General features: G+C 43.3%; 3 protein-coding genes across 3 annotated transcripts; 1 reads left to right on the plus strand and 2 right to left on the minus strand.

Annotated features, from left to right (window-relative positions):
- Positions 1-15937: 15937 nt before the first annotated feature.
- Positions 15938-32026, plus strand: LOC127324033 (uncharacterized). Its single transcript, XM_051352136.1, has 23 exons — positions 15938-16077; positions 16175-16442; positions 17189-17257; positions 17354-17491; positions 17575-17692; positions 18386-18468; positions 19654-19749; positions 20062-20230; positions 20312-20454; positions 20577-20663; positions 20768-20953; positions 26195-26362; positions 27390-27510; positions 27895-27964; positions 28398-28485; positions 28571-28691; positions 29683-29876; positions 29965-30073; positions 30188-30343; positions 30601-30703; positions 30807-30980; positions 31322-31467; positions 31589-32026. The coding sequence occupies exons 1-23, from the start codon at positions 15974-15976 to the stop codon at positions 31780-31782; spliced, it is 3105 nt and encodes a 1034-aa protein (XP_051208096.1). The 5' UTR covers positions 15938-15973; the 3' UTR covers positions 31783-32026.
- A 1919-nt stretch (positions 32027-33945) lies between these two features.
- On the minus strand, positions 33946-37133 carry LOC127324032 (uncharacterized). The gene is made up of 3 exons (XM_051352134.2): positions 36110-37133; positions 34414-34953; positions 33946-34318 (listed from the first exon to the last, which is right to left on the minus strand). Exons 1-3 carry the CDS (start codon positions 36962-36964, stop codon positions 34211-34213), a joined length of 1503 nt encoding a protein of 500 aa, XP_051208094.1. The 5' UTR covers positions 36965-37133; the 3' UTR covers positions 33946-34210.
- Positions 37134-39170: 2037 nt separating this feature from the next.
- Positions 39171-43000, minus strand: LOC127324031 (polycomb group protein FIE1). The gene is made up of 13 exons (XM_051352133.2): positions 42583-43000; positions 42145-42210; positions 41933-42055; positions 41460-41540; positions 41288-41380; positions 41058-41133; positions 40900-40979; positions 40727-40798; positions 40454-40513; positions 40207-40303; positions 39877-39940; positions 39703-39762; positions 39171-39522 (listed from the first exon to the last, which is right to left on the minus strand). The coding sequence occupies exons 1-13, from the start codon at positions 42769-42771 to the stop codon at positions 39447-39449; spliced, it is 1137 nt and encodes a 378-aa protein (XP_051208093.1). The 5' UTR covers positions 42772-43000; the 3' UTR covers positions 39171-39446.
- Positions 43001-72089: the final 29089 nt, after the last annotated feature.

Consider the following 72089-nt stretch of genomic DNA (forward strand, 5'->3'; position numbering starts at 1 on the left):
GTCACCGCCGTAGCAATTCGGGTTTGATCTTGATTGTTTGATAGGGGAAACTCTCCCGGTATCGATTTCTACTTGTTATTGATGCTATTGAGTGAAACCATTGGACCAAGGTTTATGTTCAGATTGTTATTCATCATCATATCACCTCTGATCATGTTCCATATGATGTCTCGTGAGTAGTTCGTTTAGTTCTTGAGGACATGGGTGAAGTATAAATGTTAGTAGTGAACTATGGTTGAGTAATATTCAATGTTATGATATTTAAGTTGTGGTGTTATTCTTCTAGTGGTGTCATGTGAACGTCGACTACATGACACTTCACCTTTATGGGCCTAGGGGAATGCATCTTGTACTCGTTTGCCAATTGCGGGGTTGCCGGAGTGACAGAAACCTAAACCCCCGTTGGTATATCGATGCAGAGGGATAGCGGGATCTCGAGTTTAAGGCTGTGGTTAGATTTATTCTTAATTACTTTCTTGTAGTTGCGGATGCTTGCAAGGGGTATAATCACAAGTATGTATTAGTCCTAGGAAGGGCGGTACATTAGCATAGGTTCACCCACACAACACTTATCATAACAATGAAGATTATTTAGCCGTATGTAGCGAAAGCACTAGACTAAAATCCCGTGTGTCCTCGAGAACGTTTGGTCATTATAAGTAAACAAACCGGCTTGTCCTTTGTGCTAAAAAGGATTGGGCCACTCGCTGCAATTGTTACTCTCGCACTTTACTTACTCGTACTTTATTCACCTGTTACATCAAAACCCCCTGAATACTTGTCTGTGAGCATTTACAGTGAATCCTTCATCGAAACTGCTTGTCAACACCTTCTGCTCCTCGTTGGGATCGACATTCTTACTTATCGAAAATACTACGATACACCCCCTATACTTGTGGGTCATCAATAACCCATGTGTTTATTTTGCTACTGTTTTGTTGTGTCTTGGAAGTTGTTACTACTGTAGCAACCTCTCCTTATCTTTATTTTATTGCATTGTTGTGCCAAGTGAAGTCTCTAATAGAAGGTTGATACTAGATTTGGATTTCTGCGCAGAAACAGATTTTTATTTATCACGAATCTGGGTATGATTCTCTGTAGGTAACTCAGAAAAATCTGCCAATTTACGTGCGTGTTCCTCAGATATGTACGCAACTTTCATTAGTTTTGAGTTTTCTGATTTGAGCAACGGAAGTACCTCTTAAAAATTCTTCTTTACTGGATGTTCTGTTTTGGCAGATTCTGTCTCTGTTTTTTGCATTGTCTCTTGTGGACTTTAAGTGAGGCTTTCTAGACGTGAAGAGCTGTAGCTAATGTTTTATTGAGTTCTTGCAATGTGTCACTACAGGACCAAGGTGGATTCAAGTTTTTTGAGTACTAACCCCTCTAATGAAGTTTATGAGAAGTTTGGTGTGAAGGAAGTTTTCAAGGGTCAAGAGAGGAGGATGCTATATGATCAAGAAGAGTGAAAAGTCTAAGCTTGGGGATGCCCCCGTGGTTCATCCCTGCATATTTCAAGGAGACTCAAGCGTCTAAGCTTGGGGATGCCCAAGGCATCCCCTTCTTCATCAACAATTTATCAGGTTTCTTCTATTGAAACTATATTTTTATTCGGTCACATCTTATGTGCTTTACTTGGAGCGTCTGTGTGTTTATTTTTGTTTTGTTTATGTTTGAATAAATTCGGATCCTAGCAATCCTTGTTTGGGAGAGAGACACGCTCCGCTTTTTCATATGAACACTTGTTCTTCGTTCTACTTTTAATGTTCAATGACAAAAGTTGGAAGCTATTGCATTTATTGCTATTTGGTTGGAAACAAAAAATGCCTCATATTGACTTGGATAATTTGATACTTGGCAATTGTTTTGAGCTCTCAAGTAGATCATGATTAAGTTCTTGCATCATGTAGTTTAAACCTATTAGTGGAGAACTACCGTAGAGCTTGTTGAAATTGGTTTGCATGATTGGTTTCTCTAAGGTTTCGATATTTTCTGGTAAAAGTGTTTGAGCAACAAGGAAGACACTGTAGAGTATTATGATGCTTGCAATATGTTTTTATGTAAGTTTTGCTGTACCGGTTCATACTTGTGTTTGCTTCAAATAACCTTGCTAGCCTAAGCCTTGTACTGAGAGGGAATGCTTCTCGTGCATTGATACGTCTCCGACGTATCGATAATTTCTTATGTTTCATGCCACATTATTGATCATATCTACATGTTTTATGCATACTTTATGTCATATTTATGCATTTTCTGGAACTAACCTATTAACAAGATGCCGAAGAGCCAGTTGCTGTTTTCTGCTATTTTTGGTTTCAGAAATCCTAGTAAGGAAATATTCTCGGAATTGGACGAAATCAACGCCCAGGGGCCTATTTTCACACGAAGCTTCCAGAAGACCGAAGAGTCAACGAAGTGGGGCCACGAGGTGGCCAGGAGGTAGGGCGGCGCGGCCCAAGCCCTGGCCGCGCCGGCCTGTCTCCTGGGCCCCTCGCGACGCCCCCTGACCTGCCCTTCCGCCTACAAATAGCCTTCGTCGCGAAACCCCCAGTACCGAGAGCCACGATACGGAAAACCTTCCAGAGACGCCGCCGCCGCCAATCCCATCTCGGGGGATTCAGGAGATCGCCTCCGGCACCCTGCCGGAGAGGGGATTCATCTCCCGGAGGACTCTACACCGCCATGGTCGCCTCCGGAGTGATGAGTGAGTAGTTCACCCCTGGACTATGGGTCCATAGCAGTAGCTAGATGGTTGTCTTCTCCTCATTGTGCTTAATTGTCGGGTCTTGTGAGCTGCCGAACATGATCAAGATCATCTATCTGTAATGCTATATGTTGTGTTTGTTGGGATCCGATGAATAGAGAATACTATGTTATATTGATTATCAATTTATATCTATGTGTTGTTTATGATCTTGCATGCTCTCCGTTATTAGTAGAGGCTCTGGCCAAGTTTTTACTCTTAACTCCAAGAGGGGGTATTTATGCTCGATAGTGGGTTCATGTCTCCGTGAATCTGGGGGAGTGACAGAAACCTCTAAGGTTATGGATGTGCTGTTGCCACTAGGGATAAAACATTGATGCTATGTCCGAGGATGTAGTTATTGATTACATTACGCGCAATAGTTAATGCAATTGTCTGTTGTTTCCAACTTAATACTGGAAGGGGTTCGGATGATAACCTGAAGGTGGACTTTTTAGGCATAGATGCATGCTGGATAGCGGTCTATGTACTTTGTCGTAATGCCCAATTAAATCTCACAATACTCATCATAATATGTATGTGCATGGTCATGCCCTCTCTATTTGTCAATTGCCCAACTGTAATTTGTTCACCCAACATGCTATTTATCTTATGGGAGAGACACCTCTAGTGAACTGTGGACCCCGGTCCAATTCTCTATACTGAAATACAATCTACTGCAATTGTTCTACTGTTTTCTGCAAACAATCATCTTCCACACTATACATCTAATCCTTTGTTACAGCAAGCCGGTGAGATTGACAACCTCGCTGTTTCGTTGGGGCAAAGTACTTGGTTTGTATTGTGCAGGTTCCACGTTGGCGCCGGAATCCCTGGTGTTGCGCCGCACTACATCTCGCCGCCATCAACCTTCACGTGCTTCTTGACTCCTACTGGTTCGATAAACCTTGGTTTCTTACTGAGGGAAACTTGCCACTGTGCGCATCACAGCTTCCTATTGGGGTTCCCAACGGACGCGTGTCGAACGGAAAGACAATACGTCAACCACGCGCATCAAGCAAATTTCTGGCGCCGTTGCCGGGGAGATCAAGACACGCTGCAAGGGGAGTCTCCACATCCCAATCTCTTTTCTTTGTTTTTGTCTTGCTTTACTTTATTTACTACTTTGTTTGCTGCACTAAATCAAAATACAAAAAAATTAGTTGCTAGCTTTACTTTATTTGCTATCTTGTTTGCTATATCAAAAACACAAAAAAATTAGTTACTTGCATTTACTTTATCTAGTTTGCTTTATTTACTACTGCTAAAATGGGTACTCCTGAAAATACTAAGTTGTGTGACTTCACAACCACAAATAATAATGATTTCTTATGCACACCTATTGCTCCACCTGCTACTACAGCAGAATTCTTTGAAATTAAACCTGCTTTACTGAATCTTGTTATGCGAGAGCAATTTTCTGGTGTTAGTTCTGATGATGCTGCTGCCCATCTCAATAATTTTGTTGAACTATGTGAAATGCAAAAGTATAAAGATGTAGATGGTGACATTATAAAATTAAAATTGTTCCCTTTCTCGTTAAGAGGAAGAGCTAAAGATTGGTTGCTATCTCTACCTAAGAATAGTATTGATTCATGGACTAAATGCAAGGATGCTTTTATTGGTAGATATTATCCCCCTGCTAAAATTATATCTTTGAGGAGTAGCATAATGAACTTTAAACAATTGGATACTGAGCATGTTGCACAAGCATGGGAAAGAATGAAATCTCTGGTTAAAAATTGCCCAACCCATGGACTGACTACTTGGATGATCATCCAAACCTTTTATGCAGGACTGAATTTTTCTTCGCGGAACCTATTGGATTCAGCTGCTGGAGGTACCTTTATGTCCATCACTCTTGGTGAAGCAACAAAGCTTCTTGATAATATGATGATTAATTACTCTGAATGGCACATGGAAAGAGCTCCACAAGGTAAGAAGGTAAATTCTGTCGAAGAAACCTCTTCCTTGAGTGATAAGATTGATGCTATTATGTCTATGCTTGTGAATGATAGGACTAATATTGATCCTAATAATGTTCCGTTAGCTTCACTGGTTGTACAAGAAGAACATGTTGATGTAAACTTCATTAAAAATAATAATTTCAACAACAATGCTTACCGGAACAATTCTAGTAACAACTATAGGCCATATCCTTATAATAATGGCAACGGCTATGGTAATTCTTATGGGAATTCTTACAACAATAATAGGAATTCACCCCCTGGACTTGAAGCCATGCTTAAAGAATTTATTAGTACACAAACTGCTTTTAACAAATCTGTTGAAGAAAAGCATGGGAAAATTGATATGCATGTTTCTAAAGTCGATAGTCTTGCTGCTGATGTTGATCTTTTGAAATCGAAAGTTATGCCTAATGAAAATCTTAATAATAAAATTGTTACTACAGCAAATTCCATCCAAGTTAGAATTAATGAGAATATAAGATTGATGGCCGAATTGCGTGCTAGGTGGGAAAGAGAAGAAAATGAAAAAGAAGATAATATAGCTAAAGTTTGGACTATTACCACCACTAGCAATGCTAATGCTCCACATGTTGCTGCACCTCCTACTATTAATAATAAAAAAATAGGTGTTAGCAATGTTTCCACTTCTAATGCAAAGCGCGAAAAAGCACTGAAAGCTGCTAAAAGCTATTTAAAGCTGCACGTGATAAAGCTACTTTGAAATTTTTTCCAACATTGGGGATGATGATCCCATTGCTTTAGATTATAATGGTTTGAATTTTGATGATTGCCACATCTCTGAAGTTATAAAGTTCTTACAAAAACTTGCTAAGAGTCCTAATGCTAGTGCTATAAATTTGGCTTTCACGAAACATATTACAAATTCTCTCATAAAAGCTAGAGAAGAGAAATTAGAACGCGAAACTTCTATTCCTAGGAAGCTCGAAGATGGTTGGGAGCCCATCATTAAAATGAAGGTCAATGACTTTGATTGTAATGCTTTATGTGATCTTGGTGCAAGTATTTCCGTTATGCCTAAGAAAATTTATAATATGCTTAACTTGCCACCATTGAAAAATTGTTATTTGGATGTTAATCTTGCTGATCATTCTACAAAGAAACCTTTGGGGAAAGTTGATAATGTTCGCATTACCGTTAACAATAACCTTGTCCCCGTTGATTTTGTTGTCTTGGATATTGAATGCAATGCATCTTGTCCCATCATATTGGGAAGACCTTTTCTTCGAACTGTTGGTGCTATCATTGATATGAAGGAAGGTAATATTAAATATCAATTTCCTCTCAAGAAAGGTATGGAACACTTCCCTAGAAAGAGAATGAAGTTACCTTATGATTCTATTATTAGAACAAATTATGATGTTGACACTTCGTCTCTTGATAATACTTGATATACACTTTCTGCGCCTAGCTGAAAGGCGTTAAAGAAAAGCGCTTATGGGAGACAACCCATGTTTTTAATACAGTATTTTGTTTTATATTTGTGTCTTGGAAGTTGTTTACTACTGTAGCAACCTCTCCTTATCTTAGTTTAGTGTTTTGTTGTGCCAAGTAAAGTCTTTGATAGTAAGGTTCATACTAGATTTGGATTACTGCACAGAAACAGATTTCTTTGCTGTCACGAATCTGGGCAAAATTCTCTGTAGGTAACTCAGAAAATTATGCCAATTTACGTGAGTGATCCTCAGATACTTTCATTCAATTTGAGAATTTTCATTTGAGCAAGTCTGGTGCCTCAATAAAATTCGTCTTTACGAACTGTTATGTTTTGACAGATTCTGCCTTTTATTTCGCATTGCCTGTTTTGATATGCTCGATGGATTTTTCGATTCCATTGACTTTCAGTAGCTTTGTGCAATGTCCAGAAGTGTTAAGAATGATTATGTCACCTCTGAACATGTATATTTTGATTGTGCACTAACCCTCTAATGAGTTGTTTTGAGTTTGGTGTGGAGGAAGTTTTTAAGGATCAAGAGAGGGAGATGATACAACATGATCAAGGAGAGTGAAAGCTCTAAGCTTGGGGATGCCCCGGTGGTTCACCCCTGCATATATCAAGAAGACTCAAGCGTCTAAGCTTGGGGATGCCCAAGGCATCCCCTTCTTCATCGACAACATTATCAGGTTCCTCCCCTGAAACTATATTTTTATTCCGTCACATCTTATGTGCTTTGCTTGGAGCGTCGGTTTGTTTTTGTTTTTATTTTGTTTGAATAAAATGGATCCTAGCATTCTTTGTGTGGGAGAGAGACACGCTCCGCTGTTGCATATGGACAAGTATGTCCTTAGGCTTTACTCATAATATTCATGGCGAAGATTGAATCTTCTTCGTTAAATTGTTGTATGGTTGGAATTGGAAAATGATACATGTAGTAATTTGCTATAATGTCTTGGATAATGTGATACTTGGCAATTGTTGTGCTCATGTTTAAGCTCTTGCATCATATACTTTGCACCCATTAATGAAGAAATACATAGAGCATGCTAAAATTTGGTTTGCATATTTGGTCTCTCTAAGGTCTAGATAATTTCTAGTATTGAGTTTGAACAACAAGGAAGACAGTGTAGAGTCTTATAATGTTTACAATATGTCTTTTATGTGAGTTTTGCTGCACCGCTTCATCCTTGTGTTTGTTTCAAATAGCCTTGCTAGCCTAAACCTTGTATCGAGAGGGAATACTTCTCATGTATCCAAATACTTGAGCCAACCACTATGCCATTTGTGTCTACCATACCTACCTACTACATGGTATTTCTCCGCCATTCCAAAGTAAATTGCTTGAGTGCTACCTTTAAATTTCCATTCTTCACCTTTACAATATATAGCTCACGGGACAAATAGCCTAAAAACTATTGTGGTATTGAATATGTACTTATGCACTTTATCTCTTATTAAGTTGCTTGTTGTGCGATAACCATGTTCCTGGGGACGCCATCAACTACTCTTTATTGAATATCATGTGAGTTTCTATGCATCTCCGTCTTGTCTGAAGTAAGGGAGATTTACCACTCATTTAATGGATAGAGCATGCATAATGTTAGAGAAGAACATTGGGCCGCTAACTAAAGCCATGATCCATGGTGGAAGTTTCAGTTTTGGACAAATATCCTCAATCTCATATGAGAAAATTAATAATTGTTGAATGCTTATGCATTAAAGAGGAGTCCATTATCTGTTGTCTATGTTGTCCCGGTATGGATGTCTAAGTTGAGAATAATCAATAGCGAGAAATCCAATGCGAGCTTTCTCCTTAGACCTTTGTACAGGCGGCATAGAGGTACCCCTTTGTGACACTTGGTTAAAACATGTGCATTGCGATAATCCCGGTAATCCAAGCTAATTAGGACAAGGTGCGGGCACTATTAGTATACTATGCATGAGGCTTGCAACTTGTAAGATATAGTTTACATAACACATATGCTTTATTACTACCGTTGACAAAATTGTTTCTTGTTTTCAAAATCAAAGCTCTAGCACAAATATAACAATCGATGCTTTCCTCTTTGAAGGACCTTTCTTTTACTTTTATTGTTGAGTCAGTTCACCTATCTCTCTCCACCTCAAGAAGCAAACACTTGTGTGAACTGTGCATTGATTCCTACATACTTGCATATTGCACTTGTTATATTACTCTATGTTGACAATATCCATGAGATATACATGTTATAAGTTGAAAGCAACCGCTGAAACTTCATCTTCCTTTGTGTTGCTTCAATACCTTTACTTTGAATTATTGCTTTATGAGTTAACTCTTATGCAAGACTTATTGATGCTTGTCTTGAAGTACTATTCATGAAAAGTCTTTGCTATATGATTCATTTGTTTACTCATGTCATTTACATTGTTTTGATCGCTGCATTCATTACATATGCCTTACAATAGTATGATCAAGGTTATGATGTCATGTCACTCCAGAAATTATCTTTTTTATCGTTTACCTGCTCGGGACGAGCAGAAACTAAGCTTGGGGATGCTGATACGTCTCCGACGTATCGATAATTTCTTATGTTCCATGCCACATTATTGATGATATCTACATGTTTTATGCATACTTTATGTCATATTTATGCATTTTCTGGAACTAACCTATTAACAAGATGCCGAAGAGCGATTCTTTGTTTTCTGCTGTTTTTGGTTTCGAAATCCTAGTAAGGAAATATTCTCGGAATTGGACGAAATCAACGCCCAGGGGCCTATTTTCACACGAAGCTTCCAGAAGACCGAAGAGTCAACGAAGTGGGGCCACGAGGTGGCCAGGAGGTAGGGCGGCGCGGCCCAAGCCCTAGCCGCGCCGGCCTGTCTCCTGGGCCCCTCGCGACGCCCCCTGACCTGCCCTTCCGCCTACAAATAGCCTTCGTCGCGAAACCCCCAGTACCGAGAGCCACGATACGGAAAACCTTCCAGAGACGCCGCCGCCGCCAATCCCATCTCGGGGGATTCAGGAGATCGCCTCCGGCACCCTGCCGGAGAGGGGATTCATCTCCCGGAGGACTCTACACCGCCATGGTCGCCTCCGGAGTGATGAGTGAGTAGTTCACCCCTGGACTATGGGTCCATAGCAGTAGCTAGATGGTTGTCTTCTCCTCATTGTGCTTAATTGTCGGGTCTTGTGAGCTGCCGAACATGATCAAGATCATCTATCTGTAATGCTATATGTTGTGTTTGTTGGGATCCGATGAATAGAGAATACTATGTTATGTTGATTATCAATTTATATCTATGTGTTGTTTATGATCTTGCATGCTCTCCGTTATTAGTAGAGGCTCTGGCCAAGTTTTTACTCTTAACTCCAAGAGGGGGTATTTATGCTCGATAGTTGGTTCATGTATCCGTGAATGCAGGGAGTGACAGAAACCTCTAAGGTTATGGATGTGCTGTTGCCACTAGGGATAAAACATTGATGCTATGTCCGAGGATGTAGTTATTGATTATATTACGCGCAATACTTAATGCAATTGTCTGTTGTTTTCAACTTAATACTGGAAGGGGTTCGGATGATAACCTGAAGGTGGACTTTTTAGGCATAGATGCATGCTGGATAGCGGTCTATGTACTTTGTCGTAATGCCCAATTAAATCTCACAATACTCATCATAATATGTATGTGCATGGTCATGCCCTCTCTATTTGTCAATTGCCCAACTGTAATTTGTTCACCCAACATGCTATTTATCTTATGGGAGAGACACCTCTAGTGAACTGTGGACCCCGGTCCAATTCTCTATACTGAAATACAATCTCTTTGCAATTGTTCTACTGTTTTCTGCAAACAATCATCTTCCACACTATACATCTAATCCTTTGTTACAGCAAGCCGGTGAGATTGACAACCTCGCTGTTTCGTTGGGGCAAAGTACTTGGTTTGTGTTGTGCAGGTTCCACGTTGGCGCCGGAATCCCTGGTGTTGCGCCGCACTACATCTCGCCGCCATCAACCTTCACGTGCTTCTTGACTCCTACTGGTTCGATAAACCTTGGTTTCTTACTGAGGGAAACTTGCCACTGTGCGCATCACACCTTCCTCTTGGGGTTCCCAACGGACGCGTGTCGAACGGAAAGACAATACGTCAACCACGCGCATCATGCATCCAAAACCTTGAGCCAAAACCTATGCCATTTGTGTCCATCATACCTACCTACTATGTGGTATTTCCTGCCATTCCAAGTAAATACTTCATGTGCTACCTTTAAACAATTCAAAATGCTTCTCGATTTGTGTCAATGTTTTATAGCTCACGAGGAAGTATGTGGTGTTTTATCTTTCAATCTTGTTGGGCAGCTTTCACCAATGGACTAGTGGCTTCATCCGCTTATCCAATAATTTTGCAAAAAGAGCTCGCAACGGGGTTCCCAGCCCCAATTAATCAACTTTCATTAATAATTCTCTTCACATGTTTTGCTCTGATTCGTCAGTAAGCAACTTAATTTTGCAAATAGACACTCCTCCATGGTATGAGATTGTTGGCAGGCACCCGAGGATTCGGTTAGCCATGGTTTGTGAAAGCAAGGTTGGAAGGAGTGTCACCCAAAAATAAAAATAAATTAAACTAAAGTACATGTGAGAGATAATGTTCATGGGAGCCGCTCTTCGAAAGTCTGTTTGGCAAGGGGGTTAGAGTGCCCACTACCATTCGTTGACAACAACAAACACCTCTCAAAACTTTACTTTAATGCTCTCTGTATGATTTCAAAACTTAAAATGCTCTAGCACATGATTTAATCCCTGCTTCCCTCTGCGAAGGGCCTTTCTTTTACTTTATGTTGAGTCAGTTTACCTACTTCCTTCCATCTTAGAAGCAAACACTTGTGTCAACTGTGCATTGATTCTTACATACTTGCTTATTTGCATTCATCATATTACTTTGTGTTGACAATTATCCATGAGATATGTATGTTGAAAGTTGAAAGCAACCGCTGAAACTTAAATCTTCCTTTGTGTTGCTTCGATGCCTTTACTTTGAATTTATTGCTTTATGAGTTAACTCTTATGCAAGACTTTTTATGCTTGTCTTGAAAGTACTATTCATGAAAAGTTTTGCTATATATTATCTATTTGTTAGCAACTATAGATCATTCCCTTGAGTCACTGCATTCATCTTATACGCTTTATAATAGTATGATCAAGGTTATGTAAGTAGCATGTCACTACAGAAATTATTCTTTTTATCGTTTACCTACTCGAGGACGAGTAGGAACTAAGCTTGGGGATGCTGATACGCCTTCAACGTATCTATAATTTCTGATGTTCCATGCTTGTTTTATGACAATACCTACATGTTTTGCTCACACTTTATAATGTTTTTATGCGTTTTCCGGAACTAACCTATTAACAAGATGCCGAAGTGCCAGTTCCTGTTTTCTGCTGTTTTTGGTTCCAGAAAGGCTGTTCGGGCAATATTCTCGGAATTTGACGAAACAAAGACCAAACATCATAATTCACCGAGACGGACCAGGACACCGAAGGGGAGTTGGAGGGGAGGCCTGGGGCCCCCACACCATAGGGCCACGCGGGCAGGCCCCTGGCCGCGCCGGCCTATGGGGAGGGCGCCCTGGTGCCCCTCCTGCACCGCCTCTTCGCCCATATAAGCCCTTTCGACCTAAAAATGCGATACGAATTGACGAAACTCCAGAAAGACTCCAGGGGCGCCGCCGCCATCGCGAAACTCCAATTCGGGGGACAGAAGTCTCTGTTCCGGCACCCTGCCGGGACGGGGAAGTGCCCCCGGAAGCCATCTCCATCAACGCCACCGCCTCCATCATGCTCCGTGAGTAGTTCCCCCATGGACTACGGGTTCTAGCAGTAGCTAGTTGGTACTCTCTATCCCATGTACTTCAATACAATGATCTCATGAGCTGCCTTACATGATTGAGATTCATCTGATGTAATCGGTGTTGTGTTTGTTGGGATCCGATGGATGATACATTATGATTAGTCCATCTATAAAGTTTGTGAAGTTATTGTTGCTGCAATCTTGTTATGCTTAATGCTTGTCACTAGGGCCCGAGTGGCATGATCTTAGATTTAAGCTCTATACTTGTTGCTTAGATTGTATCTACAAGTTGTATGCACATGTCTATGTCCGGAACCAAAGGCCCCAAAGTGACAGAAATTGGGACAACTGGAGGGGAAGGCGTAGGTATGAGGATCACATGTTTTCACCAAGTGTTAATGCTTTGCTCTGGTGCTCTATTAAAAGGAGTACCTTAATAGCCAGTAGATTCCCTTGAGGCCCGGCTGCCACCGGCTGGTAGGACAAAAGATGTTGTACAAGTTTCTCATTGCGAGCACGTATGACTATATATGGAAAACATGCCTACATAATTAATAATCTTGATGTTCTGTCTTAATGCTTTCAATCCTATCAATTGCCCAACTGTAATTTGTTCACCCAACACTTGTCACTTGTTATTGGAGAGTTACCACTAGTGTAGATCGCTGGGAACCCAGGTCCATCTCTCATCATCATATACTTGTTCTATATGTCATTGGAAGTAGTATCAACTATTTTCTTGTGCCATTGCCTCTGTGTTACTATTACTGCTGCTGTGCTACTGTTACTATTGCTCTCATATTACTGCTGCTTTCACATCACCCCTGTTACTAGTGCTTTTCCAGGTGCAGCTGAATTGACAACTCAGTTGTTAAGGCTTATAAGTATTCTTTACCTCCCCTTGTGTCAAATCAATAAATTTGGGTTTTACTTCCCTCGAAGACTGTTGCGATCCCCTATACTTGTGGGTTATCAGGCGCCCCAGCCCAGCAAGGGCTGGCCGGCCACCTCCCCCTCATATAAGGAGGTGGGGAGGCTAGGGTTTAGAGTAGTTGAAGTTTAGTCTCAAGTTTAGGTTATACCTAGTTGCGTGTGTTCACGTGTATCATCCCTCCGGGGGTACGGCGCTGCCGTTTATCTATATTATCCGCTGCGAAGGTTCTTGTGTTCATCAAGGATTATCTAGCTCAAGGTTTGAGGCGTATCGTTCATCGATCTGTTGCTTGCTGGATTCATTCCCTCTTCTCCAGGCTGCGTTCATCGCGTTGTTGGGAGGAATTACTACCCCGTGTTCTCGCTGTGAAAGATCGGGCATCAACCTAGGTGGATCGGCTTGGATCCACCATATCACGATCATGACGTGTTCAGCGAGGGCACCGTGCACTTGCAAATCTATCAAAGACAATCTTTGGGCACGGTTAAATTCATTCAAGTGTTGTAATCAAACACACAAACACACGGTATATAGATCTTGCTCTTTCAATGAGAGAGAATGTAAGTGGGTTCTTATGCAAGAGCTAGCTCTAGCACGTGCTCCTAGGCAAGTTGTGTCAATGAAAGGTGGGTCATCCATTGAAAAAGTAGTGCACTTCAATATCCAACTATTGTACTTGTTGGCTACAAGTTGACTATAGATGACATGGTATTTTGCTTATAGCTAACAACCGGCTACACTATTGGAGTTGCTCTAAGTGTGAAGTCGAAAGATCGGGGAGAGGCCCGGAGCCAGCTAATCCATTCCGCATGCAAAAGCTATTCACACGACATGCAGAAGCTATTAACTCGGTTTGCATGCATGAATCGGTTTCCACCACGCTTAAACATTTAAGAGCAATTCCAATAGTGTAGCCAGCTGCTGGCTATAAGTCAACTGCCATATCATCTATAGCCAACTTAGAGCCAACATATACAATAGTGAGTTATAAAAATGTAGTACTTTATCAATCTATGGCCCACCTTTCACTCTCACAAAGTGTCTAGGAGCACGTGCTAGAGCTGGCTCTTGCATAAGAGCCCACTCTCCTTCTCTCTCCTCATCTCTCTCCTCCAACTAAACAATAATATACTATTTTAATGTTTATAGCCAGCTGACTAGGATTTATTGTACTTGCTCTAAGGGGAGAGCGGTGATTGCTGGTTTCCAAGAAATTCAAGAAATTAAATATCCTATTAATTAGAAAATCTAGCCCAATTTCATGGTATTTTCCTAATTTTGCTTTAAGCCCAGTAAACCGATATGGAGGGAGTACACTCCCTCCGTTCTTGTGAAAAACTTTCCCACTTACCACCAATTAATGTTTGGCAGTACTCATTAACGAGAGCACAGTTGAACTAGACGTAGACGCGAATCAATAATATATGCAGAAAAGTAAATTAACATAGGAAAATAGGCGACACGTCTCTTTATTATCATTGTTATGTTTCTCTCTGGTTATATAGGTGGAGAGGGATAGAGGAGAGGAATAGGTCATATGTGGATGAGTACCAAATGTAGGAAAATTGTAGGCTAAAAAGTTGGAGCCGCACCATCTAGGTAGACCTATTTTTTTTTAAAGGAGTTCATAGCCTTGCGTCAAATTAATAAGGCTGAAATGATACATATAATGTGTTGAAAGATCAGCTTGGAGAATTCAAACAACAATCGAGCAAAGAATAAACAACTTTGGCTTCGAGGCCTTCGACCGTTTGCATGATCCGAAGATAGGAAACGACGTTGTGAAGATACACATGCCAGCGGAGAAAGATCCCTCTTTCGTCAACTTCTAGCTCGTCATCGCTAGTGTGACATCCTTTTCTACCTCCGAAGAAGGCCCCTGCCTTCTCACCTCGACTTGAAGGGTGTTGTACCGTCGAGAGGCAGCGAAGCTCACCCTAGAGCACATGTGTGCAACATGGACGAGTCACCAAGGACGAGAACATCAAGCATGAACACCTGAGCACACAAGCTGCCCAAGAACGGCTTCGCTGACCACAACACCAACCACCCGACAAGACACAAGCTTTAGAGCGCGGTCACAAAAGAAGACACGACAAGAAGATGGCAGCCGCACCGCCGTGAAATTCGTTAGCTCAATTCAACCGAATACGCCACCACAACTCCTCTGAAAGCACGCCGCTGCAGGCAGACCACATAACACACATAGTACATACCCTCTCCCACAGACCCAAGATGGCGCCTCTAAGGGGTATACGATGCCAGCACGCCGCCGACTCCAAGGAGGAAGATGACGTCAGAAATGTGACGTGGCCGCCACCGTCGGCCAAGGATTTCTCCTGGATAGAGCCCTACCCCACCACCCCGAGTAGGATCTAGATCAAGAAGAATCAAAGCTAGTGGGTGGGAGTTGCGCGGTCGTGAGTCGCCGTCTTTGGATTTGGTGTAGGCCAATGGGGTGACCTCCGTGCTACAAGCGCCGTCCACCATCCACTGGCCGCTCGCGCGATCGAGGAGGACGGTCAACAGCACCGGGAGCATCCCCCACCTCCAGGACCAACAACGCCCTCACCAGACAAGGACGCCCCCCGGGCGTCGAAGCTCTCCGCCGGAGAAGCGGAGCAGCAACATCCTTGCCGCTATCGTCGTTGGCAACACGCGCCGGATTCCTGGCGAGCGCCTCCCGTGGTTGCAAGGAAGAGTAGGGAAGGCGAGCCTCGACGGCTAGGGTTTCATCACTGCGCGAGTCGCCCCATAGCGGAGCGATGCAAGAGCGAGCCTTTTTCTCTGCTAAGCCCGGGCTAATTTTAGCAATTCCATGCACGGGTGGGCATGTTTTCGAGTAGCATTTCATTTTAAGAGGGTTATATCTGAAAAAAGAAATCCAGAAGCATCGGATCGGAGGATCCGGGTGATCCATACTGTCAGAAAATGGATCCCACTACACCCTCTCCGTTCAACTGCCACCTCTACACCCACCACCCATTAATAACCAACCCAAATCCACGCAAGCAAATCGTCTCTATAGAAGCGAAGCGATGCTGGTCACGTGCGCACCTCCACTCCTCGCCGCGCACTCCCACTCCCACCAGCGTCAGTTCCGAGGCAGGCTTCTTCCACCCTACTGCCCCCCTCCTCTCAGGTGCGTTCGTTTCCTCCATCGATCCTTGATTCCCGACCCGATCTGCCATCTCCTGCCGGATCGCTCACCGCGCGGGAGTCGTGTCTTGCCTTCGCAGCTGCCTCAGCAGGAGCCCTCCGCCTGAGGCGGCGGCGACGATGGCGTCGGCGTCCGCGTCCGCGTCCGCTGGGGACATGGTCTGGGTGCCGATACTGGAGGACGGCGTGTTCCGCTTCGACGCGTCGGAGGACGCGCGCGCCGCGGCGGGGCCCAGCCTCTCGTTCGCCGAGCCGCGGCGGCGGGAGGTGCGGCGCGAGGGAGGGGACTGCCCCGCGGTCTTGCCGGCGTGCGAGGTGGCGGGGAACGTCCAGAAGGTCGTGATCAAGGTACGCGTGATTCGCGCAGACGCGCTACCGTTTTGATGCCAGGTGGTGATGAGTTTTCTTCTTCTTCCCTGGCTGGGGATGGGATCATGAGAAATATACCATTAATTTGTAAATCCAATAAGTCCAATATCAGCCATATGTTAAATCTGATTTGAGCTAACGGGATAATATTTGATAGTTTTGGTCTTAGAGGTAGCTACATTGTCTTTTTTTTGGGCAGCGATATTGTCATTAATCCCCACATTTCCATTATTTCATAATCCAGTAAGTAGAATTTCAGTCAGATATTAAATCTGATTTGAGTTCATGAGATATGAGATAGTTTTGGCCTTTGAGGTAACCAACTAGTTACAAGTTCTTCCCCGAAGGCGTTGATTATGCTCTCTATATGTATCATTTTATGTTCCACGACACATTTACAAACATGCCAATGTTAATCACTTCATATTTCTAAGGCAAGCTAATCACTCACTCCATATTTCTAAGTCTGCATATGAGTGATTTATCAACCAGACATGATAAAGTTCTATCCCTGTAAAGTGTCAGAGTTGAGGGGGTGTAGTCGAGTTTAGTGTTGGTCTTTAAAGTCATCCCATAGTCAGGAGGGTAACCTGCACTTATCTCTTAATAAAATCATCATTACTACCATGTGTTTTTTCTTACAGGATCATTATATGTTCATGCAACTGTGATATTGCCTCAGCATTGAATCTTAGACTAACTTGAATATTCTCTTAAACAAACAGCTTCCTTCAGGGACGTCTTTATATGGCACGGGAGAAGCAAGTGGCCCACTTGAACGAACTGGGAAACGAGTATGGGTCTTCCTTCAATATATTATTATGTCCCCTTGCTGCTTCTTTAACAAATATATTTACCTCTCGTGCTCTCTCGTGGTGTCTTCCCGTTAGGTTTTCACTTGGAACACAGATGCATGGGGTTTCGGACCCGGAACAACATCGTTATATCAATCACACCCATGGGTGCTGGCTGTACTCCCTGATGGAAGGGCATTCGGTGTCCTTGCTGACACCACACGACGCTGTGAGGTATGTTCCCTGCATTTCTCTATAGCTTATATTTGAATCAACCGATCCATATCTCGTAACTTAATTCTCGTGTACTATATCAGATTGACTTAAGACAAGAATGTACTGTGAAGTTTTCCGCCCCATCGGCCTACCCTCTCATTACTTTTGGACCATTTAATTCACCAGCTGAAGTTATGACATCCTTGTCTCATGCAATTGGTACTTCTCATAACCAATCTCTTCCCATACTAATATTCATACTGCATACACTTTGCTTAAATATATAAATGTTTGTCAGATGTTTTCATGTTCAGTGCTTTCGTGCATTTAGTTTTCATGTTGTATATAAACTCTGCGGTTGTATATTTTATCTCTAATGCGAAAGCAGGCATTTTTTTTTATTGAAATGTACAATTCCATTTTGATAATAAGTTTATACTGGCATGATGTTATAGTGCTGGTGAGCAAAGTATTCAGTTGTAAGCCAACTGATTTAGAATTATTGGTTGACAATTGCCACTGTTAAATCTATTCAAAGAGAGATATTCTGTAGAGGAATTGAGCCACTGGAAAATTTAGTGCTCTGTGGTGACCATTGCTAGCTGTATTTTTTCTGCAGTTTTCTCCAACACACATGAGCTATCTAGAACAGCTTCCTTGCTTCATTTTGCTTATCACATTCATATGTAATTTTTCATAACAAAACCTAAATTTGAATTTATATGTGGCTATGTTACTCCTCCCAGTTCCATTAAAAAGTCATCAAATGTCAATATCTTGAATGATACAAGTAGTCAAAGTTCCAAAAGCTTAACTTTGCATGTGTCCAAAAAAGGCAAAGCTTAGGGAAGTGGAGGAAATATATAACTTACTCTCCACTTAAAAGTATAGATAAAAAAAGATCCATTGCAGGAACTGTGGCCATGCCTCCAAAATGGTCTCTTGGCTATCATCAATGTCGTTGGAGCTATGATTCTTCTGAGAAAGTACTCAAGGTATTTTTTGTCAGAGTGTGTTTTATTTTTTTAAATGCATTGTTTCTCTGAAGGTAATACTAGGGCGACAATTTGTACCCGGTAGTTATATATGAGAAATAGAAGTGTATAGTTTTTATTGGTAGTGTTCAGTTCAGTATCTTGCATATCAGTCCGTAGTCCGAAGATCATTGTTAGAACCTGATAGCATAAATATGTGAACTAAGAAGTGGAGAAGATGGGGACTACCAGAAGAGAGTTCAGTGTGGGCTTCATATGTGTTAAGCCTCTCATTGTTAATATATATGTATACAGGAATAGGATTTTGCCCACATGTTTTCTACCCTTACTATCCTGTTTCCGTCTCTTGTAAACCCCATTCACCCATTGATCTTTGACAGTGAAACCATTGTTTCTCTCAGGAGGACTAAACATAGTTTTTTCTCAAGAAAACGCAAAGCAAGGTTATTCAAAACTCGTAGTTTTTTCTCAAGAAAACACAAAGCTTGTGTCTCAATGCATTGATAGAAAGAATAATTTACAAGCCTAAGAGTAGGCAATTACAACCAAGACAAATGGCCCATGGTCACTTGACGAGCATTACAAAGGAGGCAACCCACACAACGACCGGCCTGAATGCCATCCAGTTAACCAACCACCTCGACCCTACTCCAGCTGCTTATGCTGCTGGATGCCATCACTTATTGGCGATCTGTAGCAGCTGCTGCTCTGCTTAGTAAGTGCACTGTAGTCATAAGAAATGTTCTGCTAACTGTACTCCTACCATAATAATACATCTGACTACACTAACACTCACAAGAGAAGTTAGAGCTGTAGACTAAAATCGTGGTGGTGGTGGATTCCGATATCGCTGTGTTTGCCCTGTTCTAGTTGTTTTATCATAACATTATATATGTTTAAACAATTGTTATAAACTTCCCATGCAAACAGAAATGGAATGCATTATTCTTACTGATAACTCTTTTCCTAGTGCTGTTTGTATTGTTGGAGAGTAGATCATATTATTGAAACTTGAAACAACTATTTTCAAATTTATTAGCTTTATTAGTGTTGTATAATCCGTTTATTTCAAGAGGAACATTTGAGGACATAGTGCTTGGATAGTTGGTCGAGTTGCCACTAACATATATAAATGTCTCCTGATTCTTGAGTTACAGGCTTGAAATTTCCATGCTGTTTCCACAGGTTGTCAGGACATTTAGGGAGAAAGGCATTCCTTGTGATGTTGTTTGGATGGATATTGACTATATGGATGGTTTTAGATGCTTCACATTTGATAGTGTAAGTATTTTTTTTTTGTTATTATCATAATTGCTCCATGAAAGTAGTGATGCCAAACATCTGGATTAGGTTCCTATGCATGCTTAAATGTATATTCCTTAAAAATGCCGAATAGCCTATGATTTGTCCTAACTATGGCCGTCAGAATGGCTATGGTACTAACTTGTTAAAATGTGAACCAGATAGTGTTATTCTGTGTGCATTTTGACAAGCTAAGTTTTATTCTGGTTGCAAGCTTGACAAGTTTGTTCCATGGCGAGACATGACCATCGATTTTCCTTGAGTAATTTAGCATCTGATCATGTTTCACAGAACCGTTTCCCTGATCCAAAATCTATGGTCGATGATCTCCATTCCATCGGTTGCAAGTCAATCTGGATGCTTGACCCAGGAATCAAGAAAGAGGATGGTTACTTTGTATATGAGAGTGGTTCTAAAAATGATGTTTGGATTAAAAAGGAAGATCGCAGCCCATTTATTGGTACGTTTCGCTGACTTCAGTGAGCTCCTTTGTCTTCTTGATGACTTAACAGCAAAAGATGCCTCATGTACTCTATTCTAGGGGAGGTATGGCCTGGTGATTGTGTCTTTCCTGATTTTACCATTGAAAGAACACGCACATGGTGGGCTAGTTTGGTAAAGGATTTTGTCTCCGATGGCGTCGATGGAATATGGAATGATATGAATGAGCCCGCTGTGTTCAAAGTATGTTAGCATAATTTATTCACTATGTAATATATATCTAGATGTTGTATTATAATTCTTTATTTATACCATATTATTTCATTTTCCCCCATGTAATAAAATGTATTGGTTTCAACTTGCAGACTACTACGAAAACAATGCCTGAAAGCAATATTCATAGAGGAGACGAAGATATTGGTGGTGTCCAGAATCATTCTTACTATCATAATGTAAAATTGTTTCCCTTTGTCAGTCATATAGCTTGCTACTTTACATGCTTATTTCGTTAAAAAAAAAGCCTTCATATACGTGTGTTGATTTTAATAATTTGCAGGCATATGGAATGCTAATGGCAAGATCTACGTATGAAGGAATGGCGCTGTCTAGTACAGAAAAACGACCATTTGTTCTTACACGAGCTGGTTTTATAGGAAGCCAGCGCTATGCTGCAACCTGGACTGGTGACAATCTATCAAATTGGGACCATATGCACATGAGTCTACCAATGGTTCTTCAGTTGGTAAGTGAAGAATTGTGGAACCAAAGAAGCCCCGGCTGCATATAAAATAAGTACCCAAACACTAGTCCTTTCTAATTTTTGACAATATATCATCCCAAGTCACGTTAGAGAAATAGTTTTCCACTTATTTTTATAAGAAAATGAACAATCCATCAATCTCCAATTAATGTACTGTGAGTGCAATCTTGTGACCTGAAAGGAACATACATTGCTTCCTGTAATGAAACAGCACAAGGTTGTGGAGGAACAATTCCACAGTGTTGCTACAACGTGAACATCACAAATGTTGAAGGAACCACTTCAACGTGCTGCTCTAGATATCGCTCTAGGGGCAGAGCCTGTCAAGAGTTTACCATGTGAAGAAGCATAAGGTTGTGGAGGAACAACTCCACCTTGCTGTCACAATGTGGACATAAGAAATGTTGAAGGAACCACTCCAACGTGCTGAACTAGATATCACTCTAGGGGCGTAAGCTAGATATCGCTCTAGGCGCGGGGCTGTCAAGAGTTCAGTACAAAACTCTCAACACACAAGATCTAGTCCAAGATCTAGGATAAGAACACAAGGTTCCATTTATTGGATAGTGTCAACACCCGGATTTTTAGGTCCAGATGCCTATTATGTCATTCATCGCAATCCCAGGAATATTGTTGTTGCGAGGCATAATAGTTAAGTATCATAGTCATCATTCATTACAAACCATATTGTCTTACAACTTGAATCACATGATCCATATTGCACAAATAGTTGATCTATTGATCAACGAACAAACATAAGTTCATAGCGGAAGCGTAAAGATAAATGGACTCTCTAGTCCACAGGCCAACGCTTGACGTCGGAAGACTCCTAGTTGTCATAGGCGTCCTGCTGGTCATCTCCTTGGTAGTTCTGTTCATCTTCATACTCTGGCCATTTGAATAGCCAGGGACAAAGCCGTGAGTACTTTAGGTACTCGCAAACTAATACTAGTGTAAATGCTAACATTTCTAGTAAGGGGTGCTAAGCTCTAGTTTATTTGCATAAAGCCAATTTTAGTTCACAAGTGTTTGAGAAAAGACTTATTCAAGTGCTAACTAACTCAAGTGGGAACATTAGTGTCATTCCCACCATTCAAGTGGTGATTCAAAAACAAGTCACCAATTCACCATTTATTTCACCAACATTTTCAAGAACCTGACATCGGAAACTGTATGGCCTTTCCAACCGTCCGTAACCGTGGACACGGCTATTCGAATAGATTTACACTCTGCAGAGGTTGCACACTTGTGCCACAACATTTGATTTCATCCGTCGGGATTACCCCGAATCATCGTAACACAGTACGCGGATCATCAACCATAACCTTTCACTTACCAACCCTAGTATGAGCACCTCTCCCATGAGCTTGGTCTCCCAGTGAAGACCAACTGTCAACCTGGGAACTGCACAGGGCTTGGCCGTACAATTCACCTCAATTCACATCATTTCTCAACAACGGAGGCAACCTCAAGCATAACCCCTATGATGTGTGTTCAGAGGGAACCCATACTAAGATGCATAAATTTCCAGTTAAGCCCTACCCATAATCAGGTATTGTGGGGGTACTCAATATTGGAAAGGTATCGCATTCAAACCAATATCAGTTTTATCAAAAAAATCATCATCTTCTCTTGGTCATATTCACCTTCAAAAATCATTCAATGGAATGACTCATCATTCCAAGGTTTCAAATTCAGTTCAAGTCACATGTTCCCATCTAGAGTAGTCAAGTTTTAGTATTTAGCACTAGCTCTAATCATGAGGGGTGCTATCTTGCTTGGCTAGCTTGAGACTAACTTTGCTACTCTAGTAACCTTCTTTAACCTAGACCAAAGTTAACTATAAAAGTAACTCTTTGAAATAAACAAGTAAAAACTTGTAAGGTAAAAACTTGGGATAGGCTTGTGGTAAGAAAGGTAAGACTATGGTGCCTTGCCCCAAAGGGCTTTGCACTTTGCAAGAATATTAGCTTGCCTTGGTAGTGGTCAAAGTTCTCCTCCTCCTCCTCTTGGTAGCAGCCTTCTTCCTCCGGGTATTGTCCGGTGCTAGCGTCTAAATTTGAATACGAGTATAATCACTCAACAAATTCAATAGCTATTCTAAGCATCACATGCATTCACACAAACTATTCTAGTCACACAATTAATACAATTAGGTGCATTGGTTTCTTCTTCTTAGGAAAAATAATTTCCTCTCATTACATATGTAAATGATAGTTTCCATATAGTTCTTGAGAAATAATTTCCTCTCATTGAATCTTCTTAAGATTTAATTTCTCAAACAATCATACATGAAATCCTATTAACCTAAGTCAACCATTCATCATCATCATTTGAGAAAATGATTTAAATGAGGTACACCACCTCATACTATTTAATAATGCCTATTATGATTTAAAATCTCCAAGTATTTCATGTGAGAGTATTTGACCAGGGGTCCAACTTCATATGAATACTTGGGTCAAGATTTAAATGAAGTGAAACACTTCATATAATTTGCATAATAGTTTTGGACAATATCACTTAAGTAAACTAGCCATATAGTCCATTATTTAAACTAGGGCATGATCATTCAAAGTGAACACACCATTTTGTTGCAGAAACAATTAATGTAAGTTAAATGCGAGCTATTAGAGTTGGAATTAACTAAATATCACTTTTGGTTGATTTTTGAGATTTATTTGAATGTGCAAAAGTCCATGACTTAATCTTTTTGTCACTTTAATTCTACAACAGATCTCACAGTGAGACCAGTGGCAAGTTGTAGATCTTTCAGTAGCTTTCCAACCACATCAATTTTGCTAAATTTGGCCAAGCCAAACAGATTCTATTTAATTTCAAAGTCAGGACTAGTATTGAATTTGATTTGAAAATAATTAAACGAGATTTGAATTAAAGGGCCGGTGGGAAACTAAAGTGGGCCGAAACGGTTTGAATTAACGAAACTCGGCCCAGCAACGCATCCAGTGCGCGTGGGCTTGCTGACAAGGTGGGGGCCACCCGTCAGCGAGTCATTAAACCCGAAACGGTATGGGACAGTGTGGCGCGTTGGATTAAAACGAGATCCAACGGCCGAGGGTCGTCGTCTTCTCCGACGAGAGCCCGATGGTCTGGCGGCGAGCCTAGGGGGTCGGAGGGCTAACCAGAGGTCCGGCGGCCGGCGGCGAGGTTCAGGTCGACGTTGTTGATGATGGTGAAGCAGCCTGTAGCAGTGGCGGAGCTTGGGGAGGCCTGAGTCGACGGCGATTCCTCCAGGGCTTCCGCGGCTCCGAGCTTGCGATTGCGGCGACTCCGGCGATGATCGAGGTAGCTAAAGGGATGAGGAGAGGCAGTGAAGGATGGGGAGCGAGGTGGTGTGCTCAATGGCGTCCAGGGAACGCTCTATTTATAGAGGTGAGGAGGTGCTGCGGGGCAGGGTTGGGGTCGACATGGGCGCGGCGGTTCCGGCGAGCTAGCAAGCTAGGCAAGGGCGCGGGACTGTTCTGCAGATCCTGGCGGTGCGATTGGCGGCGACAGCGCGGTCGGGCGGCGTCGGATTGGGTCGCATTGCTTCCGTGTCTGCCGCGGCGGCTGCGGGATTCGCTCGTCGTCTTCGGCGGTCCAGGGTTCGTGTCGCGCGCGTGTCTGGCGCATCCGCGGTGGCACGGCGATGCTCAACGCGCTCCGCAGGGGTCCAGGGCTTGCGCGTGCTGGCGAGGCGACGTGTGGCCTGAGGGTGTCCGTGGCGTGCGCGCTGCGACGCGAGCGGCATGCTGGAAGATTTTGGGCGCGCGATCTTCGGCGAGCTGCGGCATCTCCCTCGAAATTGGCGGTGCTAGGGGTTGCAGTAGAGCGAGGTGGCGTCGTTTGAGCAGCAGGGCCAGAGGTGGGGAGGAAGGAGAGAAGAGGTGGTGCGGCATGGTGGAGACATGGCCGGCATGGCCATGCTCTTGCCACCTTAGGGTTCTTCCTAGGGTTACTATGCATGCATGAGTGAGAGAGGGAACCAGGGGACAGAGGGGAGTGAAGTGAGGCAGTAGGTTTAGCTAGATCACTATTTTAAATAGTGTTTGTATTTAATCCATAATTGCCCAATTCAAATTTTTGCCAAATTTGGTTGAGTTCATATGGTTGCAAAATTTGAAAGTGGTGAGTTTGGTTAAGTTGTAAATGACCAGAGACAACCATGTGTGGTGGTGGAATTTTCAAAATCAAAGAATTGCAAATTTTGACAAAGTGAGATTGTTCCACATAATAAAAAGTCTCAACTTTGCATGAGCATAGTTTTTGATCCAAGATGAATTTGGCATGGTGGTCTTTACCAAAGTTGGTCACCTTGATGTGCTCTTGGATGAGGTGCAAAGAATTGGGAAAGTTTAGTTTGAAAAACTTGAATTGCAAGGGCTCAAAGTAGGGACCAGATTATAAATGGCAGATTTGACCATTATCATATGTGATCCCAATTTGAGTTTGAATTTGATTTGATTTGTGTTTCTTTGATTCCAAAAGTTGTAATAAGTGTTTAGTAACATAATACAACTAATCGTGAAGACCAAAATGGTCTAGGGTAAAGATTTGCAAAAATGGCATAAACCATATGTGAGGGTTTTAGGGTTTTCTTCTTATTTGATTTCTTTCTCTTTTTGATTTATTTGGTTGGTGATCTTCACTTGATCACATTAGGGTTTTAGGGTTTATCACATAAGCATCATAACAATCATCATGGCATATCACTTAAATGCACAAATCCTATGCATGACACTATATGCAAATAAAAGTTTTTGTTGGTTCTTTCTTCTTCTTTTTTATTGAAATTTGGGATGTTACAGATAGGTAGTGGGTACATAGTCCAATTACATATGTACAGATTGGACCTCTATTTATAGGCTGCATGAGCCTTCATTACTTAGCTCTACTCACAACTAGAGTATTCTAGCGAATACTACCTAAGCTAGGAAAAGGAATACACACAACCTAGTTTCAACTCATAGCTAGAACACTCTAGAAACCACTTCAACACATATGACTATATATAAGACCAAATTACCTAGAATATAGTAGAAGTGTATAGAAGCTAGTACTAGATTTTAGTTTGGTTCTGTTTTACTTTATTTTCTCTTCTATCCCTCATCATGTAAGTTGCAATTTCATTGCACATGTTACTTATAAGCATGTCGTTCTTAGAAAAGTTGCATAAATAATTGCAGTATTTTTAGGAATCTAATGGTGTGGTTATCTGGCCAGGGTCTCAGTGGTCAGCCATTGTCAGGTCCTGATATTGGTGGGTTTGCTGGAAATGCTACTCCAAAACTTTTTGGAAGATGGATGGGAGTGGGTGCACTGTTTCCATTTTCACGAGGCCATTCTGAAACTGGAAGCATTGACCATGAGCCATGGTCCTTTGGGGAAGAGGTACTGTTTCATGCCCCCTGACCCCACCCATGCACACAACCAAGAAGCCTAGATATCTTTGCACGATGCCTGCATTTAAACTTTTCTGTATGATGCATAAATAAAGGTATTTTCCTTTAATATCATTTTAGCTTACATGTCAGGTCAGGTCTATAAGTGAGCCCTCCTGATTTTGAGATAACTAGCTAAATACTCGTGCCTTGCCATAGAAGTTTTTGATTGCTTGAGCTGCTCACACATTTGTTCATCGTATCCCCTTTGTCCAGATTAAAAACAATCTGAAAATAACAAATAATCGAAAGATTGTGGTACATCTGTGTACTACATAGAATGTATGATAATTGCTGCAATTAATTTTCTGGCAACTTCAAGAGGTAATCTCTGCGTTGAACGGATTGCCACCTACTCAAATATTTATAAGAGTAAAGATAAAGATATACATTTCGGTCAGCAAATCCACTAGGTCAGTCGTTTAGCGACCCCATCATGATTTATTTTTGATTTGATAAACAATTGGATGGCTAGCTTTTTCTTCATAAAAGAGTTTATTACATAATACTGTGCTAGGGAACTTTTTTCTCATTGTATACAGTACATATAATCATGGGCGCTTGGCCTTGTGAATTTGTTATTCTTTACTGGACTTGGTCCATGCAAAGGCAGCATATTTAGACATTTTTTCCAACAAGAAGTAACATTATAGATCACATACAGTTCTTAATGAGATTATTAAATTACTCATAAGCCCTATCTTATGTGTTTAGCAAAATCTCATGCATGCACACACACACACACACACACCCTACTCCGTCTATTTTCATCTTTGCCACTCTCGTCAGTGATCCTAAGATTACTCAATCCGGTATTTCTAGTGTAACATTTACTTCCAATGATTCTTTCCCTTGGTAATAGAAGTAACATTTTTCGTTATTACAAGTTGACGTTTGCGTGTTCTAATGCAATGCTCTTTGAAGCCCCTTCTAGGCTTTCCAAAATCTAAAATTTTAACAGTTCATTTACATTTCAGTGCGAGGAAGTTTGCCGTCTTGCGCTGCTAAGACGGTATCGGCTACTGCCACACATCTACACGCTATTTTACCTTTCGCACAAGAAGGGTACCCCTGTTGCTGCTCCACTTTTCTTTGCTGGTAATGATTGTTGTCTTACTATTCACTAATGCCCCTCAGCGATGTATGGTCATATACCAAGGCTCAGACTGTGGTTGCTGAACTGCGGAATCGGAATGTAGTTAGAAAACCTTTTACTAATTCTAGCAAGTTGTTGTTACACCTCCAAACAGGATACTTCTAACTGAACACGGAGTGTCACATAAATTTTCAGGAAATAGCATTTTATAATTGGGAAACTTGTGAAATTCCTTCTGAAGCTGTTGATATTTATGATGCAGAACTTTACACTGAAAATATTTCTTCCCTTTGGCTATTCCTTACTGGGATTATCTCATTGGTGGGCTGATAGAAGTTAGTTTTTTTAAGTGTAATACTAAATCACATCCCTTGTTTTCTTTATAGACTCGCAAGATCCAGAATTGAGGAAAATAGAGACTTCATTTCTCCTGGGACCACTTTTAATCTGTGCAAGGTAATACTTTCACATCACTGTGGTTACATAATATATTTTTTGCTTATTTTATCTTGGAAGACCTGATATCTGCCCCTGATTTTCTCTCTATATGTGCTTCTCTATATGTGCTTGAGTGTTCTGGTGTGTCAGTGGGATTGTCATCTGTTTTGCACTCTTGACTGTAAAATGCTGAACTCTCAGTCATGTGCTTCTTATGTATAGTGAAATATCTAGCCAACTCATGAAATATATTGTAATTTTGTGTATGCTTTGGTGTGACTTCAAACCGTTGACTGTAAAATGTTGAACTCTCAGTATGTATAGTGAAATATATAGCCAACTCATGAAATATATTGTAATTTTGTGTATGCTTTGGTGTGACTTCAAACCGTTCTGGTATTTTGTAATTTTGTGCATGCTTTGGTCTCTAACCGTTCTAGTATTTTGGCAGCACTGTACCTACTAAAGGAGCTCATGAATGTGTACATAAGTTGCCAAAAGGTGTTTGGTCACCTTTTGATTTTGGAGATTCCCACCCTGTAAGTTGGTTGGTATGCTATCATTGTGCCGTCTTGAATGCTAGTATGGAACTGAAGTGTTCTCTGCAAATGAATAATTATGCAGGATCTGCCGGTGATGTATTTACATGGTGGAGCAATACTTCCTGTAGGCCTTCCTATTAAGCATGTTGGTGAAGCAAGTTTAGAGGATGATTTATCTCTACTTGTCTCGCTGGATGAAAATGGTATGCATTACTCACCTTCTACATTTCGTTCCTTCACCTTTTGTCCGGGGTAACTTGTGTTTGTAGTCTGTGGACTGTGGCAGATCGTCAGTTGGTTATGCATAATACGATTCATAACCAAACCTCCCTTTCGGACGATCATGTCTAGCTACTTGCAGTAATCTGCAAATACTTGTACATATTTTTTATAAAAATAACAGAATCTGCAGTCCATATTATTAATCGTGGAGAATTCTACACCACTCCCACACCACATGCGGCGGAAAATATCCATGCACTTTTCCCTATAGGATAGAGCATATGCATGCATTCAGGAATCTGTCACCTCATGATTGACATCATTGCATTTATTGCTAGATTAAATTTTTTTTATCTCTTAAACCGTTATTCCGATTAGTGATACGTTTACACCATTAAGTTCATCTCAACAAGATGTTCAAAACTAGATCCCATGTTGATATGTTTCGACAAAAAAAAATTGCCGTACCAGTTGCCAGATTAATATTAGCATCAACTACTTACCACTGCATAGTTGTAGAGAATATTTTACATGTTTTGAACATCACAATAATCAGCATAGTTAGGATGCGCACCTTGAAGTGTGTCCAATAACTAAGAGATGGTATCATTGAACAAAAAGTAGTAGCATGCGACATTTGCATCGTTCTAGAATAGCATACATGAAACTGACAAGCAAGTTATTTTTAATCCGGAAACTTAGTAGCACATAATCTGGCAAGAATATGACAACAGTCGGACAATTACTGACAAACAAGTCATTTTTATCCTGCAACTAGGTAGTGCATAATCTGGCAAACATGTGACAACTATCTGACAAATATCGACACAACCCCTATTTACCACCTCCTCCCATGTCAACTTTGGTTGTCCTCTGCCCCTCCTAGTATTTTCTGTGTTTAAGTTACTGATTTAAAACATTGCCATACTGAATGATATATTATGTTTTGCATCATGTTGACCTGTTTTACAGGTAAAGCTGAGGGTATTCTATTTGAAGATGCTGGGGATGGATACGGGTTCACACAGGGAAACTACCTCTTGACATATTATGTTGCCGAAGTCCACTCATCAGTGGTTTCTGTGAAAGTTCTAAAAACTGAAGGATCCTGGAAGAGACCCAAACGTAACTTAAACATAAGTATATTACTTGGTGGAGGTGCTATGGTATGCCTGTTGGTTTATTTCTTTTTTTGTCATACCTGAAAATAAACAAATGTTTGCTCGAGGGTTTTAATGTTTTTTGTTAATTCAGATAAGCTCACGTGGTGATGATGGTGAAGAAATACATCTTACAATGCCTTCTCAATCTGAAGTATCCACCTTAGTTGCAACAAGTGAACTTGAGCTCAAGAGACGTTTGGGTATTGATCCATACGTTTCAATGGCCCTAATGTTTTATCTAAAAGAGCTTACTATTACTGTAGTGCAAATTCTCTGAAGTTGACTTGCATTGCTATCTTGTGATGGTTGTACAGAGATGATTCGGCCAATACCTGATATCGATGAACCGTCAGGACAGGAAGGTGCTGAGCTCTCCAAAATACCTGTTGATTTGAAGAGTGGAGACTGGTTGCTTAAGGTTGTACCATGGATTGGCGGTCGTATAATTTCGATGACACATCTTCCTACTGGTATGGTTCACCATTGTTATGATTAATGCACTCCTGCCAGTCCTACAATCTCATTATACTGATAGGATATTCTATCAAATAGAGATTGCCTTGAATTGTTTTTGATCTGCCAGCGGGTCTGCTGCAAAGGGATAATTTTGAGTCATTCTCGATGCTTTAACTTCAGTCCTTGTAGGCCATTGATGATTGCGTATGGATTTCAAATAGAGAATAATTTATTTCTTGGCTTAAGTATCAGTTATAATTAATCATTGCAGATTCCCAGTGGCTTCATAGCAGGATTGAAATCAATGGTTATGAAGAATACAGTGGGACTGAATATAGGTCTGCTGGCTGCACAGAAGAGTACAAAGTAGTCAAGTAAGATCATCCTTGAGGCTGTTTTCCTCTTTTCATTTGGGATTAATAGTTTGTTTTGTAGTTCCAGTTTTGGCAACAAAATAACTGTTACTAAAAAATATAGGAGGTATCTTGAGCAATCAGGAGAGGAGGAATCTATCTGTTTGGAAGGAGATATTGGGGGTGGTCTGGTTCTTGAGCGCCACATATCCATTCTGCAAGATAATGCAAAGATTGTACAAATTGATTCTAGCATTCAAGCAAGAAGTGTTGGTGCTGGCTCTGGTGGGTTTTCAAGGTGAGTGCTTCATTTTATTTAAAAGATCATGTTTGTGAATCTTTAATCAGGAATTCTACAGCTCACGACAGTCAATAAAAGCACTCAGTCGAATGCTCCCATGGACTTGCACTGATGCAGTAAAAGCAAATGTTCTCATATCCTGTTATACATTAGATTGCTCATTTTGTACTTTTCTCCTAGCAATTTTAAAAAGAGAAAATTATTTTTGTTTCGATCTAATTTCAAATTTAGTTATCCTAGTTGATGACTATTGAGTATACAAAGTTTCACTCATACATCTTTGATTTATTCAAATTGAAATACTATCACTGCACATTGACGAATGTGTTTCTTTGAAGGTTGGTATGTTTGCGAGTGCATCCTACTTTCACTCTTCTCCACCCAACTGAGGTGGTTGTTGCTTTCACGGCCATCAATGGTTCAAAGCAAGAGGTCTCCCCTGAATCTGCAGAAGTAACATTTGAGGGAGACCTCCGGCCAAATGGTAAATGAATCTGTTCAACGTTTGTGAGATGTTTTTTGCCCGGTCAGCATTTTTGACATAAAACTGTTACTTTTGTACTGATTTTTTGCTTCATTTTTTTTTAAATCTCGGAAACTACCAGGGGAATGGATGCTAGTGGACAAATGTGCAGGGCTGAGTTTGGTAAATCGTTTTGAGATCAGTCAGGTTAGCAAATGTTTGGTGCACTGGGGAACAGGTGATTTGAACATGGAGCTTTGGTCGGAGGAAAGGCCAGTTTCTAAGGATACACCATTGAGGATTTGCCACCACTACGAGCTGAGACAAACAAGCTAATTAAGACCTGTTTGTTTGAACGACAAGCAGCTGGAGCTGGATAACTGGTGAAATATTAAAATGATGCTTGACAAACTAAATCTTAGGAAGGCTGGTGGGAAACAAGACTGTATGATGAAGACGATTTTTAAGTACTGACATTAAGCTTTATATTAGCACAAATTATATATTTAATTCGGATGTTAGGGAAAAATTAAATTTTATGTTTTAAGTAATGAAACAAGATAATGTTTAAGACCTGATACATTGATATGTTTGATTATGCTGCAACTTAGCACAAATCACTTGTTTAACACAAAAAAATAGAAAATATATTTATTATTAATTTAGTATAATCGATGAAGAAATGAAGTACTGATATCTTTTTAGACACATATACATGTGCACTAATTTTGATCAATAAATGACAATGCAAAATATGGGCCAACGCTTGTGTTCAGTCGACGTGATTGGTCATGATTATGGAGATCAAGCCAAAGGGCTAGCGTGTGTCCTCCCTACACCACCTCCTAGGCCCATTACTCGCATCATAAGAGCATCTCCACTCGTAGTTTGGCTGGTTTTGGGCCAAAAGTGACACATAGTTTGGCATATAAAGTAATGCAATGTAAATAATTTAACAAAACGAGCTCACATAATCTAACAAGTTTCTAACAAGTTTGTAAACACAAATTGGAACACATCAAACTAGTTGCTGCATTTGTGGCTCCACAGGTGCTCCACCAGCTGCAGTTCATCATACACAATGGGATCATGGATCTCCTGACACATGGTGAGGAAGACAACCCATGATGGTAGTACCTGGTGATCAGGCTTTGCGGTGGGGAGGCGGCAACGCGGTGGTGGAGAGTTAACGGAGAGGTGGGAAGAGCAAATATAGGGGAGAGTGCGCTGTGACTGACCCACTTGCCCTTTTACTTTTGTTGTAGCCCCCGAACGCCCCCTAGCTTGTTGGGTTTGGTCTAGGATCACCGGGCGAAAAAACGGGCCAATCCAGAGAAAGAAAGGCAGTGCCGGCGATAAAAAAAAAGGGTCATGAGGGGCCTCTCGAGGGAGCGAGTGGAGATGCCCTAAGTGCATCCTAGCCGAGCCAGCCTCATCTCATTGCACGTTTTTATTTGAGGGAATCTCATTGCAACGTTTTTGTCATGTACCGTTTGTATGCTACCTCTCCCATGACACTTGCCATGTAACCACAGACCAATGTAACATCCCCTCGGAACTAGTTTTGACGAGATACCGGAGTTGTAGTCTTCTCCTTGCCTGGCATCCTAGTAAGGAGTGTTCACCCCTATAAAACAAGTTCATCGGCAAGCAACAAGATCAAACATGCATGACGTAGCTTTCGAGCGGCCTAAACCTAGGTAAAATATATGTGAAATAGGGAGATCTAGAACACTGCCAAACAAATAAAAGAGATATGCATACTTCTGATGTCTGTGTACCCACACATGACACGACAGTGATTTAGCTATGGTAATTGCTTGAAGACTTTGATGCTTTTGTCACTGCATTGACTAATCTTTTGTCAGCCGGAGTACTACATATGCATGACGAGTTCACCAACATATTAGTGTTGATACTTTCTTCATGTGTTCCCATCTACGGGATCAGGTTGTTGCTCAGCGGAATGCGTCTTCTGAGCTACAATTAGCAGATTGCTTCATGAAGGCTTGTATAGAACACAAGACGACATCTACCCATCTAAACTTAGTGTTCTTATATCTAAACTTATTGTTGTTATCGACAATGAGATTGAAGAGGTAAATTTGTATATACTTTCAATGTATTACTCATGTGTATCCCTATTTGATAAAGGGTTTCCTGAAGATTTACCACACTTCTATGTGCATGTATAGCCGCCTATGGCCTCATGGAAAAATAATATTCCCTCACTATAAGGACTAATATTAAAAGTGTTAGTAGCTTAGTCATCTAACAATGGTAAATTCATTTGAGATGGCAACAATTTCACAAGCATGGAGATGCTGAGTGATTTAGGTTTAAAACCGAGTTTGGTACACATCTCAAGGTGTATATAGTTTGCCAATATTTCGCAGCCATAGTGATCAATCCTATACTATTTGATGATGTTTGGTTTAACCTACCAAATAAATACAAGATTAAAAGTTCCACGACTTTCTAGGCATGTCTTGCTCTGTATTATTCAGATAAATCACAAGCCAGATCACATATCAAAATATGTAAATGGTGCAATATTATTGCTTTGGACAGGTCATGCATTACATTATGCTGCTTTTAACTCTAAATAAATAGACCTACCTAAACAAACCCAAATGAAATGGGATAGTGTGGTCCGTATAACAAAAGCAAGTCAGGGGTGTTCGAGAACATGCTGTAAACTAAACAAAAGGCTACAAGGAGGAACTTACTACATCTGACTATATTCAATATTATTCCAGAATCACTACGAATGCATCGCGATCAATTCACCATCTTTGCATTTCCTGATGTTAATGTCCATGGCAGTTTCAGATGAAGAAGGTATGATGTCACAGCAGTGTCGTCTTAAAGCCTGAAAAGACACATCAGTAAGAATAACAAAGTTTCTTTAATGCTAAAATTGCAGTTTAAGCAACCATTTGGTAATAACAACCATCCTAGTCATACCTTCCCGGGAACCAGATGCAGTAGCTCTGATGTCACCTGTATTTGCTGCAGATTCCCCAATGGAATCAAGTTTGGTAAGCATTTTCTAGGGAGCTGCCTACTGTAATTGCTTTTCGTCTTGCCTTCGCCCGAAGAAATACTTTTTAGGAAGAAGAGAGCAGCTCTTTTGCACTCGTCCCTTGGATAATGCTTGGTGTTGAACATAAAAGCATCTGTAACTGTAACATTGCGAGCCCTTCTCCACGGCACAAAGGTTTTCTGCACAGCAAGGAGGTCAAGAAGCGGTACGTTGCCTTTGAAAACCTGAACCGAGTAGCCCCATGCTACTGAAGCAGTAAGTGATCTTGAACGGTCATAGCACACTGTTTGCTGAAGGATCCTCGCCGGATCGGCATTAGCGGCTCTGAAGAAATGCTCGGCCGCCTTTGAACGATCCATGCCAGGGTACAGAGGATAGACATGATCAAGGTGGTGAAGTGACACTAGAGGAGTAAGTGGATGTGCTCTTAGAAGTCCAGATATATCCCCACGAAGATCGATCTGTTGACGATAAATGCAGCAGAGCACATGAGTTCAGAATCATGGTTTGTGTGTCTGTGTGCGCGCAAGGGCGTAATTTCAAGTATAGCCGCAAGCTAGTTTCATGCTCAAAGATTTAAATAAAGCGAGCCAGGTCCCCGAAAAAAAACCCGCAGGCAAATAGAAAATAAAGCGAGTCCTTGCATAGCATTGGTCCTGCAAATTCTCAAGTAAAGCAAGTCAAGTAGTCAACGGAGCAAAAAGAAAAGGGCTACCGATAGAAACCATGTCAACTCTTCTGCAGATGACACTACCGTTTTTTTCGGCACAAAATTGCTTTTCCAATGCAAAGTAATGCTCAAACCTTTTAGCATATCAGAAAGGGACATATTCCAGTGTGCTACCATGGTCGTCTAGTACTCCAAAGTGGACCAGAACGTCCACTCTGAAGTGCCATCACGTCAAAATCTATCGATGTACCAGCAAAGATCACTAGATCCAGTGACAGAGATTTCCGCACGGATTCCGCACTAGGAGGCTGCAGCGGTTAGCCGGTAACCATCACCCTGCAGGTGCGGTAATGGTTGTACATTTCATAAGAGCGTTCTCTACAGGATTGGTGTCGTGTGGTTTAGAAATTCTTGAGAGAACTGTAGACTCTAGAGGATAAAGTTTTGCTGGACGCCATGAATTTGTGCTTACAAGAATAGGCCCAAAACATGCCGTGGCGACGAAACTGAAAGTTGAGCTCTAGGCTTTCAGTCTCCTAGCTAGCAACAAATTTTCCTCTATTATTGAAAACTTGACAGTTGACAGCATATAGAAGTTGCTCTGTCAACACAATCCTAGGATGAAACGAGGAAGACAAGAACAGCAACATGACAATACTATATGGAATTCGATAACAGCGAAGAACAATCATTGTTGCTGTTACAGTCAAGCATGATTGCGATTACGGCAAAAAAAAAGCATAATCAAACACCAAGAGTAGTGTTTAGAAGTCCAAAAATAATCATGGAGCAGTAACAATTTCCCCAGCAATCTCTATTGAAGTATCCAATAGAAATACAGAGCGGATTACACTCTTGGTTGAAACATTAAACAAGGCAGCTAGAACATGCAGAACCCTGAGAAGAAATATAAACAAGCAGAGAGAGAGAGAGGGTTCGGGGTGCACCTGGTGGAAGCCTGGCTCGTGGGTGAGCTCGACGCCGAGCTCGGCGAGGCACGCGTAGATCCTGCCGTCGCTGCCGTAGAGGTGCGGGTACCTGACGATGCATGAGTCGAGGACGCGTGCGAGGCGGTCGGCGAGGGGCCAGCTGATGGCGATGCCGCCGCCGCCGAAGGCCATGGCGAAGGCGTGCAGGGCGTTCTGCGTGGCGGACTCGGAGCGCGCGCCGAGGTACCACGGCTCGCGCCAGTCGTACTTGGCGAGGGTGCCGAGGAGGTTGGGGAGGACGAAGACGGTGTCGTCGTCGCCGAGCACGAGCCACCGAGGACGAAGGTGCTCGTGCTGCTGCTTCTGGCGGTGGAGCTCGAGGAGGAGCTCCTTGGCGATGCGCGCGACGCGGACCGCGGAGGGGAGGCCCCGGCGGTGGGTGTAGGGGAAGCGGGAGGCGTCGCTGGAGACGCGGAGGTGGAGGTTCGGCGGGAGGGTGGCGGTGGCGCGAGGGAGCGCGTCGAGGTAGAGGAAGGCGCGCGCGGGCGGGCGGAGCCAGGCGCGGAGGAGCGGGAGGCGCTTTGGCAGCGTGCGGCCGGTGGAGGCGATCCCGAACACCACGTGCGACAGCGTCGTCGGCGAGGGCGTCGACGACGAGGAGGGGTCGGCCTTCTTCACGCGCTGGGCGGCGGCGGTGGTGGTGGTGGCCCGGAGGGGCGTTATGGGGAGGGCTGCGGGAGGAGGAGGGGTCGGGCGGTGGCGCGCCGGGAGGTGGAGCGTGAGGAGGAGGAGGAGCGACAGGGCCGGCAGGGCGAGCAGGAGCGCGCGGAGCGGCGCGAGGCGAAACCCTTGTGGTGACGACGGCGGCGCCATGGCCGTCTCCGACGAAAGTGGAGGTGCAGCAAACGGAAGGAAAAGGAAGCCCGCAAACCGTCTCCGGCGAGCGGAATCCTTTTCAAATCAGCTTCCTCGGGACACGCGTCGTTCGCATAATTTCCATTTTTTCGTCGTACTGTTTCCTTTCCTTGCTGCCAGTGCCAAGGAATGGATACACGTCCACAATTATCACGCCACAATCGGATTCCCTCTTTGTTCCAGGGGCTATATATGGCAGAAGCCACACGGCTGGGAAAGTAATTATGAATATAATGAGGCAATAAATGTTTTCTTAATACTTCCCCTCTTCTCCAAAATATGGCTTCCCATTTATGATCAAAGGCAAACTACAATAAATTGAAAAAAAAATAAAAAAAAATAATATGAACATCTACGATATCAAACACGTAGCGCTATCAATTTTTCTTTTTTGATGATCCAAATAATATCAATTTGATATTGTATATGTATATATGTTTATGTTTTCAGTTTTGCTAGTTCTCAGCTACCTACTCCCTCCGTCCGCAAATAAGTGTACATCTAGGTTTTGTGTTTAGTCAAACTTTTTAAACTTTGATCAAATATATAGGAAAAAGTAGTAGCATTTATGACACTAATTTTGTATCCTGAGATTTATTTTAAAATGTAGTTTCAAATTATACCAAAATCTCATTATATATGTTGCTACTTTTTTTTTCACGGCTGGTCAAAATTTAAAATGTTTGACTTAGTACAAAAGCTAGAAGTACACTTATTTATGGAGTAGCTAATAACTTAGTTCTCGGTCGAGTCCTATCCTGCACCATCAAACTCGTTGCACTTGAGCTGCACCTTAGGTCATAGATGAGATTTTTAGGAAAAATGTTTATAAACAGCTATATTTGCTAAGTGATCTGCAATAGAGATTTGATGACGTCTCACACTATCAACCTTTATAACGTTTCACCTAAAATAAAATCGGTAGGGAAAGAGAAAGACAGCAAGCTGTCGGGAGGCGGCTCTAAAAGCCATCTAGGGTTTCGTCCCTCTCGCTGGCGATGCTGCCGGTTCGCTCCGCCTTCGGTAGTATTGGGGTCTTGGAGGTGTAGCGGACCGCGGCCTCTCATCGGCGGGAAGGTTTCAGTTCTTCGTTTTAGTTTCTTTTCAATGTCTTCTTCGGGATGGTAAGGCGGCGGCTACTTCCTAAAGAGAGAATAAGGTCCTCTCCGTCCTATCCTCGCTCCGGTGGTGCTTCTAGGGCTGGCGGAGGCGTGTGGAGTTGTGTGTCTGGCGGATCTCTCGTGATCCAGCGTCTTTCGTGTTCGATTGTCAGTCTCTTCCGATCTACGGTTGTCAATATTGGCGATGGTTGCTGCTCTGGTGCGCTGGTCCTTTGGGGCCTTAACACGATGACTTCCTGTCTATCTACTACAACAAGCTTTGTCTGGTTCCAGTGATGAAGGGGCGAGGATGGCGGCGCGTCTTCGGCTCACGCTAGCGTCTATAGTCGTTGCTAGGTGGTCCAATGATTTTTGGACATCTTTCTACTGTTGTTGATGATTATTAATAGATCGGTGAAATTTTCAGAAAAAAAAAAATTATATGTACTCATAACATATTTTGAGCAACAGGGAACTAGGCTATCGTCCAACCGCGCAGTGGAGAAAGCTGCAGGTGGCAGCACTCTCCGATCCGAGAATCAATAGGTGGTCAACTCCTGGATGCGTAAAGTCTTTGTTAAAGTTGATGTTTATATTCATAGACCTCATGTGAGTTGAGGTCGCCAATGGCTGCAACGAATGAGACGATGCTGCGATCACGACCGCTCCACAAACGGCTCATTTTGGCGCGAAACGGCTGCCGTGCCATCATCAGACCCTCTTCAGTCGGACAAACTCACGGCATAGGTAGTTCAGGTTCAGGAAACATCTGGAGAAAAGAATACAAATGGGTTCAGAACGGAACGAGACCCCGTCAGAAACACATGAATTCCCAGATTGCCCGTGAAATAATGAAATTCCTGCCCACAGAGTTCAGCACAGTTCCTGTAGAATTCATGCTCTCTATACAGAGGTCCTTCAAGCATCAGGATAACGGATTTTTCATTCTTTGTCCTTCGGTGTTTTATCTCAGTATCTGTTACCACCAAATTAACCAGGGAAAGCAAGACAGCAACAGCAAGCTCAGGCAGGTCACCAACTTATAACGACAATGCAAAAGAAACTAGTAGCAACGAGGATTAAGTTTAATTCCAACACAGTACATGATAGAGCCAACATGACAAACCGAAACATCCAGCAAATCATCGAACAAGCATCCCAAGATACAACATTAAGTTTATGGACCACGGCTTATGGCACCAGCAGGATCAGATTGCGGTTCCACAAAACGATAAGGCTAATAGGTGTGCCACAGAGTAAGCGCTCCACGAATCCCCAAGTCAGGCTTTAGACTGGCTGGCGTTGCCACAGACGGCACCACACTGCGGTTTTCGGCTGCTTCAGTTCTTCGCTTTTGGGTGATCCACTTCATCCCAGCGGTATATGACGCCGTCCTCGCAGCAGGCAAGGATCGTGCTGAAGAATGGGAACAAGAAGAGTGTCACAGTTCTTATGAACAAAACCAGATTTTAAGGAAAAAAACAGTAATGCATGCAAAGAATACACATACGAGAACCTATTTCCTTAAAAAAAATACATGATAAGTAAATATTAGAGTCGGTGCTGGATCATGGCGAATGGAGTATGGTAGTGTACCTTCCATCAAACGACACTGCAGTCTGCCTTATTGGCGATTTGCACTGGTGACTGCTCAGCCTGGAAATTTATGAGTGTGTACATGTGGAAGCATACAAGTTAGTACCTAGCACCACCACCACATGCAGACCATTCGAAACTGGGAATAGCTCAAGGTGTTGCGGTTAAACTTACTTGTTAATTAGAACAGGGGGGCTCGCCTGTACTTCCCAGACATAGATTTTGCCATCACGGTTGCCTGTTTACAAGCCAATGGTTAACCTCAAGAATTGTACGTCTAATCAGGTGCATGGAGAAGAGTTGGTTTACACTTTACACAACAAAAACACAGTAGTAGTACCATTTTGTGCCCTAAAAATCAGTTTTTTTTTTTCACGTGTACAAGCATGGCCATCTTCAGAAACTTGTGGTGTGTAAAACTCATGAAGTATTTTGACAATTACTTAAAAGGGTAAACCTTACAGAAATAATTCCTAAGATACCAGTGTAAATAACAAGTGTTACCTATTGCTAATTGATTGAAGTGAAAGTCACATGAGAATTTGATGAACCAAATGTCGCAGTCTGGCACTGGGTACTTCTGAAGAATATCGATGCTACCCTGCAGAGGAAATGGAGAATCACTTCAGAGGAAGACATAGTATGGCCAGGGAAGTTTATAAATAAAGCAGCACAACCACAACTAGTTTAGATCAGTATGAAAGTATAATGGGCTAAGCACTAGACTTCTGTAGAAGTTGAACTATATCACCTCGCCTGGACATTGGTCTTTTGTTTTTGGCTCCCAGAGAATAATTTCATTGTCAACGCTCTGCAAGTTAAAGGCAGCACCACATATCAGATGATCCCATCTTTCAGGAAATAACCAAATTCGCATTGAAAAAAAAAAACAGGTGGGAAAACAAATCTAGTGGCCGAGAAGACTATAAAGTATGATGTTACAGGTTCTAGGTACAGTATGCAATTTTGTACCCCAATGTATTTGCACAAATTCGCCTCTCTTGAAAAAAAAACAGAAATTTACCTTTGACAGGACGAAGTCACCAAGCCACCTAGTACAATCAACGTAGTTCGAATGCACCACAGCAGTCATGAGCTGAAAGAAAATAAGTAGATTGGTACGATGCTGAGAGGATTAAGAAAAATACAAATAGTTTGCATAAGAACAGGTTCAAAGATGAAGAATACTCAACATACCGGAAACTGGACATATTTTGTTGGAAATTTTGATGGAAGGTCAGTCCATGTAAAGGATTTCTCAACATATGGCCAAAACTCTATGATAACATAAAGAAACTGTGTCAGTGATAGGCAGTATGCAAATGTAAATAGCTACATTGAAATGGTTCACTAACCTTTCATTGACCAGATTTTAACAGTGTTGTCCATGCCACAGCTGGCAATTTTGTATATATCAGAAGGGTGGAAGTCCTGATATAGCGAAAGTATGAATGATAGCACAGTTAGTGTGGATACCAAGTCCTTAATGGTACTAAATAATTCTGATCCGCTCAATAACGTCAGAAACTGGAACATGGCTATATTTAGGGCAATCCCAAGTGAGTGGTAGTACAAAGCAACTTACAACACTCAATACTTCATTCCGGTGACCTCCTCCTCCAGCAAAAATCAAAATGCAGATCCCTGTATGGACATTCCATAGCCTAACAGACTCATCCTATACAATGCCAATGAAACCACGTTAGAAAAATAACATGTATAGGTATATCCAGCTTCACACCAGGTTATTTACCAACCTTGCTCGCAGAAATGAAGAGTGAAGGCTTCAATGGTTGAGTTCTTATCTCATTTACTGAATCACCATGGCCAACAAAACTCTGCACAATTTTGTAAGCAGAAATAAGAAACCTACTCTACAATCATAATCATTAGTATAGGATAATTTTGGCGTACTCTTGAAAAAAAAAACTAGTATGCTTTCATGACTGCCTCACGTGAACAGATCTGCTACACTGTACATGTTTTCACCATGCTAGACAAAATAAAATATTTGACATCCACAATCTGTTGTGGAGAAAAATAAATACTACTCCATATAGCACAAACACACCATTTCCTAATCATAGCAAAATGCAAATAGCCATCTGGAATGAACAACACAGAGAAACCCACAATTTTGAATTAAGCAATTGCAAATGGCAGCAACTAAGCAGCTGGCTCATAAACTGATGCAAATGAAACTTCGTCCAAGTTGGTGGCACTATTGGACCTTAAACGGCTTCTCGGTGGCACAGTTGATGACTCGAATGATCCCATTGCTTCCTGCTGCCACTAATAGTGGTGAACCGTCAAGGTCGCTAGCCCAGCTGAGAGTGTAGAATGACTGAAGATTCTGAGATAGGATGTCAGGCCTCATCAGCACCCAGAGAATGTCAACTAATATAAGAAACTGAAGACAATAGAGATTGTAATGGATCTTACATCCTCATCAATGTAGGATTGCAGAATAGCCAGGTTACCGTCCGGGAGAGCACGGTAAGTTGTCACCTGCAAGGTCAACAGAAGCAAATCGTCGACATGGGCACCCAAAATTAACAACTTTGACACTCAAAAAAAAAAAAATTAACAACTTTGTAACCAAATTACGACTGGATTCCCAATAATTCCTCCCCTATGAAATTTGATCAAGATTTTCCACCAAATTTTGCAAATTTTGATCAGATGTGTCGAAAATATTAACAAAGTGCGCCATGTTTCCCTAAAATCAACCTCATTTATCTGGTAAGCAATTATAAAACCTCAAATTTCAATCAAGTAACCAATCAGAAGTCCCAGTTCTGACCTCAATCACTCATGATTAAGAACACTCACCAAATCTTAAGGATTGAGCGAGCGAGCAAACAAGTAGAGAAGGCTTACGCGGTTGCCGCCGACAGTTGCGAAGACGTCGTAGTAGCGGGCGTCGATGAAGTTGAAGCCGATGGCGTAGAGCGGGCGCTTGCCCTCGGCGTGCTTGCTGCAGAGCTTGTACTCCCGGCTCTTGCTGGGGGTGAGCGACCCCTCCGCCGCCTCGCACCCTAGCCCCTGCCCTGGGCCCAGCCTCGCCATGCGCCCTGTCAGGGGCTGGGGCTCCCGCGCCTCCTTCCCCTTCTCCTGCTCGTCCAACTTCCCCTTCCCCTTCTCCTTCGCCTTCCTCTCGGCCAACGCCTTGGCGGCGGCGGCGGCGGCCGCGGAGGCGGCGGCAGCGGCGGCGGAGGCGGCGGCTGGAGTGGTGCCCTTCCGCTGTGACCTCCGGAGCGAGTCGGGCTCAGGCGTTGTCGCGCTTCATCAGAGTTCAGAAATTTGGGGTTTAAGCACGGCGTGGAAATCAGATTTGCTTACAGTACATTTTCTTCCAAAAAAATTAAATTAAAAGAGACTTTTTTTATATGGAAAACAGCCTATATTATCGATGGAAGTAATTAATTGTGCACCTATTAGCTGTTTACAGATGGATTTACATCCCAAAATGGGCTAGTACTCTATTCTTTGTCAGGTTGTAATTCAGTTGTTGGGATCTTTTCAAACTACAAGCTGGGACGCTGATACACTAGCAATAGAAACGAGTAATTATGCACCTATTTTCAATGCAATTAATACTATACAGCTGGATTTGCATCAAAATTAGCCATCTCTAATGGAGCAGGGTATTGTTGGTGTTCTTTGACCTGAATTTGTACTTTAAGATCAAAGTAAACATTTTAAAGTTCATAAGTTCTACCGCATCAAAAATAGTTGCACTACAATATATGTTACGGTACAACATGTTGCACCTGGATTATGATTCAATCGTTATTGGAAGATTTGTGCCATTAGATTTCCCACTATGAGAAAAGAAAAACATGTAAGCTAATACGCGTCAATGTTATCACGAGATTCACTCATGTTGATTGGCACGATATATTGGCTTAAATCTAAGTAACCAATTTTTTTTGGAAATAATTGGATGAGCCGTTTGGAACAAGCTCGGCATCACCCCTGTCTACTTGTTGTTCCAGCAGGTTTGGCACACTTCCATGTCGGCTCATCTACCCGCTGTCATTGAGAGCTCCTTATTGATGATCTCATCATCTCTATGATCTAGGGTGCTCGTAACGCCAAAGTTTTCCGTCACTACGATCTAATCTCACGTGGATGCACCATTTTGTGAATGTTCACGGCAACAACTCTACAACCGTATGCTATCGACCGATTGTGATTCAAACAAATTATGTAACATAGGATCTGAAAAATAATTTAAAAGGTTTTAGTTCAAGCTCATAGCAGCAGAATTTTGGGAGCGTCACTTACTTCATTAGGCGTGATTTGTACTGCTTCTTGACATTCGGATCCATAGACCATTCATCGTCACTTGAGTCGCTCATGGTGAATCAATGGTATCGGATGGATCGAGGGGAACAGAAAAGTACTATGGTGGGGATAATGACAACGTGAGTACGGAGAGGAGAACGGGGAAGACGATGGATGTCAGGAGTGGAGGATGCCCAGGGCGGCGGATGGAGTTGCAAAAGAGATTTAGGAGTATGATCTAGTTTTTATAATCGGAATTTAGGGTTCCAAAACTAGATGCTCTTGTGGGCCTATCGCAAGTATGTTTGCATAGGCCTACCCGTTACATGGGCTGGCCTACCTGGTATGTGGGCTGGACACCTTAAGGGATTTGTATGGAACAAATTCATATGCATTTTTTCTACAAAGGTCATCGGATGGGATGAGTTGTTCCCTTGGTTTGGATCCAATACTACCAAAACAAAAAAAACATGATTGGTTATCTCAAACATATTTTAGTTTATGAACTCTTTTATAAAGTGAAAAAATATTTTTGTTAAACTAGTATGATCATATGTGTTATAATAAACAACGACTAAAGCCCAAATACTTTTTATTGCCATTTTACACATGACATAAATAGTCGCAAGTTTTTATGAAATTGTGTGTCTTCATTAATATCATTCCTATGATTCATGAGTTTTAAAATTGTTGTAGGCCAAGATATTTGACAACACTCTTTTTAAACCGATGTTTGTCCATGGTTCTTTTTAAATGGTTTTAGAGAAGTCATATTTATTATCAATGGACATATTGTTTGCATTTAATGTGAAAACAACAATCCAAATTGGATGTTGATTTTAATATGAACTCCAAGTGAGAAGGTTTAGTTGATGCATAGTTTTACACGAAGTATCGTTCTAGTTTAATATCGACCGCTACAAGGAGGAAATGGTTGTGTGTCCGTCGTTTGTTTTTGTCACACTTGATATGTTACAACTCTTGTTGGAAAAGGAGGCAATATTTTAATTCCTAAAATTACCAAGAGTACAATTGCATTATTAAAGTGATGATGCATACAATAGTGCAGAATGGCCTACTGGTGGTGTGGCAAAATCTTTACTAGTGATGTGTATGTGGCACACCACTTATGGCGCCACTGGTGTTACTTGTGACATGTCGGCGACACTGACGAGGGAATACCCAATGGGGTTGGCTCACAAGAAGTATACGACCCATGGGATGGCAATGGGTACCCATGACCCGCGTACCCATCGGGTAAAAACCCAATAGGAGTACGGGTAAGAGACAAAATATTACCCATGGGTTTATAATGGGAAATATCATACCCATCGGGTAGGGCGGGTACGGTTATGGGATCGTAGAACCCATACCCACTTACCCATGTACCCATCTAAATTTGACAAGTAGGCCGCTGTAATATTCTAAAGCACTTAATTTTCCCCCTAATCACACCTTCACATAGCTACGTTGAACCTCACACTTTCGGGTCTCACACTTGCTGGTAGGTTAGTGAGGATTAGTCCCCTATTTAGGATTGCTTCACCTCATGTCATATTTTTTGATCAATTTGATGTGTTATAAGCGCGGGTATTTTTACCCGCGGGTACCATTTACCCTATCGGGTGACGGGTGTGGAAAAAATTGTCCCCGTTGACGGTATGGGTACGGGTGATGGGTAAGATTGAAGGTGATGGGTACGGGTATGGGATGGCTCTACCCGTACCCATACCCTGCGGGTGCCATCCCTACCCATGGGACCAGGGAGACTTATGGCCTACTTATGGTTGTTCCTTCGTGGTGGGATTAGACAAGGAAGTGATGGGCCGACTCAAGCTAGCCTAAGTCGATCCGGCAGGATTCTACGTATAAGGCGGCCATGACTCTTGCACGCAAGACAAAAAGAGGTATAAGCCGACTCTTCTTAGGATACCAACCCAGAAATTGACTCGGCTACCTCTTTAACCCTAAGCCGACCATTTATATAAGGCTAGAAAGGCTCACCCTAAAGGGCACACTACAAAACGCTCTTCGTCTAACACTAGCTTGAGAGAAAACTTTGTAAAACCAATACTCATGATATAATTTAAGTAAAAGTGGGAGTAGGAATTTGCAGCAGTTTGATGAATGTAAAACAAAAAATGCCCTACACGATCACCTAATATCTATCTATGAAGATACAATACTATAGATTAGATATAGGGTTTCTCACTGAGAGGTTTTGGAAGGCTCGATGAAGACCAAGTCTGGGCCATCCCGGTAGCTAGGCTAATTCCTCCCAGCTGCGAGGATATCTCCTCCTTGATCCTTAGATCGAATAGATGATCTCTTTGTTGGTGTACACATGTGCGTGATCATTGATTCGACATGACTTCGCTATCCAGAATGAATCCTACTAAAATTCTTTACAAATATGCAAACATGGAGACGGGGAGAGGAGAGCTCATGGATTATTGAATGCCACTTTCGGGAGTGGGGGTATCTTTATATTGAAGGAGGAAGGAGGTGTATGGATTGGGAGAGTAGGCAACCTGTCATAAGTGCTTGCCATCCCAAAAAGAAGCAAATGAGCCTCTACTACATCTAGAGGTTTTGTGCACCGGTTGAGACAGCTACGGCAAGGGCACAACACCTGATCATCATTGGCAGCACTCAAGCGAACAAACTGCATAAACTCTGCCACTCCCTTTGTGTGTTCAGGGGAAAGCCTTCTAATTCTTGTTGTAATCCAGCGTCTGTCCATCTGCGGAAGAACAAAATGTTGCAATTAGCACACACCTAACTACACAGCAGTTCCAATTTCAAGCAATGCACATCAGTTCAATTCGATTTTGTGAACTGATGAAGAAGAACAGATCGAGAGGGGAGAGATGAGAGGGGTGCAGACCGGGAGATGCGGAGGGGCTCGTCGTCGGAGAGGGACGGGGCTCGTCCTGGAGAGGGACGGGGCTCGTCCTAGAGAGGGCGAGGGGCTCGTCGTCGGCGAGGCAGATGGACAGCAGATCCCTTGCTCGGACGCAGCGGCACACCCACCACCGCCGTCACCTCGGACTCGGTACTTTAGTCCTAGTAACATCACATATTGGATCACAGAGATTCGATATTGTGAACTGACGAAGAAGAACAGATCGAGAGGGGAGAGATGAGAAGGGTGCAGACCGGGAGATGCGGAGGGGCTCGTCGTCGGAGAGGGCCGGGGATCGTCGTCGGAGAGTGATGGGGCCGGTGACCACCGCCACCGCCGCCGCCGAGCGACTGGACCGCCAGATTTACGGGAGGGGTTCGAATTTCTGCTAGGTTATCGGAGGGAGTTGGATTCGAAAGGGATATTTGGGCTTCTCCTGGGCGCCAAAAAAAATCAAAAAGAGTGAGGGCTGGGAGTCGAACCCAGCACCTCTAGATATGTCAACGTGCCAGTTAACCAATGGAGCTATTGGAGAGATCTTGTCAGCTTACCATCCTTTATCCTTTACATAGTAGAACTAAGGCAACTTCTTTTTTTTAGTTATGGATATGATCTTGTTACATAATCTATCAGAGAGGATATTGATTTAGGACAACAATTAATTTGTACAGTAGCGTTAGCTAAGCAACAGGCTAATATATGACTAATAATTAATTACGGCTAGCAAAGTATATATATCTATATATACTCCAGCATATATAGACCACCAAAAGCACATTATATTACACATATATAGTGCCAGCCTTGAGCTCAATAACATAGTACCAAAAGGACACGTTAATTATAGATACTACCGAGGAGGTTCAACGCTCATTTACTTGAGCACATTACATAGACCAACATGCCATTAGATAGTACCAGATCGATAAGAGGTTCAACGCTCATATTACTTAAGCTCATACACACATATATATAGTACTACTAGCTTAATTAGAGAGGTTCAGCCTGCTAGCTCATTTCTCGAGCTTCCTGACATACAACTTGAGACCGCCCCGGGCGCGAATGCAGAACCAAAACACAAAGATATCATTTTCCTTCATCTTGCTCTTCTGCAGCACAGCTCTCCAGTTAGTTGTGACCACTGCACCGTCAAACCTCCCTTTGCCATGGACAATCCTCACTTTCACACCATGTCTCTCACTCTAAGTGACATAGGCATCCCCAATGGGCCTGCCGAAGATAGTACCCGGGGTTACTAAAGGCCCACGACTCGAAGAATAAGAAGAATCAGAAGCCCAAGTTGTTATTAAAGAAAGCTACAGTTGTATTAGGAGATGATATTTGTAATCTTGCGGGATGAGTTAGAAACCCTCCCGGACTATGTAACTTGTACAATACGAATCCCTCGGCTCCACCTCCTATATAAGGGGGAGTCGAGGGACAAGGAAAGGATCGAATTTACTGTCAACACAACCCTAGTTTTATATTCGTCGAGTACTTTTCGGCTGAAACCTTCGAGATCTACTTGCCCTCTACATCTAACTAAACCCTAGTCTACAATCTGTAGGTATTGACAAGTTAATACCTTGTCAATTGGCGCCGTCTGTGGGATCTAGAGGCGACAAGGAGCTGATCTCGATGGCACGTTCAAGATCGTCGACTTCATCAGTAGCAAGCAACATCATGGACAGAGGTAAACAGATCGAAACTGGTCTCGTTGATTTTATTCCTCACCCGCCCTCCCGTTTGGATGCATATGCGTATCTGGAGGAGCCCATGAAGATGACGTTTGGAAAGTTCCACTTCCGCGTCGAGAAAGAAGGAGCGTATCGTCTCGAAGTTCCGATCTCATCGGGATTATCGGCGGTTGGTCCTGATTTCTCAAACTCAGTATCATCCATCGAGTCAAGTGACAAGGAGATTTCGTTGCCATGTTTTATCGGCAGCAGGGCAAGCGAAAAACTCGCCAAGATCTTCAGCGACATGTCCTTCGAGTCATCTGCGGACTCCTATATAAGCGATGATTCGAGCGACACCGACAGCTTCGACTTCATCGACAAATCCATCTCTATTGGGAAGGTCTTCACCAATCCCTATGATGGTGTCACCAAACCAAGCAAAGTGAAAACTCCAAAGAAGCAAGTCGCGATCAAGAGGAAACATCAGAGGCTTTCGACGATTTGGGAAATCCCTATGTCGATCCCTCAGATCTAAGGAGAGGTTTGGGCACTAAATATGTCGGGCCCACACCACGTGTCAGAGTTCAACTTCCACAAGCAGCCTGGGATAGAGCTGCGAAAGCTTTGGATGGCTCTGAACCAATGGAGACAACTGCTACGGTCGAAGAACTGCAAGCTTATCAATATAGACTCGCCCGAGCCGGAAGAGAATTGGAAAAACAGACAGCTGCTTTGAACAGAAGAAAGGAGGCAGCTTCCGCATCAAGCAGGCGACGAGCGGAATTAAGTCGACAATCAGAAACTTTGGGAGATAGTCACAGAGAAGCTCGGAGGAGAGCAAGATCTCGGCTGCAAAATATACCGGAAGCTGAAAGAGAGACTCTAATCCAAAACCTCGACATGTCCTTTATGTCAATCGACACGAGGGGGAATATTATCCCAAAAACACCGGAAGCAGGGTACATGGCGACACAAGCTTTCATCTTAGCATCCAGGCCACCTCCCGGAGATCCAAGAGAAGCGTTGTACAACATGGCCATGGCAGGATGTGGAGCCATGGGAGCAGCGTTCACAGCTACACCTCCCGAAGGAACTGCAAGGCAAAATAGTCCGAGACCCACCGCAGCAGTGCAAGATCCACCAAGAGCGAGTGGAGCCAGAGACACAACAACTCAGGCCAGAGTTGATAGAGCGCGACAAGAAAGAAGGGAACGTCGGCATTCACCAGAACTTGCTGAAGAGGACATGTGTGGACTTCCATGTTTCACACGATGGGTCCGAAAAACTCGAGTTCCATCAGGATTCAAGCTACCCGATAGTTTCAAGAAATTCAATGGCTTGCAAGACCCCGAGGATTGGCTAGTCGATTACCTCGAGACAGTAAAATTGATAGGCGGGACCAGAGCGACAGCCATGCAGAGCATCCAGATACATCTGAGCGGAGCCACCAGATCATGGATAAAGAAGCTTCCCCCAGGTTCCATCGACAGCTGGGAAAGCTTTGAGGACGTGTTTATCAAGAATTTCCGGTCAACCTGCAAGAAACCTGCGACACTAGAGGAGTTGAGGTCATGTTGACAAAAGCATGATGAATCAATGAGGAAGTCATCCAAAGGTGGAACATCATCAAAAACTCGGCAGAAAATATATCTGACGAAAGAGCGATAGATGCATTTGTTGCAGGAGTTCGACGAGGAGATTTCGTGGAAGACTTGGGGAGGACAAACCCAAGAATTATATCAGCATTAATGGAAATAGCAAACAGATGGACAGATGGTGAAGACGCGGTACATAACAAACGACATAGGTCCCCAGAGGAAGATCGCAGTCGAAATTTCCAAAATAGACGCCGATTTCCCCGTTACGATGCACCTGGCCAAATATCGGCTGGATTTCGGGGAAACAATGGAGGAAACAATAGAGATGACTACCAGAGAAGCAACGCACAGCAAGGCGACAATAGAGATAACAGGCAAAATAGCGGGTCAAGGTTTCAAAGACCTTTTGTGTCCCCCGAAGAGATGATGAACGGGCCGTGTCAAATGCATTTCTTTCTCGACAGCAATGGAAAAAGACAGTCAGGACACTTGCAAAAGGATTGCCGAAATTTCCAGGCAATGTTAAGATGGACAGGACACGCAAATGCTCAGGCAGCGCACAGAAATCCTCAAGGACCTAGGAGTGAGATTCACTTTCCACCTCCTCCCGCGATTACAGATGAAAATCGACATCAGCTCAGAATAGCGGCAACACCTGCTCCACCACCCTATGTTGATCCTAACTCTAACGAAGCGGTCTCGATGATTCAGAAAGGCAGGCCATCCAATAGAGCTCAGAAAGTAATATCGCGACAGGTGTTTATGGCAGAGAAAATGCCACCACCAACAGTCGAGTACCTTAACTGGTCAGGGCAAGATATTGGCTTCACAATAGCTAATCATCCACAGCAAGTTCCTCGACCAGGGCAGTCAGCACTGATCTTACCAGCAGTAATTGCGGGATTCGATGTATCTCGAGTATTCATAGATGGCAGCAGCAGTTTAAACCTTATGTATGTAGATACGCTAAGGAAGATGAATATTTCCCTCGCAAATTTGAAACCAACCGACACACGTTTCCACGGCATCACACCAGAGAAGCCAAGTTACCCACTGGGGAGGATCAATCTCGACGTACAGTTTGGGACCCGAGAAAACTACATGATAGAAAGGTTGGAATTCGAAGTTGTGGATTTCCCGTCGCAGTATCACGCTTTGTTGGGACGACCAACATATGCCAGGTTTATGGCGGTACCACATTACACGTACCTACTTTGGAGGTTACCCGGACCTAAGGGACCAATCACAGTCAAAGGAAGCTTCGTGTTAGCCGATAAATGTAACAAAGATTTTCATCGACTATCATAAACTTTCGGGATGCAGGCAGAGTACGCAGCGTGAAGGCTCTTGACTGATTATGATGTGCTGCCAGACGTAGGGAGGCCCAACAAGGAATCAACTTTCAACACCACCAAAGATTCTAAGGAAGTGCGGATTCACCCGACAGATCCGAAGAAAACGACGTCCATCGCAACAAACATGGACCTCGCATAGGAAAGCGCGCTCGTTGAGTTCCTCCGTGAGCACTGGAAAATCTTCGCATGGTGTCTAGCTGACATGCCAGGAGTACCCAGGGAACTTGCCGAGCACCACCTAAACTTAGATCCAATAGCGAGACCAATCAAACAACCGTTGCGGCGTTTTTCGGAACCAAACCACAAAGCCATGCTATCAGAAATTGACCGACTTAGAGAAGCTGGTTTCATCAAAGAGATATCTACCGAGGCCACTTGGGTAGCTAACCCAGTGATGGTGCCGAAGAAAAACACGAAAGTCCTTCGCATGTGTGTCGACTTTACGTGCCTCAATAAACATTGTCCAAAGGATCACTTTCCCCTCCCAAGGATCGATCAAATTATCGACTCCACGACAGGATGTGAACGTCTTTCCTTCCTGGATGCATATTCTGGATACAGCCAGATCAGATTAAAAGAAGATGACGAAGCCAAAACAGCGTTCATCACACCGTATGGCGTATTTTGTTACAAAACAATGCCTTTCGGGTTGAAAAACGTGGGAGCAACATATCAACGGATGATGCAAAAATGCTTAGCAACACAGATTGGGAAAAATGTACAAGTATACATCGACGACGTCGTCATCACATCAAAAAAGGGGGCAACATTAATCGAGGACTTGAAGGAAACTTTCGACAACCTCGACAAGTTTTGCCTCAAATTGAATCCGACGAAATGTTCTTTCGGTGTCCCTGCAGGAGAACTTCTCGGGTTCCTAGTTTCAGCGAGAGGGATTGAAGCAAATCCCGAAAAAATCCAAGCTATCGTAACAATGAGGAAGCCAACAAAGTTGAAGGAAATACAGCAGTTAACTGGGCGAGTCGCAGCTTTAAGGCATTCGTTGCAGTCGGGAGAAAAGGCGCTACCATTCTACGCCTTAATCAAACAAGGAGAGAAGTTCCAGTGGAACGAAGATGCAGATAGGGCCTTCGAGGACCTCAAACGGAAAATTTCGACACCACCAATTCTAGTAGCGCCAAAAGAGAAAGAACCGGTCCTGTTATATATTGCGGCTACACCTCAGGTGGTCAGCACGACGCTAGTTGTCGAAAGAGAAGAAGAAGGAAAACTCCATGGAGTGCAGAGGCCAGTATATTTCATCAGCGAAGTATTATCGCCTTCAAAACAGAGGTACCCGCAGTACCAAAAGCTAGCATATGGAGTATTCACAACCGCAAGAAAATTGCGCCACTATTTTTTGGCGCATCCGATAATAGTGGTCAATGAGGCGCCTTTATCCAACATACTCAATAATCCAGAAGCCACAGGCCGTGTCTCCCTTTGGGGAATAGAACTTTCCCCTCGGGACATCACGTATGAAAAAAGAAAGGCAATAAAGTCACAAATTCTACCAGACTTCATCGCAGAATGGATGGAGTTGCAAAACACAGGACCTCCGGATTTATCGAGAACCTGGACTATGAACTTCGACGGGTCCAAAAGGTTAGAAGGAGCTGGAGCAGGGGTGATACTCATATCACCTGAAGGCGACAAATTGAAATACGTCCTGCGGATGACGTTCCCAAACGCATCTAATAATGAGGCAGAATATGAAGCCCTTATACATGGGATGAAGATGGCGAAAGCCTGCGGCGCAACTCGACTAAAAATATTTAGCGACTCACAATTGGTAGCTCAGCAAGTCATGAACCAATGTGATGCGGTCAATGATAGCATGGTGGCGTACAAAGAGATGTATAATGAGCTAGAGAAGCTGTTTGACGGATGCGAAGTAAACCATATCAGTAGGCTGAGCAATGATGAAGCCGACGTTCTTGCAAACATCGGGTCGCAGTGCCTCGCAATTCCTCCAGGTGTGTTCTGGGAAGAGATAACAGAAAGATCCACGAAGCCGAGGAAATTAACAAAGAAGGAGAAGAACGAGAAACCCTCGGGGGCTGTGAAAGAAACATTGGAAGAAGAAGAAGAGGAACAGGATCTAGTACTGATGGTGCAAATCCCATGGATGCAGGCGTACATATCATACATCCTAAGAAAGACAATACCCGACGATCCAGTTGAAGCAAGGCGAGTTATTAGGCGATCCAAAACTTTCACAGTGGTTAAAGGGGAGTTGTACAAACGAAGTATTTCGGGTGTGTTACAAAGGTGCGTCACACCCGAAGAAGGAAGGATAATTCTGAAGGATGTGCATGAAGGAGTATGTGGTCACCATGCAAGCAGTCGAGCTATTGCAGCCAAGGTTTTTCGAGCTGGATTTTACTGGTTGACAGCAATCGAGGACGCGAAAGAAATCGTGTGCACTTGCGACGCGTGCCAGAGATTTGCCGCAAAACCCCACTCTCCGGCGGCGGAATTGATGCCCATACCCTTATCTTGGTCCTTTGCTCAGTGGGGTCTCGACATGGTGGGAAAATTACACAAAGCCTCGCCAGGAGGATACGAGTATATGCTCGTCGCTGTCGACAAATTCACCAAATGGATAGAAGCGAAGCCGATAAATTCACCAGACGCAGCGTCAGCCATAAAGTTCGTAAAGAGCATCGTTTTTCGCTTTGGAGTACCTCATAGTATCGTCACAGACAATGGCAGCAACTTTACGTCGAAGGAATTCAAGGCATACTGCGCAGAAGTAGGCATCAAATTGCACTTCGCGTCAGTTGGGCACCCGCAAACCAACGGTCAAGTCGAGAAAGCCAATGGTATTATCTGCAATGGTATCAAAAAACGCCTGCTAGGACCGCTTGAAAAGGCTCGACACACCTGGCCAGAAGAACTGCCAAGTGTTTTGTGGAGTATTCGAACAACACCAAACACGGCGACACAAGAAACTCCGTTCTTTTTAGTCCACGGAGCTGAGGCAGTACTACCGATCGAAATAGAGCATGACTCCCCAAGAGTCACAGAGTATGACGAAGAAACTTCAAGAAGAGCTCTGGAGGACGATATGGATGCACTCGATGAAGCTCGGGATGAAGTACTCTCACGAGTCACCAAGTACCAGCAGGTTCTAAAAAACTACCACAGTCGACGATTGCGGCCAAGATCTTTTCAGGTCGGTGATTTGGTCTTACGACTCAATCAGCAAAGTACGGAAAAGCTCGAGTCACCATGGCTGGGCCCTTACGTCATTAAGGAAGTAATCGAAGGAGGAATGTACAGGATCAAAGACAAGAAGACAGGGGTTCCCGAGAAAAACCCCTGGAACATGGCGCGGCTCAGACGTTTTTACGCCTAGGGCTGAAATATAGTCCTCCTTTGTAAAAATACAATGTACTGAAACGCCCGCGAGTTTTCAGACGCACTCTTTTCCTTTTTCGGGGCACCGAGTGGGGCCGGGAAAGGTTTTTAATGAGGCGGGCTCGCGGTGCTGCAATATAATAAAGATAGTGGAAATATATATTTGTTCTTCGACACAATCAGAGGCTTACGCCTCGAAGTTACAATATAGATGGGCTTAAATGCTAAAGTTATCTCGCCTTGGTACCAAGTACCTCGTCAGATAAAACGAAGTTACAAGATAGAAATTAAAGACAAAATACTCGGGGGCTAGTACCCGCAAATATAGTATAAAAACTTGGATGCTTTGGTTTAATACCTCGCATATACAATACAAGGACCTATCACCAAAACACTCGGGGGCTCGAAGGAAGAAAAATAGACAACTTACAATATAAATACAGCAAAGATATAGTCCCTATCGATAAAATACAAACTCAGTTGTCACCCAACAAGTCGTCAATATTTACTCTGGTTTCTTCGGGAGCAGCACCCAAAAAATCAGCATAATGGCCGTCTGAAAAAAAGTCGGCGTCCATCCGAAGAAGGTCATCAATTATTTCCTCAGCTACTGGGGTGATCCGCTCATTGATTTTATCAACACCTCTTCGCCGTTGCCTCAGCTTCGCATGAACAGTCTCCACCACCTTTGTCATATCAAGTTTGGGGTGGTAGATTTGAAGCATAATAAGGGTTACCTTCGCACCAGCTATCAGTTGAGCTTTTACAAAGCCATGGATTTTCTGCACATCCTTAAATTTCTCCATCAGTTCGAGGAGAGATTTTGGCTGAACATTCCGAGGAAACATAGCATTGAAAATCCTGGATAAAGTGCTGGAACAAAACTCGAGAAATCCTCGAACTTGGCTCGAGCGGTCTTGGAATCTTACAATCTGTCGGGTACGTTCAGGCGTAGCCCAGAAGAGGACGCCATGATCAAGACTCAAGTTAATAAGAAAACTTGATCTTGTATCCACTCTTTGATCCTCGGCCTCAGCATCTAAAAAGGGACCTGCTTGGTGACAATACACCAGTTAAAGGTAAAAAACAGGCAAAGTAGAAAAAGGGAGAGAAGAATTAAGTCCAAGAAATATACCCGCCATTTCTGAGCTTGCCTCAATCATTAAGTCAAGAAGGGAGTTTTCTCGAGAAGCAGCTTTCGCGGCTTCATCTAAAGCGTTTTCCTTAGCAGCTATGGCATCGCGAGCCTGTTGAAGTGCCATTTCTTCTCTCTCGGATGATTTTCGAGATTGCTCCATTATCATAAGTGATTGTTTCTTCAAAGACTGGAGCTGCTGGCGAAGTTCTTCCAAATCCTCTGCTGAATTTGTACTTGAAGAATTTTCAACACGTTCGACAGCCACATGAATTTTCTTCGAAGGGGACGACGCAGGTAACACATCAGAAGGACGAGGAGTTGCAGAATAGTTGCCAGAAATCAACTGAAAGAAAAGGCGCGACATCAATCATCAAGCAAAGATAGATCTCCGTTGATTCTCAAAGTATGTACATTACTATTACAAAATAAGGGTCCCTAATGGACTACTGAAGCAGCTGTCGCTAAAACTAACTGAGGCGACAGCGTCAAAAGATAGAAAAAACTAAAAGAGAGGACATGGTGGTCTACTAGACCTCCGGCTTGGACGAGCTAGGCGCAGGAGTAGGCGCGAATCCAAGATAAGCGAGGACCTTCTTTGTGTTGGGCTTCGTAGCCCTGATCAGTGATCGCCACTTTGTAGTCTCCATCTCCTGTGTGTCGCCAACTTTGGTCCAGTCGATGTTTTGCTCGCTGTCGGCAACAAGGGCGACAGTGCTTTCAACAGCGACCTTCATATTTTCCTGGCGCACCTTCAGCCCAAGATCTTCTGGCGGATTAAAGCACTTGGCAAGAGCAAGGAAAGTTGCGGGTTCCTCTTTCTTCGGGAAGAAGTAGGGGAAGAGTCGCGACAGCCCTGCTTTAGCTTGATCAATGCCTTCGCGTGCTTCTGTTCCATGATACTCAAGGAACGAAAGGGCGTCAAGAAGAGGATCATTGTCGGGATCTTCAAGTTCAAATTCCTGAGATGTTTTACCTGTCAAGATAAAAACTCATTGATCAACAAACGAGAAGAAGGAAAGAAAGTACAAAGGATGTGAAGTGGTTCAGATACTTACTGACAAAGCGACGGTTTTGCGACCTTAGGCGTTTAATAATCGCCTCCTCGCGAGCAGATTGTGCGGCTATATGCTCGCTCAGCGAAGTCTCGGCATCGTGAAGTTTCTTCTTAAGATCTTCGACACCAGCAGGATCGGCCTTGGCCTTGTCAGCCTCTGCTCTAGCTTGAATAGCATCTGATTCGGCCTTCTTACGAGCCTCTTCACTTTGCTCTAATTTTTGAGCAAGTGTACTGGCACGCTCGTTGACCTCCGCCAGTTTTTCTGCCAAGAAAGTTAAATTTAGTTAAAAACATCGACAACAAAGGAGTGAGAAGGCAAGGGTAAAAAGAAGCAAGGCATTACCTTCAGCTTTACTGGCATAGTCACGGTACCCAACAAATTGGGCACCGAAACGGATGAATTCCTTAATCAAAGGCTGTTAAAAAAAAGAGAGAGAAAGAAAGCGTCGGTACGGAATAAAGGATGATAGCACAAAATAAACTACACAGAGAAAACATCGGCAGCATCAGAAAGTATTCAAGAACTTACATCATCCAGAAGAGGAGTCGAGGAGCCACCCAATTGTAGGGTAGACTGTGTAACTGATTCAACTCTCGCCCTTTTTGGTGAAGGGACAAGAGGGCTTGCAGGAGGAGTAGGTGCGTTGGTGTTTTGTTGAGGAGGCGAAGATTCCTCTCCTTCAACGTGCACCTCAGAAACAACTAGAGTATGCGACGTACTCGTTCGAGCAGTCGCATAAAGAGCTGGTATTTCTTCCTCATCACCACTACGATGAAATGGCGACAAGATAAGAAGCAAGATGGACAAAGATCTTCAAGTGGCAAAACAATAAGAAACAAAAAAAATGACTTACGAACTGACGAGGGCTTCCAGGTATGGATCGAAAGCTGCCTTCCGACGTGAAGGAGCAGTTTCTTCGGCTTTGGAAGTGCCGGAATCTTCGACATCAGTCCTCTTCCTTTTGTTCTTTGGAGATACAGCGGGAGGAGGAGAGTGTGCCGAGGTAGTATCCTCGGATTCAGCTTCCTTTTCAGAAGATCCCGCAGATTTTCGAGAACCTGCGGGTTCACTATCAGCGCCAGGAGCATCTTGGTTATCATCATCGATAACGGCTCGTTCGTCGACTTCCCCATCTTCAGGAAGGGGAGGAAGAGAGACAATATTTGGATGGTTCTGTATAAAGAAAAAAGGGATGTCAATAAAGCAGTTATGCAAAAGATGTCAAACAAAAATAGAGAGTCGATAAAAAGTTACCTTGGGGAGCACATTGGCGGCGCTATATGGTTTTACCCGACAAGAGGACGGAACAGGATCTTTTTTGCTGAGGGAGGAAATTTTTCGGACAAGCTTTTCTAAGTCTTTGACCGATAAATCCACCGACAGGCGATCCACATCCTTATCGCCAGTATACTTCCAGAGAGGATTTTTGCGAGCATGCAGAGGCTGCACTCTGATTCTAAGGAAATAGGCTGTGATTTGAATACCCGATAGTTCTTGGCCGCGGGTGTTTTGCAGCTCGCGGATGCGGGTCATCAGTGCTTTCGTCGCCGTTTTTTCTTCTTCGGTAGTTTCTGCATCCCAGGAACGGCGGCGGTGGATTTTCTCGGCACCGTCAAAAGGAGGAATATTATCTTCAGCACATCCATGGTTCTCCTCATGGATGTACAGCCACTTCTTGCGCCATCCTTGAACTGAATCAGGGAATTTGACGTCGAAATACTCGACATCGGGGCGAACACAGATAACAACGCCGCGTATATTATAAGTGACGTTGGGAGAACCATTGCGGCGACAAAATAAAATGCGCTTCCATAGCGCCCAGTTAGGCTGGATGCCAAGGAAGGCTTCGCAGAGGGTGATGAAAATGGAAATGTGGAGGATGGAATTGGGTGTGAGGTGATGAAGTTGCAGCCCATAAATGAAAAGCAACCCCCGAAAAAAAGGGTGAATGGGGGCAGAGAGGCCACGGATGAGATGATCGACGAAACTAACCCGATACTCCATGGGAGGGGTTGGGTAGCTTTCTTCACTGGGGAAGCGAACCGCGTCTTGTTTCTTGCTGATCCCCAGTTTCTTCAGCATGTTGATGTCTTGTGAGGAGATTTTGGATCTCTCCCACTCTGTGTTCGCTAGATCTTCAGTCGCCATCTTCGATTCAGGTGTGCTGTGACTAGTGAGTTTACGCGGAGGCATCAACAATGGCGCCGGAGCAAGGTGCGAGTATGGTTGAGCTCAAGAGCTTTGCGGCGCAAGGGAGGATTTTTTGGCAGAGGAGAACGGAGGAGCGGCGCGAGCGAAAGGATTAGAGGAGGAAGACGACGCCCTTATATAGAGGTGCGGTGAACCGTCACGCCGTTGGATTGACAGATTACGCCACAGATGGTGTACACGTGGACAAGGGGTAAACGGTAATTTCATATAGACGAGAAAGTGTAGCAACTACAGTACTTGCGCCAGGAAAAGCGGAGGACGTGTGTCCCCCACTTGCACGACGTGTCAATATGATGCGGAGTTTGGGCCCGCAAGGCAGTGAGAGAGAACATCTCGCGATTTCCAGATACATTGGTCGTGGCTGTCATCAGCAATGATGTCACCTTGATAAAAGAAAATCTCGGCTATGAAGCTTGGGAAGAATGGCGACAGCATAAGATTGTTTCGACAGCTTTTGAACAAATACAAGTTTTTGCCCAAATGCTCGGGGGCTACTTTGGGAAAAATGAAAAGGTTGAGAAAGTCAAAATAGAAATGGCGAGAGTCTATGATCAAATACAAGTATTTGCTCATAGCCTCGGGGGCTACTCCCATCGGGAGCGCTGTTCGCGCACCCGATAGATTTTTTTTAAAAAAATGTGACAGGAGAAAAATATAGCGACATAAGGCGTAGAGCCTACACTCAAGCACAAGTTCTTGACTGTAGCCTCGGGGGCTACTCCCATCGGGAACGCTGTTCGTGTGCCCGATGAAATTATAAAAAAGAGAGAAAAAGAAAAAGAGGAAGTGAGTATACTTCGAGTTATACAAATAACTCTGCATATACTCCCATCGGGAGAGCAATATAAGTCATCCGTTGACTCAATAAAATGTGCTATTCCAACAGCCGAATAAGCACTCGACAATATATTCTTAGAGCGCCAAAGTTGCGAATAAATCTCTGAATGCCGCAAAATTGCGAAGGTAAGACCCCAGATCCATTCTGTGCGGCGTGGCGCCGTCTCTGATGTCGGTTTGCTACCTTTTTTCGTATCAACAGATACGAAGAAAAATCCTAACGGACGCGTTAGGTACCTGATAAATATGACTGGGACTCGACAGAATTGTAAGACCTTAAGCGACACCTGTCGAAGTTTACACCAGTATCCCGAGATCATGTCCGGGGACGTGATCTTGAAGTAGGTTTTTGCGGATTGCCACTAGAGCAGTTAACTAGTACCTGATCCGTCAGATGAACTAGCCCCAATTACCATTATCCCTGTACAATATAGAAATTTGTATGAAGAAATATAGAGAAGTTTAAAGTTGTCGAATAAATATAAAGGTGGAGATTTTCCCTGACTCTGCGATTCAAGAAAAATCTCGGGGGCTACTGACATAGGCATCCCCAATGGGCCTGCCGAAGATAGTACCCGGAGTTTACTAAAGGCCCACGACTCGAAGAATAAGAAGAATCGGAAGCCCAAGTTGTTATTAAAGAAATCTAGAGTTGTATTAGGAGATGATATTTGTAATCTTGCGGGATGAGTTAGAAACCCTCCCGGACTCTGTAACTTGTACAATACGAATCCCTCGGCTCCACCTCCTATATAAGGGGGAGTCGAGGGACAAGGAAAGGATCGAATTTACTGTCAACACAACCCTAGTTTTATATTCGTCGAGTACTTTTCGGCTGAAACCTTCGAGATCTACTTGCCCTCTACATCTAACTAAACCCTAGTCTACAATCTGTAGGCATTGACAAGTTAATACCTTGTCACTAAGAGACAAGAAAGTCATTATCTGGAAGGTGCATATTCCTCGAGATGTACTGCTTGGTAAACTTCCGGTTGAAGTACTGCAGATTATAAGATGCATAACTTCGTTCAGATGAAGTCATTGTCAACATATAAAGATGCAAAAACATCCTTGAGATGGAGTAATTATTTACCATTCTGGAACTGCCTTCCACGGTACTTGCACTCTTTATAGTGCACACATAAAAAGGAATTGCGGGACGCTTTTGGTCAACAAGATATCTCAGGGTTTCAACTTGTGTAGGATTCATTTCCACTAGATTAGGATACATGCAAAAGTCATCCCATTCCTCACCTGCCTCTATCCTGGGACCTACATATAAGGAAACCAGGGAATAAGGCCTAGTTTAAAGTTTTCCTAAAATTGAAGTATATCAAACCAACAATATTTATAGAAACTGAAGTATTCCTTGAATGCTACAAATTGACTAGCTATTATGCCAAACCGAGACTAATTAAGCATTTGACCTATATCCTGCATCTATAACTAATATTATTTTTTTTACCTCGACGAGTCAGATGGACATCAGCAGGAGGAGGAGGAGCAACTTCCTCATGCTTAGCTGCACAATCCATTGCTGTAACATCATCAGCTTCCTCTTGCTTAACGTGAACCCTATCTAGAGCACCATCCTCACCTTCGGAGGATGAGCTGATGTCGATGGTCTCAACGGCCTTCTTGGATGGGACCAAAATGGCAACTTCATAGTCATAGGGGTCCATGGTGTCGACCTAATAACAAGCAGTGAACAATTTGAGAACTATGAAACTATTAATTACACATTAATTAAAACTAAGTTGGGATGTTTAGGTTCAGATTGACATTCGCACTAGCAGCACTAGCACATGTTTTGAATCAATCTAAACCAGGAAAATCTACTCTAGCACTAGCATCTACTTTGAATCGATCAAACCCTAGGAAAATCGCCGCTCGGACAAAAAAACCCCAAAATCCCCCGAGATTACATACGGCAAACCCTAGAAAATCCCCCGCTCATCCCCCAAACCTGAGCTTCGGCCGACGGAGGCAGTGGAGCTTCGGCCGACGGAGGCGATGCTGCTTGACGGGGGCGGAGGCGGTGGCCGACGGAGGCAGAGCTGCAGGGTTGGGAGAGGAAGAGGCGGCAGTGGCGGCTGGGTTGGGAGAGAGAGAGTGAGACAGGGGAGAAAGTTGCTTTTGGTATAGGACATTTTGGGGTGGGTGGGGCAAAATGGCACCCACTGACGTGTGGGGCCATCTAGCAGTAGATACTAGGCCATTTCCGGTAATTTTATGTGGATTAGGGGCCAGCAGGTAAAATGGAACCCTCGTTCTCTGTTTTTACTAATTTTAATAAATCAGAAATTCTGCCTCCTCCACCTCTCCGCTTCTTGACGGTTCCACTCCTCCTCCCACTCATTTCTCTCCGCTTCTTGCCGGTTCCACTCCTCCTCCCACTAGACGAAAAACCCTCATTCTCGCCGCTTCTGCCTCCTCCGCGCCATGGACGCTTCATCTTCCTCTTCCTCTGTTCCGCAACCGCTTCTGCCTCCTCCCCTGTCAGCCATGCAGGCCTTTACTCAGATCAGGACCTTCACCGTCCATGGCGGCAAGGAGATTGATGTTGTCTACACAAACGAGGAGAAGACGATGAGCAAGTACCTGAAGATGTACGCGCAGTGGTATGCGGAAGAAAACGAGAACAAATTTGTAGGATTGGGTCTCGAGTACACTCCGGAGGACCCCAACCACGAAGTAGAAAACTTCCTCACCGTCGTTCAACTGTCCATGAGGAACCACGTCCTCGTCTGCCACTATTCCTGGTTTGTAGACCTTAATCTTGCTCTGATTTAGTTAATCTTGCTCTAATTTAGTTAATCTTGCTCAGATTTTAGTTAATCGCTAGTGCGTGATGAACCAAATCACCCTCGAGTGCTCTGTTTTAGTTAATCTTGATCTGTTTTAGTTAATCTCGAGTGCTCTGTTTTCTCTGTTTGAGAGAAAATTGCAACTCACATGCACCATAATTCGCAAGGCAGTTTCAAGAATATGGGATTGTGCATTTTATTGAAAGAAATTGTGGAGAGGGGATTATTCATAATTCTTGTGTTAATGAACCGTGTATTTAGCTATATGATGTTGAATTGTGAATTTAGTTTCAGACCGAGTCATATTTCTGTGTTTTCTAACTGGGAATTCGTGCAACAACAAGTTACAAATTGGTTCATTTGGGCTAGGTGCAACAATTTAAACTACAAACTGTGCTAGCTGCAAAACTAGTTTTGTTTCTGTGTTTTGTGTAACAAAAGCCACAAAGCATGGTGTCCTGATCTTGCAGATTGAATCTATCCATATGCTCATCTAGCATGTACTGGATTTCATTATACCAAATTAATTATCACAAAGCAAATTTCTAGAGTCCTGATCTTGCATTTAATAGACTTTTGTTAGTTTCAAAATTATATGATGCAAAATGATATTTCAATGACTAAAAAATTGCACTTACACATTTCATAAAAGTGTTGGTCATGCATTCTTTTAGTACCAAATGGATTATGACTAGATAATTTTCAGACTCTTGATCATGCATTTACTAAACTTATGTCAATTTTATTCAAGTTATGAGATTGCATTGACTAAACATTCGTATTCCCAAATTTTATTCAAGTGTTGATCTCGCAAGTACTAAATTTTGCATCAAATTGAATCTATCCATATGCTCATCTAGCATGTACTAGATTTCATTATACCAAATTAATTATCACAAGCAAATTTCCGGAGACTTGATCTTGCATTTAATAGACTTTTGTTAGTTTCAAAATTATATGATGCAAAATGAAATTTCAATGACTAAACAATTGCACTTACACATTTCATAAAAGTGTTGTTCATGCATTATATTAGTACCAAATGAATTATGACTAGATAATTTTCAGACTGTTGATCATGAACTTACTAAACTTATGTAGTTTCAAATTTTATATTCAAGCTATGAGATTGCATAGACTAGCTTCGTAGTCCCAAAGTTTATTCAAGTGTTGATCTTGCAAGTATTAAATTTTTGCTTTCAGGACCAACGGGGAATGTCCGGCGCTGCGCTCATTCCTTCAAAAACAAGGAATTGTGTTCTGCACCATTGACAAGAGAGCAGATTTTCAAAAGTTATATTTCGAGAAGATTATAATTCCTAGGGAGAACTGGATCGATATCCAGGAATTTGTCCACGTCAAAGGTCTCAACGACAGAGGATATTTAATGAGGGATGGAATGGCTAGTCTTGCAACTAGCATCATCGACGAGTCGTACAGCCAGATGAAGAACAAATTCCCTCCAGAGAGGCACGATTACTGGGAAGAGCGGCCGTTGTCTGATTTAAACCTGGAGTATGCAGCTAAAGATGCTTACGTGAGCTACCAGCTCTACGTTAAGATATGGTTCTTCTTGCGTTACCTTGTGTTTTGCCCCGGTTGCAAGAAGGAAGACACGTTGAGGGGACATCTGTGTGACAAATGCAATGCAGCAGAGATCGAAGCTGAACGTGCACAAAAAAATGCTGCAGCTGAAATAGCAAGGTTAAAGGCTGAACTTGCAAGCGTGCAGGCTAAACTAGCAAGCTTGAAGGCACCAGCTTCCAGCGACAAGACCCAGCAGGCAAGTCCCCCTCATGGCAAGTGGAGGAAGATGAATGATGAGCAGTGGCTGGAGAGTAGTGATGCGCCGAAGAGTAGTGATTATTGGCAGAACCTAAAGTCGTGGACTGGTGATGAGCAGAAGAGTGATGATCCGTGGACGACGGAGATGAGTGATCAGCAGAGCCCGAAGAGTGATGATCCGTGGCTGACGAAGCCAGGCAATTACTAACGACTTCTCCAAGATCCATGCCTAGTTAATTATTTGTATTTGCTTGTCAAGAAACTTTGCTTCTATCGTCTGTTTGTTTTATGAAGCATCTATTGCTTCTGGTTTGTAATAAGTACTTTTTAGTTTGAAACCAGAACCTCCTTATTGTAATAAGTACCTAGTTATTTGTTTTATGAAGCATCTATTGCTTCTGGTTTGTAAAAAGTACTTTTTAATTAGTTGAAACCCCAGAACCTCCTTCCGGTATGGGGTGCTTCCCGGAAATGTGCAGACGACACTTCGGAAAGGTTCTGGCGAGGTATAGGGGGGAACTCCCGCCTGGCGTCACCTGTGGGAATAATCTTGACGTTTCATGTGCCAAAAACTTTCGAATACATGTTCCTATGGTATAAAAAAACTCAAATGAAGCAAAAAGTAGAATGGCCCACCCCCGTTGGGATCGAGTCAATGGGCTAGACCGCGCGGGGACAACAGATTCACGTTTGGCGTGATCCCGCTACTCCGAGTGTCGAAATCCCCCCAAACTTGTTTGTGCACCTATATATGCTAAGCATAAAAATGTTGTGGTATGTTGCAAGGTCCAGCATTTGACACCCCGGGGTATGGAGTGCTTCCCGGAAATGCGCAGACGACACTTCGGAAGGTTTTGGCGAGGTATAGGGGGGGAACTCCCGCGTGGCGTCACTGATGCGTGCAGTTAACACACGTCTGTTGGGAACCCCAAGAGGAAGGTGTGATGCATACAGTAGCAAGTTTTCCCGCAGTAAAAACCAAGGTTATCGAACCAGTAGGAGTCAAGGAACACGTGAAGGTTGTTGGTGACGGAGTGTAGTGCGGCGCAACTCCAGGGATTCTGGCGCCAACGTGGAACCTGCACAACACAATCAAAGTACTTTGCCCCAACGTAACAGTGAGGTTGTCAATCTCACCGGCTTGCTGTAAACAAAGGATTAACCGTATAGTGTGGAAGATGATGTTTGTTTGCAAAGAACAGTAAAGAACAAGTATTGCAGTAGATTGTATTTCAGATGTAAAGAATGGACCGGGGTCCATAGTTCACTAGTGGTGTCTCTCCCATAAGATAAATAGCATGCTGGGTGAACAAATTACAGTTGGGCAATTGACAAATAAAGAAGGCATAACAATGCATATACATATATCATGATGAGTACTATGAGATTTAATCAGGGCATTACGACAAAGTACATAGACCGCTATCCAACATTCATCTATGCCTAAAAAGTCCACCTTCAGGTTATCATCCGAACCCCTTCCAGTATTAAGTTGCAAACAACAGACAATTGCATTAAGTATGGTGCGTAATGTAATCAACACAAATATCCTTAGACAAAGCATTGATGTTTTATCCCTAGTGGCAACAGCACATCCACAACCTTAGAACTTTCTGTCACTGTCCCAGATTCAATGGAGGCATGAACCCACTATCGAGCATAAATACTCCCTCTTGGAGTTACAAGTATCAACTTGGCCAGAGCCTCTACTAGCAACGGACAGCATGCAAGAACATAAACGACACATATATGATAGATTGATAATCAACTTGACATAGTATTCCATATTCATCGGATCCCAACAAACACAACATGTAGCATTACAAATAGATGATCTTGGTCATGATAGGCAGCTCACAAGATCTAACATGATAGCACAATGAGGAGAAGACAACCATCTAGCTACTGCTATGGACCCATAGTCCAGGGGTGAACTACTCACATATCGATCCGGATGCGATCATGGTGATGAAGAGACCTCCGGGAGATGATTCCCCTCTCCGGCAGGGTGCCGGAGGCGATCTCCTGAATCCCCCGAGATGGGATTGGCGGCGGCTGCGTCTCTGGAAGGTTTTCCGTATCGTGGCTCTCGGTACTGGGGGTTTCGCGACGAAGGCTTTAAGTAGGCGGAAGGGTAGGTTTAGGGGCGGCACGAGGGCCCCACACAACAGGGCGGCGCGGCCCCACCCTTGGCCGCGCGGCCCTGGCGTGCCGGCGCCTCGTCGCCCCACTTCGTAATCCTTTCGGTCTTCTGGAAGCTTCGTGGAAAAATAAGACCCTGGGCGTTGATTTCGTCCAATTCCGAGAATATTTCCTTTGTAGGATTTCTGAAACCAAAAACAGCAGAAAACAAAGAATCGGCTCTTCGGCATCTCGTTAATAGGTTAGTGCCGGAAAATGCATAATAATGACATATAATGTGTATAAAACATGTGAGTATCATCATAAAAGTAGCATGGAACATAAGAAATTATAGATACGTTTGAGACGTATCAAGCATCCCCAAGCTTAGTTCCTACTCGCCCTCGAGTAGGTAAACGATAACAAAGATAATTTCTGAAGTGACATGCTATCATAATCTTGATCAATACTATTGTAAAGCATATGAGATGAATGCAGCGATTCGAAGCAATGATGAAGACAATGAGTAAACAAATGAATCTTATAGCAAAGACTTTTCATGAATAATACTTTCAAGACAAGCATCAATAAGACTTGCATAAGAGTTACTCATAAAGCAATAAATTCTTAGTAGAAAACTTTGAAACAACACAAAGGAAGATATAAGTTTCAGCAGTTGCTTTCAACTTCAACATATATATCTCATGGATAATTGTCAACATAAAGCAATATAACAAGTGCAATAGGTAAACATGTAAGAATCAATGCACACAGTTGACACAAGTGATCTGGTGGAAGTTGACGAACACGCTCCTGAATAAGTCTCTCTAGGATCTAATTTTCAGGAAAAACCCTAGCGCTCTCGCGCCGCTCCCGCGAGCGGCCGGGAGCCCGTGGCGGCGCTCTTCCCCGACCCCCCTCCCCTCCCCCTCCGTCTCGCTGCCGCCAGAGGGCGTCGCCGGGCGAAGCCCACGCGGCGCCGGCGGCGGCGGGGGCCCCCTCTCCCTCGCGCGGTGGTGGCGGCGCGGGCCGTCCGCTGCCGGTGAGGGCGCCGCGCTGGGTGTCGGGTGTGGCGGCGCGGAGCTCCGGCGTCGGCATGGAGACGGCGCATCCCTTGGCGTGCTCGCGGCGGTGGTACCTCCCGGAGCGACCTCGACGGCGGGCGGCGCGGCCTCTGCCCCGGTGGTCTGGTGGAGGCGACGGCAGCGCGGATGACGACCGGCGCGGCGGGAGGTATGGCCGGCGGCGGCGGAGCGCCTGCTCGGGCTCGACGTGGAGGCCGCCTGGTGCGGTGGTGGCGGCTCCTTGGGCCTCCGCGGGTGCGGACCAAGGCAGGGGCCTGATCCCCTTCGAGCCGTCTTCGTCCCAGATCTGCTGGCGCCGACAGCCATGGGGGCTGAAGGTGGCCTCTTTCGCAGGTTCGGCTCGGATCTCCTCGCGTCTTGCTTCGGTGGTGCTGGTTGCGGCGGCCGGCCTGCGCCTTGGTTGGCGGTCGGTGGCCACTCGACGTTGCCCTTTGCTCTCCCCTAGGTTGCCAGTTTGCAGAGGTGGGACGCCGGGGCGGCGGCCCCGGACGGTGGGAGTTCTGCTGGTTGGCGGGCGAGCCAGAGACTCGGGTGCTGGTCGGGAGCCTCGGCCGTGTGGACAGCGTGGTTCCGGCGAGCCACATGCTGTGTCAGCGGGGCGGATGTTGCTACGGCGGCGACCGCTCCCCTGTGTGGATGGGCAGAGTGCTAGTGCCGGGGGAAACCCTTGCCCGTTTGGGCCACGACGGCGACGTCCGTGGACGTCGTTCCCTTGTTGAAGGCGTCGGTGTGGCGGCGCTCGGTTCAGCCACGACCTCCGGGTGAAAACCCAAGATCTTTGGATCGGGCGGTAGCGACGCTTTGGCGCCGTGCTCTTCTTGAAGATGCCGCCTTGGAGTTCATGGTGTGTGGCTCTCCGTTGGTTGTGCGGCGGAGGTGCGGTGCCTCTTGGTGCTGGCTCTTCGTCTGGCGATCCTCGACAAAGCTTGCTTCGTGACCTTCCCTTGTCGAGCTTCCTTGGCGCTGCTGTTTGGTTTGTGAGCAACGAGGGTTGGCCCCCGGTGGTGGTCGGCTTCCGGTGGCGTTTCTGCGTCGGAGGAGTGTTGTTGAGGCGCGCGTGAAAATGGCTCGCTCTCGGGTGAGCTCCGGCCCGACACTGTAGACTCCTGCTCTTCTCCGAGTCTCGTAGGCGCTTTGGCTAAGTTCGTTGATCACGCTTCCGGCTGTAGCTTCTTCGGTAGTTCGTGTGGGTGTGTGGTGTCGTTTTGTAAGCTCTGGGTTCAGCACTATGTATCTTTCTCGCCGTTGGTGGCTTTGTTAATTCAAAGTTGGGCACTTGAGTGCCTTTTATCTAAAAACAGTTGACACAAGTGTTTGCTTCTAAGATAGAAAGAAGTAGGTAAACTGACTCAACATAAAGTAAAAGAATGGCCCTTCGCAGAGGGAAGCATGGATTACTATTTTTGTGCTAGAGCTTTTCATTTTGAAAACATAGAAACAATTTTGTCAACGGTAGTAATAAATCATATGTGTTATGTATAAAATATCATATAAGTTGCAAGCCTCATGCATAGTATACCAATAGTGCTCGCACCTTGTCCTAATTAGCTTGGATTAACATGGATTATCATTGCATAGCATATGTTTCAACCAAGTGTCACAAAGGGGTACCTCTATGCCGCCTGTACAAAGGTCTAAGGAGAAAGTTCGCATTGGATTTCTCGCTTTTGATTATTCTCAACTTAGACATCCATACCGGGACAACATAGACAACAGATAATGGACTCCTCTTTAATGCATAAGCATTCAACAACAGATAAAATTCTCATAAGAGATTGAGGATTAATTGTCCAAACTGGAACTTCCACCATGGATCATGGCTTTAGTTAGCGGCCCAATGTTCTTCTCTAACAATATGCATACCCAAACCATTTGATCACGAAAATCGCCCTTACTTCAGACAAGACGAACATGCATAGAAACTCACATGATATTCAACAAAGGTAAAAGTTGATGGCGTCCCCAGAAACATGGTTACCGCTCAACAAGCAACTTATTAAGAAATAAGATACATAAGTACATATTCTTCACCACAATAGTTTTTAAGGCTATTTTCCCATGAGCTATATATTGCAAAGACAAAGGATAGAATTTTAAAGGTAGCACTCAAGTAATTTACTTTGGAATGGCAGAGAAATACCATGTAGTAGGTAGGTATGGTGGACACAAATGGCATAGTTTTTGGCTCAAGGATTTGGATGCACGAGAAGAATTCCTCTCAATACAAGGCTAGGCTAGCAAGGTTGTTTGAAGCGAACTCAAGTATAAAACGGTGCAGCAAGACTCACATATGAACATATTGTAAGCATTATCAGACTTTACATCGTCTTCCTTGTTGTTCAAACACCTTAACCAGAAAATATCTAGACTCTAGAGACCAATCATGCAAACCAAATTTTAACAAGCTCTATGTAGTTCTTCATTAATAGGTGCAAAGTACATGATGCAAGAGCTTAAACATGATCTATATGAGCACAACAATTGCCAAGTATCAAATTATTCAAGACATTATACCAATTACCACATGCAGCATTTTATGTTTCCAACCATATATCAATGAACGAAGTAGTTCAACCTTCGCAATGAACATTAAGAATAAAGCTAAGAACATATGTGTTCATACGAAACAGCGGAGCGTGTCTCTCTCCCAAACAAAGAATGCTGGGATCCGATTTTATTCAAACAAAAACAAAAATAAAAACAAACAGACGCTCCAAGTAAAGCACATAAGATGTGACGGAATAAAAATATAGTTTCACTAGAGGTGACCTGATAAGTTGTCGATGAAGAAGGGATGCCTTGGGCATCCCGAAGATTAGATGCTTGAGTCTTCTTAAAATATGCAGGGATGAACCACGGGGGCATCCCCAAGCTTAGACTTTTCACTCTTCTTGATCATATTGTATCATCCTCCTCTCTTGACCCTTGAAAACTTCCTCCACACCAAACTCAAAACAAATTCATTAGAGGGTTAGTGCATAATCAAAAATTCATATATTCAGAGGTGACATAATCATTCTTAACACTTCTGGACATTCCACAAAGCTACTGAAAGTTAATGGAGCAAAGAAATCCATCAAGCATAGCAAAACAGGCAATGCGAAATAAAAGGCAGAATCTGTCAAAACAGAACAGTCCGTAAAGACGAATTTTTCTGGGGTACTTAACTTGCTCAGATGAAAAAGCTCAAATTGAATGAAAGTTGCGTAAATATCTGAGGATCACACACGTAAATTGGCAGATTTTTCTGAGTTTCCTACAGAAGGGGCTGCTCAATTTCGTGACAGTAAGAAATCTGTTTCTGCGCAGTAATCCAAATCTAGTATCATCTTTACTATCAAAGACTTTACTTGGCACAACAATGGAATAAAATAAAGACAAGGAGAGGTTGCTACAGTAGTAACAACTTCCAAGACTCAAATATAAAATAAAAGTGCAGAAGTAAAATAATGGGTTGTCTCCCATAAGCGCTTTTCTTTAACGCCTTTCAGCTAGGCGCAGAAAGTGTGAATCAAGTATTGTCAAGAGATGAAGCATCAACATCATAATTTGTTCTCATAATAGAATCATAAGGTAACTTCATTCTCTTTCTAGGGAAGTGTTCCATACCTTTCTTGAGAGGAAATTGATATTTAATATTACCTTCCTTCATATCAATGGTAGCATCAACAGTTCGAAGAAAAAGTCTTCCCAATATAATGGGACAAGATGCATTGCATTCAATATCCAAGACAACAAAATCAACGGGGACAAGGTTATTGTTAACCATAATGCGAACATTATCAATCCTCCCCAAAGGTTTCTTTATAGCATGATCAGCAAGATTAACATCCAAATAACAATTTTTCAATGGTGGCAAGTCAAGCATATCATAGATTTTCTTAGGCATAAATGTAAATACTTGCACCAAGATCACATAAAGCATTACAATCAAAATCATTGACCCTCATCTTAATGATGGGCTCCCAACCATCTTCTAACTTCCTAGGAATAGAAGTTTCAAGTTTTAGTTTCTCTTCTCTAGCTTTTATGAGAGCATTTGTAATATGTTTTGTAAAGGCCAAATTTATAGCACTAGCATTGGGATTTTTAGCAAGTTTTTGTAAGAACTTTATAACTTCAGAGATGTGACAATCATCAAAATCTAAACCATTA

The sequence above is a fragment of the Lolium perenne genome, chromosome 7 (genome assembly GCF_019359855.2).
Source record: "Lolium perenne isolate Kyuss_39 chromosome 7, Kyuss_2.0, whole genome shotgun sequence".
NCBI classification, from domain to species: domain Eukaryota; kingdom Viridiplantae; phylum Streptophyta; class Magnoliopsida; order Poales; family Poaceae; genus Lolium; species Lolium perenne.

Coding starts and splice junctions, on each gene's coding strand:
- LOC127324033 (XM_051352136.1), top strand. CDS start 15,974: ATGCTGGTCACGTGCGCACCTCCACTCCTCGCCGCGCACTCCCACTCC. Junction 16,078..16,174: donor TACTGCCCCCCTCCTCTCAG/GTGCGTTCGTTT, acceptor TTGCCTTCGCAG/CTGCCTCAGCAGGAGCCCTC. Junction 27,965..28,397: donor CCACTTTTAATCTGTGCAAG/GTAATACTTTCA, acceptor GTATTTTGGCAG/CACTGTACCTACTAAAGGAG.
- LOC127324031 (XM_051352133.2), bottom strand. CDS start 42,771: ATGGCGAGGCTGGGCCCAGGGCAGGGGCTAGGGTGCGAGGCGGCGGAG. Junction 42,056..42,144: donor AATCCTACATTGATGAGGAT/GTAAGATCCATT, acceptor ATCCTATCTCAG/AATCTTCAGTCATTCTACAC. Junction 39,523..39,702: donor GCAGTGTCGTTTGATGGAAG/GTACACTACCAT, acceptor CCCATTCTTCAG/CACGATCCTTGCCTGCTGCG.
- LOC127324032 (XM_051352134.2), bottom strand. CDS start 36,964: ATGGCGCCGCCGTCGTCACCACAAGGGTTTCGCCTCGCGCCGCTCCGC. Junction 34,954..36,109: donor ACGAGCCAGGCTTCCACCAG/GTGCACCCCGAA, acceptor TATCGTCAACAG/ATCGATCTTCGTGGGGATAT. Junction 34,319..34,413: donor TGCATCTGGTTCCCGGGAAG/GTATGACTAGGA, acceptor GTGTCTTTTCAG/GCTTTAAGACGACACTGCTG.